Source organism: Acinonyx jubatus, chromosome E1 (assembly GCF_027475565.1).
Source record: "Acinonyx jubatus isolate Ajub_Pintada_27869175 chromosome E1, VMU_Ajub_asm_v1.0, whole genome shotgun sequence".
Lineage (NCBI taxonomy): Eukaryota > Metazoa > Chordata > Mammalia > Carnivora > Felidae > Acinonyx > Acinonyx jubatus.
Window position 1 is genome coordinate 7,017,809 of NC_069397.1, and position 72,089 is coordinate 7,089,897.

At 42.3% G+C, this 72,089-nt stretch overlaps 1 long non-coding RNA gene across 1 annotated transcript; it reads right to left on the reverse strand.

Annotated features, from left to right (window-relative positions):
• Nucleotides 1-7,641: 7,641 nt before the first annotated feature.
• On the reverse strand, nt 7,642-17,719 carry LOC106983007 (uncharacterized). Its single transcript, XR_001431454.3, has 3 exons — nt 17,587-17,719; nt 16,598-16,704; nt 7,642-7,992 (listed from the first exon to the last, which is right to left on the reverse strand). It is a non-coding gene; the product is annotated as an uncharacterized LOC106983007 (long non-coding RNA).
• Nucleotides 17,720-72,089: the final 54,370 nt, after the last annotated feature.

Sequence of the window (72,089 nt, forward strand, 5' to 3'; positions counted from 1 at the left end):
GACCTGAGCCGAAGTGGGATGTTTGAGCCACCCAGGCGCCCCTTGACTAGCACAATAATTCTGACTTGGAAACACTGAGCGAGACGAATGCGCAGAAGAATAAAGCCATGGAGGACTAACAATGATACCAGCAAAGAAATGCAACATAAAAATGCATTTACAATGCCTGAGTTTGGACTTTTCACACTTGCTCCCCCCCCCCCCCCCCCCAGTTGCCTTAGTCGCTTAAGGAGGCCAAGGAACTGAAGAAGAAGTAGAGTTGATTCACTTACAAACTGCTTTGCTTGGAGAAGAATCACTGGTATTGTTCCCACCCGCTGTGCTCAAGTCTTTCCCCCACGGGATCACGATCACGTTTAATCTTTTCAACCATCCTACAGAGTGGATTCTAGTAATGGTCCCATTTTATAGACGAGAAAACCTGAGGCTTACGTACCGTGAGAGTCTTGCCCAAGTTCGTAGAGATAAACCTGCGACCTAGGTCCTCACCTAAAATCCAAACCCTCAGAAGGAACTCTGATTTCCCAGCTTGTTTCTGGGTCTTTTGTTTTAATTTCTTCACCACTTCTTTGTCTCCGACTCTCCCTTTTGGAGTCAGTAAGTAACCAGTAGCTCAAAGAGGACTGTTAGATAGATTTTCTGAGTGGTCATCCATCTTGTTTCATTTTCTTTCACATTTCTTTTCCACCGCTCCTTCTTTCTCTTCTTCTTTTCTTCCTTTTTTTAAAAAACAAAAAAACAAAAAAAAAAAAACACAATTTTTCCAGTCCAAAGGCCAGAATCAACAAGATCAAAAATCAAACAGAAATCTTGAGTTTCCCCGAGGACACACACGGGGGATTTGGGAATGTCAGCTGTACAAATATGACGCCATCTTTAGACAAACTGTCTGGAAGGACGGGGGGACCAGCCCCTGTGTGTTGCATGCAGATGTCATGTGGTCATGCCTCTAGCCAGCTTTATTATCTGACAGATACGGAGCACAAATATTGACTTTTGCTATTTTTACTGTAACTGCAGCCATAAACATTGATTCCTGCAGGAGAGGGCGACTGGGAAGAAAGCAGCAGTGTCTTCAGAGGCCGGGAGAGCTTTGCCTTTGCCTCGGGAGGGAAAGGAGTAGGATGTGAATGAGGTCCTCCTGGAACGATTCAATACAGAAATAATAAAACGGTGATGATGTGAAAGGTCCCACAGGTTTGACGGGCTTGGAAGAAAAAATCCCTATTGATTCTGCGTTGTCATCTGTATTCATTTAACCCGAGTGAATTCTGAATGTAGGAAGAACGGAAACTTAAGAGAACTTAGCCTCCCTCCGAAGGTAGGCACTTCCATCGAGTCAGGCTTCTACCTATTCCAAGGCAGCGCACCATCGATAACCACATCTTGCTCCATATCCCGATATGGCGCGGCAAGAGAAGTAACCACACAACCCTGAGCGTTTTGTCGGTCCTTTGTAGGCAGTGAAGGGATTGCTCTTTTGGTGGTGATCCCTTCACTTGGCAGGGGAGAAAAAACCCAGGGGATTTTTAGTGATTTATGTGATTGTGGTTTAGATCCATAGTTTAAAATGTATGTTGCCAGAGCAGGGTAACTCAGATTTCCTATTTGATTAGATCTAGCGTATCCTGCACCACCCAGCAAGATCGCAATAAGGACTGTTAGCAGAATAATGTAGGGGGAGACAGCCCTAAACCTAAGAGTGGGTCTGCAGAATGGTCTCCATACGCAAGAGAATGGAGCTAGGCGGCTCAGCCAGGCACCTAAAGGCTCCATTGGTACAAGCCTGCAAAGTCTTTAGGTAGATCCCGTGCCGGCATCTAACCCTGAGCCCAGATCAGCCCAGGGCACAGGGATATGCACCTTCTTCAAAGATTCAGAGAGCAGGCATAAAGCTCACTGAGTCACTGTCAGGGGTCAAAACTCATTCAAATAAATGCAGAGGAACAAAGGAATGAGTGTGGTCTCTGGCCTGTGTTGTAGGTGGTAGTATATGCGACATGTATTTGAAGGAGAGATGAAATCCTGTATTTCCCTACGAGTCGCCGTCAGAAAACTTAGGACGTTCGACCTAAGACATCTGTAGCAGTGGCTTCATGTCAAATGCTGCTGGTGTCTGCCTTTAAGGGAGCTACTCGTTAATTGATGAAGTGAGCTTGATTGGGGGGTTTCTACTCTTGAGCAGTGGGGTGAAAGACACATGTCACATGGGGGAAAGACCTTGTTTTTTTATTAAAAACATTTTTTTTAATGTTTATTTATTTTTGAGAGAGAGAGAGAGAGAGAGAGAGAGAGAGAGAGAGAGAGAGTGAGTGGGGGAGGGGCAGAGAGAGACGGAGACACAGAATCCGAAGCAGGCTGCAGGCTCCGAGCTGTCAGCACAGAGCCCGACGCGGGGCTTGAACTCAAAAAACTGTGAGATCACGAGCGGAGCCGAAGTTGGGCGCTCACCTGACTGAGCCACCCAGGCGCCCCAAGACCTTGTTTTACAGAGTCCAGCAGAGTCGGATGCAAACCTACATTCAGACACGTGCACTTTTTGTGTGATTTCATGAGTGTTTCTTGGGTTTTCCTGAGCCTGGTCTTCAATCTCCATAAAAGAAACGATGGTTCTTGGTGGGCTGAAAATAAATAATAGCCTTACAGTGTTTTGCATATATGGTCACTCCTGGTCTTAATTACCATCCCCCACTCCCCATAAGAAGACCAGTCCGGAGAGTATAGGATTGGTATCTAGGAAGCACTCTGTAGAATAGTGTGGGGCTGAGCTTCTCTGCGAGAGAATTCAGTTGACCGGGATCTCAGAAAACTGGCTGACATATGCTGTTTACCAAGAAGGCTGTAGAAGCCACCACATTTGTTTAAACTTCGCATAAAATATTAATCTCCTGTCTACCTTTGTTGTATGTACCTTCTAGAACGCCTTTCCTTTCAAGCTTTTGTAAAAAGAGTAGAAAGGTGCCATTGATTTAGTTTCTCTCTACCACTGGCTGTGTAATCCATCAGAAGGGAGATAGTCTTTTCAAGTTCCCGGGCCTGGAGATCTTCTCTAAGTTCTCACTTGGTGATATGAGCTTGTTCTCTGAGTCATCCATTAAAAAAAAAAAAAAAATTGTTTTTTTTTTGTGACTTGCAATCTCAAGGATTTTCTGTTGAGATTGTAGAAGTGTCAATTATCCTAGATACACATCTTAAGTCTCCTCTTGGAACCAAAACCCGTAAATCCCCATTCATTGTTATAAATACAAAACACGCACCTCACTGCCCTTTACCAATATCCCCTGAACTCTCTCACTTTAAGGAATGGTTGTTGGATGACAGTGAAACCATTTTTGTGTGCCGAGTGTACTTTATGTCTATATTCATTTTGACTATCCAACATAACAAACATGATGACTATTTTTAGCGACTCTGTAGAGTGACCTTGACATCAATCATCAGGTCAATTGGTTGTAAGAAGAATATATTGTTTGCAATATCAGTCTTGCCCTTAATGAAACTAGGAATATAATATGGCATCCTTTTAAAGATGGGCAGATGGAGGGTCCAGGCCAGTGCCAAGAAATGTAATGAACTTATGTAAGGTCAGCCAGTTAGGACCCAAGTCAAGGGCCCTGGCTAGCAGGGAGCGTGCGGATAAGGATAATCTTGCAGGCTGGTTGGTCGTGTAATGCATGGGATTCCTAGGCCTAAGTTTACGCTCACCCTCACTGAATAGGAAACTATTTGTAGACCCCTCTCCATTCCATTGGGGAAAGAAGTATTATTTATATTATTTCAAGATCTAAGTAGGCAAATGCAACCTTGTTATGGTGGCTTGAGCAGGATACTTGTGGCCTAACACTACTATGAGATTATTTAAATAATTTGGGGATGAATATTGCATTTGGAATGGCAGTAGCTGCCCTTATGTCACGTTCTACTGGTTGAGTGACATTAACCAAGTCACTTCCCCCTTGTGTTTGGTTTTCTCATCCACTAAGTGTGGATGGCCATTTCTGCTCTGCACTGTTGATAGGATTAGGCCAAAACTATGTATGAGAAGAGGCGCCTAAATTACAAATACAACATACATCTAAGATCCATGTCTCTGTTCTCACCCTTCTTACCCTCCTCCCATTTTTACTAAAAATTAAAGAAGCTTTGATGACTTTCGGTTATTTCTTAAAGCTGTTAAAGCTGCGGCAATGAGACAGCTCAGTCGGTTAAGCGACTGACTTTGGCTCAGGTCATGATCTCGCGGCTCGTGGACTCGAGCCCCACGTCGGGCTCTGTGCCGACAGTTCGGAGCCTGGAGCCTGCTTCAGATTCTGTGTCTCCCTCTCTCTCTCTCCCCTTCCCTGGTGCTCTCTCTCTGTCTCTCAAAAATAAATAAACATTTAAAAAGGAAAAAACTTGGGGTACCTGGGTGGCTCAGTTGGTTAAGCATGCGACTTCAGCTCAGGGCATGATCTTGCAGTCTGTGAGACAGGCTCTGTGCTGACAGAGCCTGGAGCTTGCTTGGGATTCTCTCTCTCTCCCTTTCACAAATAAATAAACATTAAAATAAACATTAAAGAATTAAAAAAAAAAACTGTTAAAGCCAAATATGTTAGCCTGTCATTCAGAGTCTCAACGTGTCCACTCTTCTTCCCCACTGTTTTCTTATACAAATTTTTAGCCAACAACGGCAGATCTATTTTTCCCTAAGTGTGTTCACCGTAGTTGAGAGATCTCACTAGGACTTCCAGTCGTCCTATTAAGCAGGACATCACATCTTGGAACTTTGCCTCAGCAAAAGAAGGGATTTGGGGCTTTTAGGCACAGAGTCTGAGGGCAGAATCCTGGCCCCATCTCTGGGCTTGGGTCATGCTAAAAGGTTCTGGTGAGAGCCAGAATGCCAGCTTGTGAATTACCACAGATCAGTTGCCCACTATTTATGTTCTGCTATACTAATATCTTCGTGGAAATTCACATTATAATCATAGCTTTGCTGGATGACCGTGACATCAGAGGAGGAGGAATGTATTCAATGATACTGATGAGTGTGGTGTTAATGCAGACAGGTCCAGACCCCAGTGGGATCTAGTGGGTGCCCCTGAGAGGCTTTGGTCTCTCAGCAGAGCTCTTTCAAGTGTTCTGTAGTGTAGCTGGGGGGGGGGACGGACATGAATGAATGGACCAGAACTACCTTCAGGCAGGGCCTGGAGGACAGGGGAAGCACCTGAAATTTAGTGTGTGTGTCTACAGGGGCATTTAACCAGTCCCCCAGCTGCCTCGGAGAGACAATGTCATATTTAGTAAGTAACGGTAGACAGGGAGACTGGGAGAGATCCCAGCACACCTCTCTTTGGTGAGCTTATGAGTCATTTCCCCCCCCAATAAACAAAAAGCCACTTAAACAAATGAGACCATGTTGCTTCTCTCAGTAGCGTGTCACATATTTTCTTCCCCGCTTGCCCATGTTCTGTCAAAGATGAGCAATGGCCTGGCAGAATTCCTGACAACGTTGGGATCACAGCACAGCCAGGCTGACCTGGAAGCCTCACGGGGGATTTCTTCTTGAAACATCTCAGCCCCATTTTCCGGGGCCACTGTGCTTAATCTTCAGATAACAATCTCCACGCCTTATAGCCCGTCCATCACCTCATTTCTAGGGTTTGCCACTCTTAGTTTGTGTCAAACTGCAAAGAGTTGGGAAAACAAAAAAAACCAAAACAAAACATTTGGGGGCAGGCAGTTCAAGAAAAGCCAAGGTCGAGTGGTTACTTGGCCCTTCCGTCCTTCCCCATTCTACACACCAGAGAGCTAAATTCAAAATCACGCTGTGCACAAACGAGAAAACGACACCATCCCGATTTCTGTCCCTGTTGTTTGAGGTAACCATGAGGAATCTTATAGGATCATTCATGAATTCACAAGAAAAGCCCACTCTGGCCTTCCTGAATGAGTTTGTCAGCCCGTATTTCGTGAGATCTGTAATGCGTTCTCCAGTATTCTCAAATGCAGCTGTGTTATTATCGCTGGATACGGAATATAAATGTTTAGTCACCTCTGAGCTATCGACTAGAATATTCCCCAGGGATGTCACGCCGCTAGGTGAAAGGGGCGTCGCTAAGTGGAGGGGCAGTCATCTGGTTCTGTTGAACATGTAGGGGGTAGGGAGGAACAGTCTGCGAGGGGGAGCGTGTAGTCTGAAAAGGTATATTGAATCCTGTAATTGCTTATTTGTTTTCGTTGGTAGGCATTATCTTGAAATCTCAAGTAACACAAAGAAGATCTCAGTGTTTTATATTTCTGAAGGAAGGTCTAGACTAAAAAGGGCTGGGAAATGAACCTCAGAGCAAATACACAGACAGTTCTTAAATATGTGCTCTACCAATAAATATCCCTTTAACAGAGAGGATAAAGGGAATGAAATACAGAATGTGGAATCTTAAACAGGAAAATCTCATTGGCATCTTCAAGATCCTTTTCATTTTTTAACTTTGTTAAGGAATAATTGGCAAATGCAATTATATATGGGGGTGAGGTGGCCAATATATACATTGTGGAATGATTACCAAGATCAGGATAATTAAGGTCCTTTTTCCTTTGGCCGTTGAAAAAAATTTGTTTTTGCTTATTTTAGAGAGAGAGAGAAGGGAGGAGTGGAGAGAGAGGGAGAGAGACAGAATCCTAAGCAGGCTCCAAGCTCAGCTTGGAACCCGACAGGTTCATCTCACAGCTGCGAGATCATGACCTGAGCCGAAACCTAGAGTCAGAGACGCTTAACTGACAGGTGCCCCTCTGTTGGCCATTTTTGCATCAATGCCCCATGAAGTGATGCTTTCTATTTCGACAGATGCTTGTATGCAAGATCCTAAAAGTAAATTGTCCATGCTTTTTACAGTACTCTTCTCTGTAGAAGCAGCAGACTCACAAAGAGCTGTATTTTTAGACAACTGGACTGTTCGTTACATGTTACACTATTAGAACGTACTTACTTATTACTTATGGAATTTGAGTACGTCTGAATGAGATGCTTCTTGGTCACGATTAGAGAATTGCTCACAGGGCTCTGTGGTTTCTCCCAGCTCCTGGCAGGTCCTCAGCCTCTGGGATCGGAGGGACCAGGAGGCCCAGGGAGGCTAGTGAGAAAGCTGGGTGGGTGTGTATGTGTGTGTGTGGGGGGGGGTGCTACTGCTCTAAGACCCCCACCCCAGTTCTGATCCCAGCAGCTCTGCTCCCACTTGACTTTTTCAGAGTGTCCTTCTCCATTATAACCAAAGAAATGCTGGACTAGTTTTCTGTTTGGAATTCTAGTTCTAAGGAGACCAAACCCAAACCCAAACAAGCTGTATGAGGAGGTCCTAGATCTACAAGGAGGGTGCTCTGGGCTGAAAGGTACAGTGTGGGTTAAAGTCACCCTGAGGCACTCAGCCCCCATCGCAGCCACATCTGTGTGCCTGTTGACAGGCAGGGAGCAAGGGAAAGTCAATCTCACCGTCCAACCCTCCCTCGCTCCTTCACTCTGGTTATTCTCATGACGGCACTGGGGTGTGTGTGTAAGTCTCATCCTGATGGATTGTGATTCTTCAGTTTTAAGATCGAACCTCAGTGATTTTTTTAAAAACTCAGTTGGAACTTTTCCTGTTGCAAATGATAGAAAACACAATAACAGTTTTTTAAAGGATGGTATTTTTTTGTGTAACTGAGGGGCTCAAGGCTTCAAGCTTAGACGGATCTAGTGCCTCGGGTGACACAGCTGTCCTCTTCTCTCTGCTCCCATGTTGGTTTATTCTTGGGTTCCAGGGGGTGACAAGGTGGCTGCCTGCCAGGTTCAATCCAGCGTAAGGGGAACATCTTTCTCCGGTCACTTTCCTGAAAGTCCAGGGATTTTCGCTGGCCATCCAGATCCCAGTCGCCAGGGAGGGGAGATTGGTTGCTCTGATTGGCCAAAGTGGAGTCTTACCTCAGCCACATGATACACTGGGATTGGGGGTGGGGGTTACTCAAAGAAATTACTGTTTCCTGAAATGTAGAATAAATAGTAGATCCATTAATAACGTCCCTGCTGGTTCTTATGACTACTTAAAAAAAATTTTTTTTAAAATGTTTAATTATATTAGAGAGAGAGAGAGTGTGGGTCGAGGAGGGGCAGAGAGAGAGGGAGACAGAATCCAAAGCAGGCTCCAGGTTCCAAGCTGTCAGCACAGAGCCCAGTGTGGGACTGGAGCTCACGGACTGCCCGTGAGATCATGACCTGAGCCGAAGTCAGATGCTCAACCGACTGAGTCACCCAGGTGTGCCCCCCACCCCATGACTACTTTTACAAAAAGTTCCAAAACCAGTAGGAAATAGGATTCCTTGGGTGACCACTTCTGCGACCTCCCCTCATGCCTGTGAGTGAAAGGCAAGAAGCAAGGACAAATGTCATCTCTCTGCAGCTTGAGTTTTTAAAAATAATTTGCTTTTAACAACTTTTCGATACACGGTTTTCTTTGAATGTCAAGCATTTTGAAAGCACGTAGACATGTATCAGTAGTTCCTTGGGCAGATCCACATAAGCAAGCTCTGAAGTGGGCAGAAGCTATAGAAGGAGTCCCAAGTAAAATCAGAAAAGCCTTGGAGAGAATCAGTGCATGAAAAATAGTAATTTGTGCACATTATGGGAACCTCTAGGCATGTTATCCTTAACAACGTGATTTTATTAAGCGATGTCTCTAAGCACAAGGAAAAGATTATTTTAGTTCATTTAATTATTCCCAAAGTGTTTTTTAATGATATTAAAAAAGGTTTTTTTTAAATGTTTGAGACAGAGAGAGAAACACAGAGCACGAGGAGGGGAGGGGCAGAGAGAGAGGGAGACACAGAATCCGAAGCAGGCTCCAGGCTCTGAGCCATCAGCACAGAGCCCGACGCGGGGCTCGAACTCACAAACCGCGAGATCATGACCCAAGCTGAAGTTGGACACTTAACCGACTGAGTCACATAGGTGCCCCATTTTGACAGTCATTTCCAATGGCAAACACATTCATCTACATATGTAGAAATGACTATTTTTATATTAAAAGGTATATAAAAATAAAACGGTATATATATTCACACACACACGTACCCACACATAACTATTATTTGACTTGAATCTATAGCCTGAGGTAACGAGGAAATAAAAGGTCAGACTTCCAAACACAAAACACATGTATATTGAGAGCACCATAAGCTGGAAAGAAAAAACAAAAGTTTTCTCAGATTTTTCGTCATTTTTTTAGCTTCACGAACAGCAGAGACGCTTCTTCTCGATTAAATTTCATACTTCTGAGTTTGATCAAATCCTAAAACGCCAATCAGACTGTGGCTTTTAAACCACTATGGGTCATTAAGGAAGGATGGACACTAAGAGCATATATTATCCCATCTTTATCTTGTTACGAAAAATGAGAACTTGTGTGCATGTTTTCAATCCCACAGTTTCCTTGTAAACTCACGAGAAGCCCAGTGCTCCAAGTCTCTGAGGACGGCGTAGTTACAGGTGGACACCAAATACTCTTTTTTCCACATGCCCTCTCCCAGTACACAGGGTTTGTGTTTCCCTGTTGACTGTCTGAAGAGTCCCGATGAAGTCAGGACCTTCACATCCATGGGCTCAGAACTGGAGAGTATCCTTGATGTGCAGATGTTGTTGCTCTCAAATTTCCTGCTGGCAGTCTCCTAAGAAACACTGAAAGCTTCTCAGGAATTTGAATTACCCAGTTAATAGGTGTCTGCTCCAGCTGAGAACTTCTCAGCTTTACTCAAGCCTGATCAGTATTCTGGGGGAAGAGTTGTTCCCCAAGTACAAAACGGACTTGCTGCTCCTTGTGGGACCAGAAGGGGGAGCCATTGTGTAAAGGTAATCAGAGGCTGTTCAACTTTTCGGTGTAGATGAAGAAAAGTCACAGCCTAGAAATACGTAACGGGTGGCACAGCACAAAGGAAACCAATGCTGTTACAGTGCAATTCTGGAAAGAGTATTTGGGTAAAGATGGCAGTCATCATATTCCCACTTAGGTGACCAAGAAGGAATAGAGAAAAATCTTTACCCATCTTAGAAAGTACTAATGGCTGCCATCAATATGTCAGAAATCTTAAGGTTCTTTTGTAGCACAGATTGAAGAAGCGAATGTATTGGTGAATGGGCTTCGGTGCTTGAAGCCTGACTGCAGAATAAGTTGAGGGACTCCCTGAAAGGCGCCCAGGTATCCAGAAGTAGCAGGTGTTCCTCAACTTGGGACAGGTTGGCATTGGGTGAGCTTTGTTCCTACCTCTGACAACAGCTCAAAGCACCAGCAATCACATGGGGCAGGGAAACCAGCTGTGGCATTTGTCCTTGACTTACACCAGCAGGAGCCATCCCAGTAATAAAGGCAGGCACTGATTCTGCAGACTTCCGGTCCTACAACCGGGAAGTGTAGCCTGAGGCACAAAGGCATCCTTCACAGTTGGCATTTGCTCCTCCTTACGGAGAAGTGGACCTCAAGTGGCAAAGTAAAAGTAGCCTTCTCATTCTTTCTTTTCTTGAGTTTGAGAGACTTAGAAGTGTTACAGTTAAAGCAGATCAAACTAAACCCATTTACTCACTGCTTTAAGGGTGAGCAAACAGAAAAAGGAGTCACAAAGAGGGGAATGGGTGGCATAGGCGATGTGGATTAAGGAGCGTGCTTGTGATGAGCACCGGCTGATTTATTTTAGTGTTGAATCACTACACCAGAAATGAATAGAGCACCGTAGGTTCACTAACTGGAATTAAACGGAAAACTTGAAAATCCACCGAGAAAAGATTGTGCCAAAGAAGAGAAACAATCTGCAAAATCTCTCCAAGGTAGCCCGTGAAATGAAATTCCTACATGAGAGAGAATACAGTGTTAGGAAATCTCTAATTGGTATTCTGACCAAGTGTGAGAGGACCTAGCATCTTTGCAGCTAGAGTAGGCAGTCATAAAAAGGTACAGATCTGAAGTCAGGCAGATTGTTTACAGACAAAAAGCAAGCTGGTTAAATTTTAAAATGCCATGAAAGGAGTGAACTGAAGAGAGACCGCCACAGGACACTGAATCACTCAAGTAGAAGGAAGTTGAAGAAAGTCAGAACTCAGAGGAGAAGCATCCTGACTCTAAGTGGATGAGAAAAAAAATGAAAGGAGACACGTTTTGTGTATTAAGAATAACAGAAGCAAAAATAGAGCAGATCAGGGAGAAGGAATCACCAAAATAAGAGAAGAGAAAGTTGCTAAAATGAATAAGGGTTACATTTTATTTAAATCCCAGAGAATATTTATTTAATAGAGTTGTTCAATGGGTGAAACTGATCAAGTACCTTTATATCATGGCCCTGAGCGAGGATGGACGTGGTCCCTGTTCCAACAGAGCCAGATCTGCCTCGTAAGGCAGACCAGTCTCAACCAGCAGCACAAAGCACAGAAAGTTCTGGGAGAGAAGTGGCAAGCTTATAAGAGGGGCACTTTAATTGGCCGAGGGGATCAGGAGTGATTTTTCCAGAAGACATGATATTTTAGCAGACTTGAAGAATACGCAGGTATTATCTGGATAAATAAATAAATAAAAAAATCTCAGGGAGCAGAAAGGGATGTAATCCAGGTGGAGGTCACAGCCTGGAGAAAGTCTCAACACTGGAAGAGAGTGGCAAAAACAACAGGAAAAATTCCTGTAAGCCTGGAAAAATCAAAGATGAGTTAATGAGAGTGAAGGAAAACCAGAGTCTACATTACAAATGATCTTGTCGTCTCTAGGATTCACTTTAGCCATTATTCTAGGATTGAGGATGTAACACAAAGATAAAGACTTTTAGTAATGGTTACATGTGTGTTTTCAAAAGGACTCTCCAGTGATAACGTGAAGAATGAGCACTGGAACAGCAAGACTAATTGTGGGAGATCAATTAGGAGGCCACCACAAGAATTTAGGGAGGGAAAGGTAATCGTTAGTGGCCCTGGGAATGGAGGGAAGTAGGTAGATGTGAGAAATTTTTAAGAGGTAGAAGTGACTTTAAATTCATTAGATGTGGGTATCAGGAAGAAGGGGGAGTCAGGGATGACTGCCATGTGGAAAATCTTGCCCCAGATCACTTAGTCTTTGGAAGAACTCTGCAAGGAAGGGTATTTGGAAGGGAGGACTAGGTTTCCAACATGGCCTGACAGTGAAGTGACAGAAAATTTACAAGAGTTTTTTTTTTTTCTCATCAAAGAAGTGCTTCAATTGGAAGAAAAAGGAGAGATTTAAGAGAAAGTATAAAGACATATGTGGAAAAGAGATAAATGCATGACAAAGGATTGCGTCTTATGTGTTGGGAAAGGATAGGAGATATGATATGAGGTATGAGACATGATGAAGTAAAATGAGAGCCACTCTGAGGTATATTCTAGACATAAGTTTTTAAACATCATGTTTAGTGGGAAAATGCAGTAAGTAGGCGGAAGGAAATCAACAACGGAAATGAGAGCTAGAAGCAGTCTGTCACCAGATGGTGACTGCAAATATCAGACCACCATGGGACAACACTTACACGATTTCAAGGTGGAAAGATTGTGAGACCAGGATTTTATACCCAGCTGTTGTTTATGTCAGAGGGTGCTAAAAATTCTTGGAAATGCAAGGGTGCAGAAGATACAGCAGTTTGTTGAAGATGCAGCAACCAACATACACTTCTTGTAAATGTACTCAGAGCAAATTAAGAAATGAATGAAGGTTAGGAACATGGCTTCTATACCAAGATGGCGATTAAACAAATATATACCTCCACCAGCTCTTCTTCAAATCCCAGGAAAATAACTAAAGGAGTAAAAGAACAAAATGAAATCCTTAGCAGTCCCAGAAGACAGAGAAGTTTTTATCAGCAGATATTTTAAGGAATTTTAGAAAATTGTAAAGTAGACTGGTTTGATGGAAAATAGAGCCAAGAAAATCACAAACAAATAGAGACATCTGGAATGGGTCACTGAAGAAGGGAGTACCAGTCTTCCCCACAGAGCCCTGGAAAAATGCCAAGATCATCATCAACAAGAGCTGGAAATATTTGTTGAATGATGTTAAATGAATGAGCAGCTTGTGTGGCAATTAGCAGCATAATTAATTGAAGGGTTGCCAGCCCAGCTCGACTGGTCCTCAGTTCTGGCACACAGGCGGCTGGCTGTGGGATTTTCACTTTGGATGTAATAGATGAGATGAACTCTAGAAATAAAGTGGCAGCACTGTCTTCCAGAAAGGGAAAAATAATAGGAAAGGGATTGTGCAGACCAGTGAAATGACCTAAAACTCCCTGCTTCCAGGCAAATACCTTGCTTGGCTTACTCTGAGTTTTTGAGATGAGACCTTAACGTGCTTATGTGCTTTCTGCTTGCACAGCTTGAAAAGAGGTCCATTGGCAGAACATCCCCCCACCATCCACCCAAAGAGGACCGAATATGGTCCCAGTCAGGGCAGAGTCCTGAGGTGAGAATGGGACCCTCCACAGCTACCGAGGAAGGCCAGTGGAGGGACCAACATTGACTCAGGTACAACGTGTAAAGAGCCAAGTAAACTTACAGGAGTTGATATGCCGATTGTCAATTCCCTTTTCATCTGTACTCTCCCCCAGGTCCCCAAAAGTCACTATCACCTCTTCCAGCTGATGACTGTGGTGTTTTCCTGCATATCTCTAAATAATGTGTTGGTCTTTCTGCTTCTTGATTTTTTTTTTTTTAATTTGAGAGAGAGAGAACACATGCAGAAGCTGTGGAGAGGGGTGGAGGGAGAGAGAGAATCTTAAGCAGGCTACCTGCTCAGCATGGAACCCAATGTGGGGCTCGATCTCACATCCCTGGGATCATGACCCTGAGTTCAAGATTTGGGCACTCAACTGACTGAGCCCCCCAAGCGCCCCTTCTTCTTGATTTTTTAGCTTTATACCTTTTCACTTCCTGCTAGGGAAGATGAGGCTGTAACTTTGCTCAGTAGTCTATGTATTTATTACCAGGGTAACACAGACTCTCCAGCAGTCATCTGAATCTCTTCTCAATACACTCATTCACATTAGTCATGCTGACACTTTAATTTAAGAAATCCCTTCACAGCTTGTTTCAGTGTGGAATGGTTTTCCTCCACAAGGGTTATCTGAGGTTCTCCGATCTTCACCATCCTGGCGATTTTTCATTTCTTTTCTCTTGAGTGGATACCCTGTTTCTTTGATCTCAATACTTATTTCTGGGTTTACTCCCTAGTTTGGGTGGAGCATGTCCTCCAGTAGCTTTTCTTGGAGGGATGATTAGGAGGTAAATTTTTTTAGACCTTCAGTTGCTGAAATGGTTTGTATTTCTGCCTGACACTTGGTTGATAGTTTAGCTGGGTACATAGTTTTAAGAATAGGGATAGGGAAATATCTCATGCTTTTCTTTACGTCTTCAGGATTTCCTGTTAAGAAGTCGGGAGCCCCCGGGATTCTTGATCTTTTGTGTAGAACTTTTCATTTATTTTTCTCTCTGGGAGACTGTGGGATTTCCTCATTGTACCCAATCTTTGTTTGCCCAATTACATTAAATAGAAACTAATTTCTAACGTGATTTCAACCAAGCCTTCTTATTTTAGGCCCCTATTTTCCCTTTACCTCCACTTCCAGAAGCTGCTCATATGTATGCTCACTGAAATTTTTGAGGGTTCTGTGGTATAATCTGTTTTCTCTACCATTGGCTTCAATTCAGCCTTCTTAAATAATAAGCCTCTTATTACTCATCCATCTGCTTTTAGATTTTAAAATTTTGTTGCTCTGCGGGGTAACTAGGTGGCTCAGTTGTTTAACCACCCTACTCTCGATCTCAGTTCAGGTCTTGCTCTCAGGGTCGTGAGCTCAAGCCCCACATTCAGCTCCATGCTGGGTGTGAAGCCTACTTAAAAAAAAAAAAATTGTTGCTGTTGTCCCTCCTGCTCTATCTTTATGTTTATGTTATGAAATTCCCCATTGTTTTCCTTATAATGGGGGTTTTGGGAGGGAAGGAGTACACACACGTGTTTAATATGCCATCTCTTTCTGGAAGTTCATTTTTAGTGTATTTGCTAATGGAAATAATGTACCTGATTATATCCAGCTCTCTACACTGGGGAGGTCTTGGGCATCTGTGTTAATCAATATAGGCTGGTAATGCGCTGTAGCAACAGCAAACCCAAAACTCGAGTGGCTTTATACAACAAAGATACAATTTTTACTTTTGTTGAATGTCCATTATGGGTGGAGGTGGTTCTGCCCCATGGTTCTCCCTGGGGATTGACAGAGGCTTAACCATCTTGCAGCTGAACAGTCAAAAACATCCAACCTTCTTGGTTCCCGTAGGAGGGACAGAGAGAGCTGGAGGATCTCACATTGGCAAATGAGTATTTTAGAGTGATATGGTCATATTTTGTCGGCCAGGATGTTTCATGACCATGATTTACTGAAAGAATAGGAAAGCCTCATCCGTACAGATATTTGAAAACAAGAGAGATATTAAGGGAACCCCGGAAGTCTCCACCCTCACACCTACCTACATCTTCGGGTAAACATTATAGATCCAACTCTATTCAGTGGCTTAAAAAGACGTGTAGTCTATTTATCTGTACTGTGGCACATCAAGATAAACATCCAACATTGGTGGGTAGCTATGCTCTATACCAGATGCATTTTATGTTCACAGCAGCACTCCTTAGACTCAGAAAAGTTATGTAACATGTCAAGAGTCCCTTCACGCACAGGTAGGAACTATAGAGACAGTCACACTAAGGGCTAACTGTGAAACAGCGTAACGCTAAGCCCCCAAACATCTCTGCACCTTCCCACCTTTCTCCTGCAGGCGATGTGCCATTATGTTTGAAAACACAAGGTGGGGGCACCTGGGTGGCTCTGCGGGTTAAGTGTCTGACTCTCGGTGTTGGCTCAGGTCATGATCTCATGTTTCCATGAATTCGAGCCCCGTGTTGGGCTCTGCACTGACAGTGTAGATCCTGCTTGTGATTCTCTCTCTTCCTGTCTCTACCCCTCCGCACTCATGCTGTCTCTGTCTCTCTCAAATAAATTTTTTAAAAAACTTAAAAAAGAAAAAAAAAAAACAAGGAAAGGTATCTGTTGAGAAAGATGAAAGTTGATAGTGAGGAACAAGACAGAACATGTGGAAGCCTAGTCATGGAAAAGCTGAAGACATCATGCCAGGATTCTCTGAAAATAGGAGACAAGAGAAAAATAAAAAGCCCAACTCAGTGACTGTGGTGCTTCTGTGGTTACTTCGGTGGGAATTTTGACTCAGTGTAGCAGAAGTGGGAAGGCTTGATGCGTTGTGTGTCCATTTCTACAAGCAGGAATTGCCTAACCGTGGAATAGACATCATGTGATTTCAAATAATACACAATAAACTGGAAGTTTTCTTACTGGTGTTTCTAAATTCACTTTCTTTCATCATGCATCACCTTAGATACAGTAATCAAGCTTCTAAACATATGGAGCTAAATGATGAAATCTTAAAATCCTGAAATACAGAAATGTCAGAATAACAGAGCGTTAAGATATTTCTGCTCTGGCCACCATCTTTGCTCCCACAGGGCTCCTTAGTATCTCCTGGTAATCTTCAACATTTACTCACCTCTCATCCCACATCAATTATAAGAAGCATCGTAGGATGGAGACACAAACCCTTTTAAATACAATCTCCAATGGTGCTGCTCTCACTTCAAGTTCAGAAATCTTCCCCTATAAGAAGATGAATTTTAGAACAGAAGCATATTAAGTGGATGGTTATGACCAATATTGGGAGGTAATTATCGGCTGGTGAATGGCGGACCAGCTAGCAGTATTCTGGCACAATGTTCAATGGAAAATGCTTCTGGGTCAGCTAGGGCTGTAGATCAAAAAGGGTTTCATTTCCCTAGGAAGACAGAAGATGCTGTGGGAGGGAAAGAATGGTTTTCGCAGAAACTGGAGGAGAATTTGATGACTTAGGGAAGTGGGTCCTTGAGCGTGGCCCAGACTGTCCCTTTAGTCAGGGAACTTGATTTTGATTAATGTTAAAACATCATGATACGAAAAAGAAATCCTGGATTTCTCTGGAATTTCTCTGGGACCCACGCTGAAACGTGGGTCTTCTAGAGGGGTTTACAGTTGTGTTCACAATTCTCTCTCTCTCTCTTTTTTTTTTTTATCTGTAGAACAGACTGTAAGATGAACACAGTCACTTTCCCTGTTGAACACAAACGTGGCTTCTGAAATAAATCCAGGAAAGCCAATCACTTGTCCCAAGTAGTTACTGGGTTTCGGCGTCCGGTCCACCCAAATCAAAATCAAAAAGCTGACCAAAATGGCACCTGACTTACTCTTCCATGGTCTCTTTCCTGTCTTCCTCATCGGGGCATAACTCAAGGGTTATCACACCTTGGCAAGGAGGTGTGGCAAACTAATCCTAGGCAAGGAGTGAGCTAATATGTTCGGTGATGAGAATGCCTTCCAGAAGAGTAAATTTCAAGAGAAAACAGGCTTCAGAAGAAGAAATGGCAAGACAGGCTTTTGGTCTGAGGCTGAATGGTGTGTTCCCCAAAGGGGGGGAATAAATAGGAAATCCAACGGGGAGGGACTTACAGGGGAATGTCCAGAGTGGAGGCCACAAGCATTGGGAGGCCAGCACTGAACCAACAAGCATCGATTCATTCAACACTTAGAGTGAAAACCTACTGAAGTAAGCGTATTGCATCCTCTATGTTGCAGATGAGGGGACCTCTATGACATGGATGGAACACTGATGTCATATTTAAGGCCATGAAGATTTGAACTGAGGGAGGGTTGCCTGACAACAGAGCCCTGTTCTTCCTTCTCCACAAGAGGCCTGGGATTCGAACCCATGGTGGAGGCCAACACCAAACACCTTGTGACCGCTAACATCCCAATGTCCAAGGGTGGCCTGGGGGGAGTCCCATGAAGTTGAGGGCTTCTGCAATATTCTGAAATATCATGTGCCAACCAGAACCCGCCGATTACTATTAATCCTACTTACAAATTTTTAATTGTAAACAAGTGGCATTCCCTCCTGACTACAGTTGATATTTTGTAGGCCAGAGGTTGGTCTCCTGCTGCACATCCTCCACACCCACTTCCTGCCCCCACCAGGCACTCCCCACATCAGGGGCCACACTTGGACGGAGGCCCCAGAGCTGAGCCCATGTCAGCTGGTCAGGGAAGCCAAACACTGCCCCTGTTCTTGTCTGTGTGATGGAAGCTTTTCCTCAAGGTGTCCCCTCTTCTCTGGGAAATGGTTTCTGTTCTTCACAAGGACACTGATTCTGGGGCGGATGACCGGTCACCTGCCATGACAAGCAGAGGATGGAAGGTGAAGGGCACGTTTCCTGAAGATGGGACCCCACGGAGGTGACTCTCTCTGGGAATGGTTCCAGTAACGTTGTAGGAGAATCCCCTTATCCTGCCCCTTCTTTTCCTCTAGTTGAGCTCGGTTTAGAGGGGAGGGGGGTCTGCTTCAATCCCACTGGCATGTAACTGAGGGCCGTATGAGAGACATGCATGTGAAAATATCTTCTGTTTGTTTTACCTTAATTGTTTTACCATTAGTTAAGCCAATTCATATCCACGACCGCATTTTGGACACTCTAACGCGCTGTTAAGACTGACCTAACATTCCCAGATGGACCTCAGTGTTATTACAGGGCTGCCTGATGCCCACAGCCAGGCCACTTTGTTTTCCTGGAGCACGTAATTCCACAGAGCACCAACTTCAGACACGATTACTCTGAGACAACGAGAAAAGGAAACAAAAATAGGGCCGCTTCAGAATCTTGTCTTAGAACAGATAAAAACAAAGTCACCGTGACACCCACGAAATACCGAGGCATGAAATTGCCCCGCCCTCTGACAGCTTCCGAGCTGGAGGGAACCGCTTGCTTTTGTAGACCATTCCCCAACTAACCCAACCAAAACTCTGTGCTTTCTAACATTTTCTAACTGAGGTACACCCTCCCACACTCTTGTCTGTGGTGTTTTTTCTCCCTCGTGAAAGGAGTAATAAAACCCCATTTGTTTAACATCGTATTCCTGTTGGGCTTGGCTGCAGGGCATTGACAGACCTCGCACTTAACCCACGACTTGGCCATTGCAAAGCCAGAGTAATTAAAAGTCCTCCTTTGAATCCTCCTTCCTCACCCCACCTAATGCCTGTGATCGTCATGTAGTTAAAGGTTGTAAGTTGGGACAATTTCCCCCGCCCTCCTACCTTTTCAACTAGGCAAATGGTCAAGTGTCTTGCTTACCCATAGGGAGCATGGGGTCTCTTCTGTCCTTGTCAGGTGGGCTCTCGTGGTGGGTCTTGGGAATCACCTTCATTCCAGAAGGCATGTATCAACTCTAGATTCCACGAAAGAATTTGTACAGAGCTGGCTAGTGGAATCATGGGAGGCACGGGTTACCCTGATGCTTCCTACAGGCATCCATGTGTGTAGTTGGGCTCATGGTCAGAAATCAGTGATTGCCGGGCAAAGCCAGCAAGTATGCTCATGAGTGAGAGAGGCTAGGTGTAATACATTACAAGGTCATGGAGCGCTTGGCAGACTGGCAAGAGCATGTCCTTTCTAAGGAGTGGACAGCTTACTTGCTGCTTGTTGCTCTCATGAGGCAATGGGGTCCCAGTGTGGCCAGACCTTTTGATTTTTTTCAAGTGAAGTTGAAACCCATATTTTACTCATTCATTCATTCATTCATTCATAAAAGATGTTCATTCATTTTTGAGAGAGACCGCAAGCAGGGAGGGGGCAGAAAGAGGAAGACAGAGAATCCAACGCGGGTTCTGCGTTGTCAGCACAGAGCCCGATGGGGGGCTTGAACTCACGAACCGCAAAATCATGACTTGAGCCGAAGTCAGATGCTCAACCGACTGAGCCACTTGCAATGCAGATTTTAAAATGTGAACTCTTGGGGTGCCTGGGTGGCTTAGTTGGTTAAAGCATCTGACTTTGGCTTAGGTCATGATCTCACGGTTCAGTTCGTGGGTTCAAAGCAGGCTTGGGTTCGAGCCCTGCCTTGGACTCTGTGCTGACAGCCCAGAGCCTGGATCCTGCTTCGGATTCTGTGTCTCCCTCTCTCTCTGCCCCTCCCCTGCTCACTCTCTGTCTGTCTTTCTCAAACATAAACATTAAAAAAAATTTTTTTAATGTGAACTCTTGGGGTGTCTGAGTGACTTTTTTTTTTAACAGAGCGAGACCAAAATATAATAGGAATATTTGAGTTGTTATTCCTAAGTCTACTTAAGATGATCTTTCCTTGCAACAGAAGTTAATCTGTGTGTGTTTTCCTAGAAAAGTAAAATTTTAAATATTTGGTTTTCCTTATAAACATATACAATTCTTAATGATAATTATTTCCATCAGGCTAATCTCCATAAGCAATTCTGCGATAACAAACCAGGAGCTCAATGAACTGAGTAAAGTCACTACTTCTTAGGTTGAAGATTGCAGTTTGGGCTTATAGTGAATTATTATAAACAAAGGGATGTACTTTGTCTTGAAAATATTAAAAATATCAAAATTGTATTCTTGTCTCTTACAGGTCTTTTAATAAAGTCATTTGTTGCACAAGAATAAGTCCTATAAATTTAGTTTAAAACTAAATAAAAGGAAACGAGAAAACTATAAAATAATGATTTATGAGTTTCTCTTATATAGGAAAATGCAACAAAAAGAAGGTTTTTTTCCCCCGTCCCATCATGATGTTTATATTTTAAGGTTACAACATTGTGTGACGATGGTCGAAATTTTGCTGACTTGATTGACAAATGGTATAATTCTCTTTTCCTGTTTCTTTTAGGAGTTTCTCTCTGTGTTGTGTTTTGTTTGCTTGGAAATAATTGTTTAGCACTTGGAAAAATTTGAGTACCCCAAGGGTTAAAAAATATCTAGTCCTATATATCAACCCCCTGCATTATATGCTTGCACTGGGGAAGACTCTAGAATGTAAAGACCATAACATAGCACTTGCTTTACAAGGGCTTGAGATCAAGACTCACACAATCATAGAAATAGAACAGCCTCAATGATCATTAAATTCAGCTCCAAACAATGTTTGAGCAAATACTCATTTCTGTTCTTAAGTTCTTCCAGTAATACAGAACATACAAATCCCAACCCTTATATTGTCTTGAATAGCTATAATAGAAACTTATTATTTTTTTTTTACAGGGACTGATACATCTCATTTTTTTTTTTTACCTCATTTTTCACATCAGGCCATACAAAAATAGACCCATCTCTTTCTGCATGGGAACCATTTAAATTGTTGAAGATAGGTTTCGTATTCTCTCCAGGTTAAACCAAACACACTGAGTTTCACAGTGTCTTGACATCGTGCTTCCTTCAAACGTTTTCTCTTTTTTTCACCATCTGGCCAGCCATCCAACCCCCTTGTGCTCCATTTTGTCTGAATCTACTCTGAGTGGTGTTCCCAGCAACGATGAGGCCAGTGAGGAGTGAAACTGTTGCCTTGATTCGATGTCTCCCGAGCCAGCATAAGATTCTGTTAAAGGTTTAAAAATGAACACATCAGGTGTTTGAAACATTTTGAACTTATGTCAGCTCAGGCTCACAAGAATTTCTGCTTATGTTCTGCTTCTAAGACACACCTGAAGAGTTCCGCGTTTGCGAAATAAGCCCCTGAGATCCAAAGACAGGATCTTAGATCTGCTTCGGTGAGTTTCTTCTGGTTAGACTTGTGCTTTGGTCTTGAAACGACCCAAAGTCTTGCTTGAAGGTGGCTGCTTCGAGCTTTGTGCTCAAATGGAACATGATGTCGTGGTAGGAATTGGCCCCATTGCAAAACCTTCTCTTTCGAACCGCCTGATTTTTTCATACTCTTGATATTTTTTTTTTTTCTTTTTACTCATCCTGTCTACCAGTGGGATTATTTATCTTGCGTATAAAATAGATTATTTATCTGTTTATCTCGCATTCGGAATCTGGAAGGATTTGTTCAAAAACGTGCTTGTGATTCTCTTCAAATATCAGAGGTCCAGATGGAGACAGTAAGGAAGTTTGGATCTATGCTAGCTTTACTGTGCAAGACTTGAGTTTCATCTGTGGAGCTGAGACAGCTACAGCTGGAACCGGCTGTGTAATATCACCTCAGTGACAAACGGTTTCCTTCCTTTGTTTGTTGTGGCGACACAGGGCGATCTGGGACAGTGCCCCTGGTTGCTAACCATGGTAGGACTTCCAGGGATTCTAAAACATCCCTTGGCTTTCGAGAGTACTCACGATCCCCAGTGCTATGAAGTGGTCTTGGATCAGTGGATGCCTTCCCTCTTTTCTGGGAAACTTCCTTCTGGTGATAGCCCTTAGTCCTGGTCTGTCCCTTGTACCCTCCACTGCGGTCTGGGGACTTTTTGCTTGAGCCTGTGGCGGCTTTATATTCCTTGAGTTCTGAGAATCAGGTTCTGTTGGCGTGTAGCACTCTCATTAGGAAGCTTTGTTTATGATTATAGTCTTTGTTTATGACTGAGTACCAAACGTGCTGTTTGAAAAGAGCAGGACAGGAGGCAGTAAGAACCATATCAAATGTACGGAGATAAGTAAGTAGAAATAATCTAGCAATGCAGAAGTTAACTGTGAAAATAATCTCGTGTTGCTAAGAGAGCTGGTGGCTAACTAACCCATGGGAAATAAACAAGTATTCTGACAGCACTGTAAAAAAAAAAAGCAGATTCTGTTCACAAATCAGGGTCATAATGGAAAAACATCCTGCCCTGTGGTGCGCCTCTGAGCTCTGGTTCAACTCTTGGTTCCTTGGGAAAGATGATCAATTTGGCACCCCAGCTCAGCAAGGCACGGCCCACGAAGTCTTACCCCTTCCCACTGTCCTGAGTTCTAAGTGCAGGGAATCAGTTGAAAAACACCTCCTAGTTTCCTAGAACTAATGGGGTTTGACACACTGATCCATTGCGCTGACGCACCATTGGCTTCTCTTCAGGGTGCTCGCAAACTATCAACTCCCAGTGTGTTACAAATTTTAAGACCTAAGCTCTTCTCTATTTCTGGGGCAGTTAGGTCAGCTATGAAGTTTCTATCAGAAGGGAGACACAGTCCACGACAAACCATTCTCACACTCCATTCCCTAACGTTCCCACCTGAGGGATGATGACGCTTGACTTTGAATCAAACCAGGTGCCCTGGAGCCCAGAGGAGAGCTGTGATTTCAGAATTCAGAAGCCAAAACAATATCTCGTTAGCGAGAAGAAGAATTTCTTGCAAACTGTGTTAGCTTAACTGCAGGCACAGTCAGATATTTAGTGTTAATGGGTGAAAGCCATGGCCAAGTTGTGGCCAACCATATTAACACTTCTGAAGGCAAAAAGCAAACATAAATAGAGCAAAGGTGAAGTCACCACAGTAAAGGGGAAAAATTAAAAGGAAGAAGAAAAATAAAATCAAAATCTTGCTTGAAAAAATAAGACAGTGAAGTAAACCCCTATGATTGAAGACAAAGTAGAGAAAAATACTTGGGAAGAGAAAGAAGCTATAATCACAGATAATAATAATAATAATAATAATAATAAGCAGTAATAGTAGTAATAAATAAGAAGGGGAAGAAGAGGAAGAAGGAGAAGGAGGAGAAAAGTTAAATACTTAAATAGCATTTTGTATCAAGATCTGTTCTGGTGTTTTACTTTTTTTTAAGTTTATTCATTTATTTTGAGAGAGAGAAAGAGAGAGGGAGAGAGAGAATTCCAAGCAGACTCCACACTGTCAGCGTGGAGCCCAACTCGAAGCTCAACCCCATGAACCTTGAGCTCCTGACTTGAGCCAAAACTGAGACCAGAGGCTTAACCATCGAGCCACGCAGGCATCCGTGTTCTGGTGTTTTAGAGATGTGAATTTTTTAATCCTCACAAAAATCCTACGATGTGCTATTATTTTACAGGCAAAGAAACCAAGTCACCAGGAGGTTACATTAGTATCTGGTGTGTTTCATACTGATACATTTCTAGGCTTATAGACAAGTCCTTGTTGCAGGACTTACCACAATACAGCTTCTTTGACTGTGTCTTTCCTTCAGTAATCATATCCAAGATCTCAACAGGTCTGCAAGCCCTACTTCCAAAATATATGCCAAATCTGTCACGTCTCTTCATCCTTCCTGCTGCTCTTTTCATCAAGGGCACTGTTACTTCACCCAGATGATATCAGTAGCTTCTAGATGGACTTCCTCCTCTTTCTTACCTCTTAAAATCCTTTCAGCGATTAAAATAAGCTTGGGAGGGATGCCTGGGGGACTCAATTAGTTAAGCGTCCACCTCTTGATTTCTGCTCAGGTCATGATCTCACAGTTCATGAGATCAAGCCCTGCATTGGGCTCTGCACTGACAGTGCATAGCCTGCTTGGGATTCTCTCTCTTTTTCTCTCTCTCACTCACTCCCTTTGTCCCTCTTTCAAAAATAAATAAACTTTAAAAATGAGATAAATCAGATTCTATTTCTTGATTTAAAACTTTCCAGTGATTCCCCATCGCACTTAGAGTAAGTACATTCTAAGCTCCCTACCCTGGTTTATAATTCTTTATATGATTTGGCCTCTCCAACTTCATCTCGTTCCATTCTCTTTCACTTTATTAGTGGTAGTGGGCTCAAGTTCCAGTAACTTGTCCGTCACCTTAGAAGAAATCTATCCACATGTCCCCAAACATTGGAGCTTTACGAGGGTCCAAGGTGCTTGCTGCTTCTGCTCACCATATCTGATTAGTATAATATCAATATGATGGGTCAGTTTGCCGTTCTGTAGGATGTCAAGACAGTTAGGGTCCCTGGAATTATATCAGGGTGGAGAGCAAGAGAATAAACATAGCCCTGAGCAAGAGAGTGAACATGTACTCACTCTTGTCTTACATAAAAGCAAATTGCTTGTGATTCTTCTTTACTGATGGATTTGGAAAAGAACACATCCACCAGGTTGATAACCACATACCAGATGCCAGAAACTGTGCAGTTCTGTTCTAGTAGAGATCTCTCATCTGACATGGCAGCTGAAACTGGGGCTGATTTTAGGCTTACAGAAGTTCACTTTCATCCACCGTGATTCATCTGGTGTTTGCTGGGACCAGACAGTTTAATTAAAAGGGAATGGGGCGAGACCACAAACCCTGCCTCTCTCGACGTCTTTGATGTTAATAGTATGCAGGATTTGTCTAACTTACAAACTTGGCTGGGGTACTGGAGAAGGGGAAATTTCTGGGTCTTGTCCTAAATAGTTCCCTTACCGTTGATGACTCTCACTGAATAACTCAGAGAACCAATGTGAGAGATTGCTAATTGTTCAATATGTTCGTCCCAATTATGTACTTAGGGATTAGAAAGCCACTCGGGATTCCCTTTATAAAAGGCTTTCCTATATGCTAGAATGTACTCTAACTGGAGGGCCATATTGACACTTAAGGTTCCCGGATGTCAGTGTCAGTTAAGACTCCTTATCCAACCATCCTTTTAAAAGCTGGGTGTTCCTGCTTCCCCAGTGAAGTTACCCTGGTGAATGGCTGCAGTTTATTTGGGAAAAGGATTGGGGAATACCGACAGGATATGCTAGTGGTGATGTCATACAGTTCCGCGGGAGGCTGGTGTCCACTTGAATGGATAATTCTGGGTTTGCGATCTAAACTTAAATCTGGAAACTGGGTAAAGGATCACGATTTTCCATTGCAGCTGATGGCATTCTTCATTTCCATGCCTCTCATTTTCCTTTTCTTCTTGCAATTTCGGTAACACTGCAGTGGGTAGTCTGTGTATCTTGTCCCTTGGGATACTGTGATCCTTCAGCAATTGACCCTCTTCCTTTCTGTCCATTGCAGTAATAACATCCACTTTGTCTCTGGCAGCTAAGCATCATTGCCTGGTGATGCCACTGTAGACACCCATCATTCCCATTGACGCAGAGGGCCAACTAAGTTGTCAACTCTCACCCACCAAGGGTAGACTCCCCTCTCATTGTCTAGACATGGAGGCGTCCTCGGAGTCCCGCCCCACCCCCGCTCTGGGGTGTGTTATCAGTTGGTGGATTTTCTGACCTCCTATGATGAACGCATTCTATCATGTATCTTCTGATATCTTCAATAATGCCATGTTAAGGCAATTTGATCCTCTCTACTTCATACGTTGTAGGTCATTTTTTGACCAAGCTTCATAAAGTCTTCTCGGCCATGTTTAAGAATCATTTCCCGGTAGCTTTGTCAGGATGTTAAAACTGTAGTCACTGGAAAGCACATCCATGTGAATAAATTGCTGCTCTCTGGTCATGTATTCCACTCCCTCGGTCTCCAGTCCAACACGCTGAGAATACACGCACAAGTTTTCCTGCAGTTCTTGCTAGTGGGGATTAACCAAGTGCTGTAATTAGCCCCTTTCTACTGGAAACAGAAACTGCAGCAAACTTCCTGGGCTGTGGTGAGCTCTGACATGAGTAAAACAAGCAATAAGCCTGAGAGCAATAAAAGGTGCTAAGTGCAAATCCTGAAGAGGACGAGAATTATTTTGTGCGACACCTGCCTCAGGTGATGCCTTTGCAGATTCCTCTCTGAAAGAAGACTGGGAACTCCTTCTGTCGGCCCAGAGATTTTAGAGGAATCTAGAAGCTGGATCAGATCAGGCTCAAACATAGGAAAACCATCCAGAGAGACTTCAGCTTCCAACAAATGGAATAATGGAGACCAGATTTACCCCTTGACCTGGGGGGGGTGGGGTGGAAAAAAAGGATAATATACGTGCAACAGTGATATTCAAGGCACTGGACACCGAGCAATGAACAAGAGTGATTACCACTGGGAACAAGAAGATCCGCCCTATAATTGCCCCAGCTGGCTGCTTCAAGGTTTTGGGCTTATGGTCCTGGGAAAAAGAATCCAGGGGAAGCCTGGTAGACTCTGTGAGTTGAGGAAACAAGGTTGAGTGCGTGCAAACTCAGGCAGCTAGAGTTTGTAGCACAAAGTACAAGTGCAGGAAACAGTAAGACTTTGAATTTTAAAAATAGCATTTCAAATACCAAAACTTGTACACTGAACACTGAAAAACATTCTTGAAAGAAACTAAAGAAAACCTAAATATATGGAGAGATGCATCGTGTTCCTTGGTCAGAAAATTCAATACCATGAAGATGTCCGTTCTCTTTAAACTAATCATAGATGTAATGCAACACCAAGTGAAATCCCAACAGGCTTTCTGGTAGAAACTGCTAAGGTAATTCTAGAAGAGCAAAATCAGCTTTGAAAATGAACAATTTTGAAGGACTCCATGGGTGTTAAGACTTCTTATAAAAAGAAATTCATGGATACATGCAGTGCTGGAGTCAAAATTAACAAGTAGATCAATAGAACAAAGGCAAGAGTCTAAACTTAGACCCATATAAATACGGACAATTTGGTTTTGTACAAAGGCAATTCAATGGTGAAAGAATCATCTTTTCAACAAATAGTGCTGGAATAATTGGATATCCAAATGTAAAAATTAAGCGTAGATCTCAACCTCACACCATATAAGAAATTTAACTCAAAATGGATCATAGACTTAAGTGTAAAACTTAAAACCATACAACTTCTGGAAAAACATAGAAACAAGTCTTAGAATCCCTGGGGTAGGCAAAGAGTTCCTAGACATAACACCAAATGTATTGTTCATAAAACTTCAAATTGGTAACTTGGGTTTCATTAAAATTAACTTTTGCTCTCCAAAAGACACTGTTTAAATGAAAAGACAAGACACAAACTGGGAGAAAATAGTTACACATCATATATCTGAAAAACACTTTTTCCAGAATATAGAAAAGAACTCTCAAAAACTCAATAACAAGAGAATAAACTATCCTATTAATAAATGGCAAAAAACATCTGTACAGACGCATCACCAAAGAAAATGGTAGAGACCAATTAGGCACATAAAAATATAGCCAACATAATTAACCATTAGGAAAAAATGCAAATTAAAGCCATGCTGGGATAACATTACACATCTGTCACAATGATCAAAACCTAACAACAACAACAAAAAACTTACCCATACTAAGTGTTGAGGGTCCAGTGCACCTGGAACTCTTACTCTGTTCAGGTGTGAATGGAAAACCATGAATCCACTTTGGAAAATAGTTCACCAACTTCTTAAAAATGTAAATATATGCTTACCGTGTGATTCAGCCATTCTATAATATGTATTTACAAAAAAAAATGACAGCATATATTCATGCAAACAATTTTTTTCCTTTATTTATTTTTGAGAGCTAGAGAGAGACAGAGCACAAGTGGGGGAGGGGCAGAGAGAGAAGGAGACACAAAATCTAAAGCAGGCGCTGCTCTGAACCCAACGCAGGGCTCGAACCCACAAACTGTGAGATCGTGACCTGAGCCAAAGTCGGACGCTTAAGCCACCCAGGCGCCCCTCATGCAAACAATTTTTGAAGGCTTTTATACTTCTGTCTTTCAAATGTAAGTATGTAATCTATGTGACTTAATTTTTGTACATGGTGTGAATTAGAGGTCAAAAGCTGTTACTTTCTTATAGTTCTGCAATGCCATCTTTGCTATGAAACAAGTTTCTAGATATCCATGGATGTCTTTCTAGTATCTTATTTCTGTTTCTTTGGCCTTTTATTTTGTTTTCATCTAGGCACTAATACCCATGCCACCTAAATGGCATTTCCATACACATTTCAGAATCGCCCTGTCAAATTGCACAAAAAAAGAGTTGTACTTTTTATTGGATTGCCCTGAAGCTAGAATCAATTTGGAGAGAATTAACATTTTTGCAATATTGAGTTTTCCGATTAAATAATCATGATATATCCTTCATATGTTTATGTGCCATTTACTTCCTCTTAATAATGTTTTGTAATGTTTTGCATTGAATTCTTACACATCTTTTGTTAGATTCATTCCAGCTACTTGATTCTTTGTAATCCTAGGGATTTTTTAAAACTACAAAAACACTAATACAGAGGGATACATGCATCCCTGTGTTTATTGCAGCATTATTTACAATAGCCAAATTATGAAAGCAGCCCAAGTGTCCACATGATATGATATATATCATATATATCATATATAACACATAATGGAATATTACTCAGCCATAAAAAGAATGAAATCTTTCCATTTGCAATGGCATGGATGGAGCTAGAGAGTCTTATTCTAAGCAAAATGAATCAAAGAAAGACAAATACCATATGATTTCACTCATATGTGGAATTTAAGAACCAAAATAAATGAGCAAAGCAAAGAGAGAGAGACACAGAGAGAGAGAGAGAGAGAGAGAGAGAGAGAGAGAGAGGAACCAAGAAACAGACTCTTAACTACAGAGAAAAAACTGAGGGTTTCCAGAGGGGAGGTGGGGGGAAGCTGGGGGAAATAGGTGATGGGGATAAAGGAGGGCACTTGTGATGAGCACCAGGTGATGTATGGAAGTGTTGAATCACTGTATTGTACGCCTGAAACTAACATAACACAGTATGCTAACTATGATGGAATTAAAATTTAAAAAGTAAAAATAAATAGAATTCTGTTTCTCAGAACTTGCTATTGGTGTGTAAAACTTCAATCAACATTTTAATATTGACTTTATACCTAGCAACCTTGCTGATAAACTGTATTATTAGTTTTAATGGTTTATTTGTAGTTTTTAAAATTTTAGATAATCGGTACAGAATTAGAATACCATTGACAGGGAGACTTAATAAGATGTACACATGTTAAATGTGATTTCAAGATATTTTGATCAAAAAGAAAGGGTGCACAGAGTAGAAATACAGATTACATCATTCAAGGACACCAGTATTCATGTGAAATAGTATGATATCTGCATCTGGTTCCCAAATTTTGTCCCCTAGTAAAGTTCTCCACTAAAAAAAACAAACACAAAAACAAAAAAACAAAAAAGAATGCCAACAAAATAAAACAAGAAACAATTACAAAAACACTGGACATTCTTAGAGTAGAGATAATTTTGTAGCTTGAATACCTTGTTGCTTTGGAGCAAAGCTTCTTAAGTTCAGAGATGACGTCAAAAAGGCACAAGAAACCAAATTAAAGGTGTTTCCAGTGGTTGATCTGGTGGTAATTTGCGAGTCAGAAGAAAAAGCAGAAGTTCCAGTTAATTAGGCAAGTGTAGTGTGTAAAACTCGTAAATTAATCATGGTTCTCAAAAGAAGATTAATTTTTTTTCCAATTAGCTAGTGTCATACCCAAGTTAACTTCTCTCGGAAACCTTGTCTGTGTAAAAGCGGATTGTCAATGGGATACTTCTAAAGGAGTTAATCCCCAAATTTAAAATATTCTTATCCATAAGAGTAACAGGGCACGTGCTTTATAGGACAAATTGCAATGAAGGTCTAGGAAGCTTTACGGAATCAACAACACTGCGACTGTTCGTTCATCTGGAATTAGATAAGTTGGTAAAACCTTTGACTTCTTTCATTTTTCTTTTTTTTGTAAATGAGCATTTCTGAGGCCTTGAAACTCTGCTAAGACCAGTCATATTCTTGCAAGGACAGTCCTCTATTAAATAATATTTTACTAGTTATAAATTCATAAAGGGCTAGGTTGAGACAATCCAGTAAAAAAAATATGTAGACTCTTTTAAAAAAAATTTTTTTTTAACATTTATTTATTTTTTAGAGACAGAGACAGAGCATGAGCAAGGGAGGGGCAGAGAGAGAGGGGGACATAGAATCGGAAGCAGGCTCCAGGCTCCGAGGCATCAGCACAGAGCCTGACGCAGGGCTTGAACTCACGAACCTCAAGATCGTGACCTGAGCCAAAGTCAGACGCTTAACCGACTGAGTCACCCAGGCACCCCTGTAGACTCTTTCTTACAATCCAAATGAGTAGAGTCATAAGGAGGGTGCCCTGGAGGATAATTGTGTTTCAGAGTTCACCCCTGCGAGAGGACCGTGTTTTCCATCCCCAACTTGTCAGCTTCATGAACCGCTCAGCATTCAACAAGACTGTTCACTGGACAAATCTCTCAAGCTTTCCTTACCCCAGAATCCTTGTCTCTGTTTCTGACTCACCAGTTTGACTTTTGCCACCCGATCGTACGTCTTAAAACAGTGGGACAGTGCTGATGCCCTGTTTTCTGCCAGGGGAAAAATGATTGAAATACTTCTTAACCATCTGAGGGATGGAACTCTACTTAAGATCTACCCAGTGGCCCTGTGACCAACCACTGCACCAAGAACTGCTCCGTTTGTAGTGAAAGGACCTGTAAATGATAATCACGCAGAAGCTTCGTGGCTACCACACCGACGATCTCTAGAGGCTGCACTTACTGTCCCAATTGGCATATAAAGAGTGAATCCAAATTTTAAGGGGGTACATATATGACAAAAAGAAAAGGAAGCCAAGAGCCTCCACGTGCCAATATGTAGAACACGAACTCACAGCTTGGGTCAAAAACAGAATAGGAAATAAATTGAGAAGAAAATTTTGGAACTTGGACAGATTCAGGTTTCTGAGGAGATGGTAACACAAGGGAGAAACACCAAAATGGGGGAGCAGAGTGTCAAAATGTATTTTACTTTCTTTCAGAAGGATATATAGTACCAGAAACCAGCATTTCTGCTTACGTGCCAGTTTTTAATTAGCATTTTTTTTTTTTTTTTTGGCCAGCAAATACTATTTATTTGTTTGTTTAGTTACTTATTTATCTAATCTGGCCCTGTATGCCACAGGTTTTGTTTTTGGTTTTGTTTTTTTCTAATCTCCTGTCACCCAAGGAGAAAATAATGAGCACAGTACCATCAAATAAAAAAAAAAAGTTTACTCTTATTTCTTCAAATAATAAAGGATAATAATTATCTCTGCTTCCTTCTCTCTCTCCTTTCCTTCCAGGACTCCTGTTACGAGTATATTGGTCCGCTCGATTATGTCCTACAAGTCTCTGAGGTTATATTTATTTCTCTTTATTCCTTTTTTATTTCTGGTCCTCACACTGGATCATCTCAAGTGACCTGTCTTCAGGTTTGCTGATACATTCTTCTGATTACTCACATCCACTGTTGATCCCATGGTAAGCAGAATGATGGTCCCCCCAAATTTCCATGTCCTGCCCCAGAATCTATGAATATATTGTCACACTGCAAGGAAGAATGAAGATTGCAGAGAGAATTACGTACGCTAATAAGTTGTCCTTAAGATAAAGACATTATCATCGGTTATCTGACGTGTCCAGTGCAATCCTAAACCACAAGAGTCCTAAAATGGGGTAAAAAGAGGCAGAACAGTGAGAAACCGAGAAATAGCATCGTGAGAGAGATTTGATCTGCCATTGTTGGCTTTAAAGATGGAAAAGGGCCATGAGTGAAGGAATGCAGGAAGCCTCTAGAAACTGGAAAAGATCAGGAAACAGATTCTTCTTAGAGGCTCCAGAAAGAAATACAACCCTGCCAATGCCTTGATTTTAGCCCAGTGAGACCCATTTCAGATATCGGACCTCAAGAACTATAGGGAGCACATTTTTGTTGTTTCAAGCTGCTGCATTTGTGGCATTTTCTTACACCAGCAACAGGAAACCAGCACATTTCAGTTACGAAACTTTTCAACTCTAGAATTCATTTGATTATTTAAAAAAATAATTTTTCTGTCTTTAGTAACATTCTCCATTTGGTGAGGCATTGTTCTCACTCTTTCCATTGAGTTATTTCGATACGGTCTCTTTTAGTTCTTTTAGCACATTTAAAATAGCTGATTTACAGGGCACCTGGGTGGCTCAGTTGGTTGGACGTCAGACTTCGGCTCAGGTCATGATCTCACGGTTTGTGGGTTCAAGCCCCGCGTCAGGCTCTGTGCTGACAACTCAGAGCCTGGAGCCTGCTTCAAATTTTCTGTCTCTGTCTTTGTTCCTCCCCCTCTTGCCCCCCCCCCTCTCTCTCTCTCTCTCTCTGTCTCTCAAAAATAAATAAACATTACAGTCTTTGTCTAGTAAGGCCAATATCTGTGCTTTCTTAGGATAGCCTCTACTGACTTCTTTTTGGGTATGGGCCATACTATCTTGTTCTCTTACCTACCCTAATTTTTTGTTGACAACTGAACATTTTTAAATTTTTTTTTCAACGTTTATTTATTTTTGGGACAGAGAGAGAGCATGAACGGGGGAGGGGCAGAGAGAGAGGGAGACACAGAATCGGAAACAGGCTCCAGGCTCTGAGCCATCAGCCCAGAGCCTGACGCGGGGCTCGAACTCACGGACCGCGAGATCGTGACCTGGCTGAAGTCGGACGCTTAACCGACTGCGCCACCCAGGCGCCCCGACAACTGAACATTTTAAGTAATATGAGGTAATATCATTGGAAATTAGATTCTCCTCACCTCTTCCCTCAGGGTTTGCCGCTGTGACTGTTTTTTGTTGTTATTTTTTGTCGTTTAATGACTTTTCTGAAGTGATTCTCTCCAATATGCATTCTCTTTCATGGGTGACCTTTGAAGTCTTGCTTAGTTCACTTAGTGGTCAGCTAATGATTGAACAGAGATTTCCTGAAATGCTTGTAACCAATAAATGTCCCCACATTTGCCATCGGGTCTGGTGTGTGTGTTGGGGGCACACTTTACAACCCTCTCTCAGCCTTCGCTGCCTGCTTGCTCAGAGCCTCAAAGTTAGCCAAAGGTGAGAGCTTAGGGCCTTCTCAGTTTTTCTTTCCTGAGAATGCTCATAGCCCTGGACAGGTACACAACCCCGCACGTGCATGTGGTCTTTCTGACTTCCCAGCAATATATCAGAGCTTTTCAAAGCCAACTCTGGACATTTTATTCCCTAGATTTTCCTTTTAAGCTTTTTGATCGGCCTCTTGTGCACCTCACCTTTTGTTGCCATCTTAGGCAGTCATGATGTTAAACAATTGTCTATGATTGTTTTCAACAAGTTTCTTTGGGCAAAAAAACTGATCATACTGGGAGAACTCGGGGTCAGGTCAGCTCGAGACAGTCTTTCAAGCGGGGTCTTCCAGTGAACCCCCAGACAGGGAATGGAGTTTGGAACAAGTTCCTATCCAGATCAGCCCTTTAGTGTGATTGCCAGGCTGTTAATTTTTACTGTGATCATAGTCTATTGGCCGTCAGGGACACTGCAAAGTTGGATAGAGGGGATGGGAATATGAACAGCTGAAGTTCTACAAAGTTGCTGTTCTTATCAAGATTCAGCCATTTTTCTTGAATAAACACTCCCTGGATTTCTGAAGCTTTGGTTAAGTTCCAGCGTTGGAAAAAGTTAATTCTCACAACTTTGCAATATTCTCATTGCTTTTATGGAGGAGATCATTTTCCAAGGTCCTGACTTTGCCAGTTTCGTTGACATCACTTTAAATTAGTTTTAAGGGTGGGGGGGTGGTGCCTGGCTGGCTCAGTTGGTAGAATGTGCGACTCTTGGTCTCAGGGTTGTGAGTTCGAACCCTGTGTTGGGTGTAGAGATTACTTAAGAATGAAATCTTTTGGGGCGCCTGGGTGGCGCAGTCGGTTAAGCGTCCGACTTCAGCCAGGTCACGATCTCGCGGTCCGTGAGTTCGAGCCCTGCGTCAGGCTCTGTGCTGACAGCTCAGAGCCTGGAGCCTGTTTCCGATTCTGTGTCTCCCTCTCTCTCTGCCCCTCCCCCGTTCATGCTCTGTCTCTCTCTGTCCCAAAAATAAATAAACGTTGAAGAAAAAAAAAAAAAAGAATGAAATCTTTTTTAAAAAGTTACTTTTTGTTTTGTTTTAAAATATTTATTTAGTTTTGGGAGAGCGCAAACAGGGGAGGGGCAGAGACGGGGACAGAGGATCCGAAGCCGGCTCTGCGCTGACAGGCTAACAGGAGCGAGCCTGATGCGGGGCTCGAACTCACGAACTGTGACTTCATGACCCGAACCAAAGTCGGATGCTCAACCAACTGAGCCACCCAGGCGCTCCTAAAAAAAGTTTGTTTTAAGGTTTGCTAATTTAAATTAATTGCAAAATCTTAAAACTATGTCTAATGTGAAAATTAATCATAGATCCAAAATGTATTAGTGAGTATAAACAATGCTGCAATAAAAGCTTTCTCAGCAACTTAAGGTTTGTTTTCAGAGTAATAAATGGAAGCTCTTAATGGTTGAGATGAGCAATCCCAATTCTTTGCTTTCCCTGACTTCTCAGTTTGTTGTGATGCCTAAGTATAGCTCAGTGTTCTTGTTGTATTATTTCTATACCTAGCAAATCTACATGTTAGTATTAACCTCAGAGAAATACACTTGTCCAAAAGAGCTGAATCCCAAGGATTTACAAAACAGAAGAAGTTGGTAACAATTGGTGTTTCTAGCCATATGAGAACTAGTTAAATAATTTCTGCATATTAGATAGCTACTAAAAAGACTTGCTGGGACTTTGTGTACCGATACAGAAAAATACTCATTACATAGTTTTAAGTAAAAAAAAAAAGTGAGTAACTGTGCTTATGTATGTTTTGGTACTGATTATGTTTAAAAACCAGTAAGTTAAAGCATAACTATTTCTACGTGTTCATATATGCTCGTAATTATCTGTAAAAGTATCTAGAAATGTGCACATAAAATTAGCATCATTGGTTATTTCTGGTGGTAATTGTGGAATTGAAGCTGTATTTTGGTTGAGGTGGGGGAGGGAGGATGCCGAGAAAGGATGGAATTATATAAGAATATTAACTTTGCTTTGAGATTTAAAAAATCGATTACAGGTATAACTAAATAAATGTAAATTAAAAATAATATAGGTATAACTAAAATAAATTTTTACGTATGAACATATAAAATTATTGTTGGATATTGCAGCAAGAAAAGCCAAATAGTAATTACCTTAATGGCTCTGGAAGATTAAGTATAAATGCAGTTTTCATATATGTATTTTTCTGTTTTTTCCGCATTTTTATGTAATAAGCATTTATTACTTTTGAATAACAAAATTTTTAAATTTTTTACACAGGTAAATATAGATAATAAAGAGTAAGCAAGGAATCTCCAGTACTATTTTAATACTTTAATAATGTTAATAGTTAAATAAAAATTATAATTTTGGTTCATAATCGAACAATAGTGCCTCTTGCATCTTGTGCAAAATGTATAATAGTTGGAGAAGCCTATTTGTTTTTTTTTAATTTTTCTTTAACATTTATTTATTTTTGAAAGAAACAGAGACAGAGTGCGAGTGGGGGAGGGGGAGGGGTAGAGAGAGAGGGAGACTCAGAATCCGAAGCTGGCTCCAGGCTCTGAGCTGTCAGCACAGAGCCTGACACAGGGCTTGAACTCATGAACCGCGAGATCATGACCTGAGCTGAAGTCAGATGCTTAACCGACTGAACCACCCAGGTGCCCCAGGAGAAGAAGCCTATTTGTATTGGCCTGGAAACTAAAACCTATTATCATTAACAAAATAATAGGGAAAAAGTTTTTCTTTCTCTTTGTTTTTGAATGAGTCTGCTATATACTGGGACAGAATTTTTTAGAGCTTCCCAGAAGGTTCTCCTTGAAAATTACACCTCTAAATAACTCTAGCATGTATTAAAATCAATCATGAGCCTGGAAAGTCATATATACTTTAATTGAATGTATGTGGTTAGATCCCATAAGCTGAACTGACATTTATTCAACTTTCCATCATAGCTTCCTATGCCCTTTGAAGGTATAGATTGAAATGTATCTTACATGCACATGACAGAGGTGACCCAAGAAATGCCACTGATTTTTTTAGACACTTCACAATTCACTACTCTACTCCTTAAAAGCAATCTCTTATCAGTTTATGTCTTATTTTTCTTGTTCTTGCTCTTGAGATGCTGATATCCTGCGTACAGAAGTCACTGTGATCATGTGACTGTATCAAAGAATTTCTAAAGATGTCTTGAAATGAGGCAATCTAATTACAGTCTATTCTTTGATCCCTCTTGATGTGTCCTGGTCAATATACCCACCACCAACTTTCTCAAAGATGGCAGCACCATACCACCATTTGCCCACAAAAGAACTCCAAGTTGGTCTAAATGTTTGGGTGTCTCCCAACACTACCTGTCAGTCCCTTTCATCCCCCGACAAAACTAGCATGAACTAATGTCAGCTCCTTTCCTGGGGCTGTAGAAAAGAAAATGTGACCCGAATAAATAATGTATTGCAAATGTCAAAATAAATTTCAGCTAAAAATGATATTTTTCAATGAGATCTAGTGAGAAGACTGTTCAAAAGGCAGAGTTAGAGTTTCCTGGTTCTACATTTAATTAACTCAATCTGACTTTTATTATGCTTTGTGTTATGTGTTTCCCTGTTCGGTAAACAAACAGCAGAAAATTAAACTAGGGCAACTGCCAACTAGCAGTACATTTAATTGAAAAATAATAAATTGCCATGGGGTGCTGTAGGGTTCTGTGCAGATAAACTTATTTTTCCTGGAAAGTTTCCACTTGCATTTGTCACAGTGTGATCTATAAAAGGAACAAAAGAAGTGAAATACGGTACTTGATGGTAGATGTGTTAAGAGTGGAATGGCCTTAGAGGATAATTCATAGGCTGGTTTCTGGGACTTTCGATGGATGAGCCGTGTTTCCTCCTGAAGAACAGAGTTGGCTTCCAGAGGAGTTCTAACTCTGCCCTCTGAATCTGCCGAACCTGCTGAAACTGTGCCCTATCAACTTGCAGAGAAAGCTCGCTGAGGAAGAAGCCTGAGTGTACATGATTTAGGGCAAAGGGAGACTGCAGACAGAAAAGGCTAGTCCTCAATAATTCCATGCTACGTGCCTAATAACTGCTTAAGTCCTTCAAACTTGATACGAATCAAAAGTATTTCTCAACATTTGGCTATTTATTTTCCTTCCTTGATATCTTTTCCTGGTGTATAGGTAAGCTTCTAATGATTCTCTGTTAGAGGTCACGTCCAGGCGGGAGAGGTTTAAATTAAGTCAGGAAAAAAAATAAGGGCTTTCTGCATGATGTGAAAACTACCACATCTGGTTCTCTGTCTCACAGTGTGGAGGGCAGGTATCTGTTTATCTGATTGTAGATTCTATCTTCCAGGTTCAAGTGCCGGGAATGGAACAAAGTTCCCATTCCTTCCCTCAGATCCCCCAAGCATAAGTGGAATCACTGGACTGAACACACAGACCATCTTTTCTTCTTCCGCTTCTGCTGCAGAGAAGGAAGTTGCTCAGTTATTCTCCAAATTTCTAGCAACAGTTCCCATAATGGACCTCGATCCTTCACTAGGAGGCTGCTTGGCTTGAAAGAATCCACTGGCTGGTGTTAGATATTTGTTTGGACTCAATATCCACTCCTTGCTTGTTAAATAGACTTTGAAGAGTTGTTTATTCATTCAGTGGATATTTTCTAAGTACTAGCTATGCACCTGGTACTATTCCGGGTACACGGGGCTTAGAAAAAAAAGACAAAAAAAATCCTCTGACTTCAAGGAACTTACACCTTCTTAGGGGAAAGGCAGACAGGCAAAGTAAGTGACCATGTCATAAAACAGTGGTCACTAAGGAGAAGTAATGTGGAGTTCTAGAAGTCAGCAGCTGGTTTTGATAAACGTCCCTGAGAAGATATCATTTGCAAAAAGACTTGAAGGAAAGGAGAGTGTGACTTGAAGACATCTGAAGGTGGGACAGAAGAAACAACCAGTTGCCGTTGGCAGGAGCATGTCTGGGGTGTCCTCAGAGGGCACAGAGTCCAGTGCAGCAGAAATGGAGTGAAGGAGGCGGAAGGTAAGTCGTACGGGTAGCAGAGGCCAAACGGTACGGGGTCTTTGCAGCTTGTGTAAGGATTCTTAACTCTAGGCAGGGGGACAGGCTACAAGAAGGCTTTGGGAAGAAGTGACAAGACCTCACTCTGATCCAGTGTGGGAAGAGACTGTAGGAGGCAAGAGGGGGTGCAGGAGACCAGTTAGACACTGCTTCAGTCGGCAGGGCAACCATGGTGGCTCAGTTCAGTGTGTTCATCATGCGAAGTGAAGAGCTTCTGGAATAACCTGATGTGGTTAGCCAGTTTCATAATCTCTACAATGGGGAGATAAAACTTGTACTTGGTTATCTTAAGAACTGACACAACGTATGTAAATGTGTGTTGCATATGTAATAAGGGGCCAAGAAACGTTCACTCCTGTTTCAGAGCTTCTCACCTAAAAAGTGACCATGGGACCATGAGAACCACGGGCTTTTGCAGGTTCGGTGGTTGTAAATTTAACTCAAAGAGTTGGAGGCTGCAATTTATAAGTCATATATAATGACTTTAAAAAATTGACAAGGAACGATGCTGACAGCCATAGAGAAGTGAAGGACTTACTTGTGTACATGAAATTATATTTTTAAAACAGTCCTGGAGTTTATAAACCAGACTCGTGATAGTTGTTGTAATCTGGAAGGTAGAGAAAAGGAAGGAAGGAGGAAAGGAGGGAAGGCAGAGAGGGACTGTTCGGAGGGAGAAACAATCAGATTAACCATAATCTACTTTAAGCAGATGTCATTTCATTTGGAAATATGTCTTTTCAAATATTCATCCATAGCTAGATGTTAACTGAAAATTATCCACGTAATTAGTAACAGTTCTAGCTGACATCAGAATTACATTTTATAGATTATAAGGCCCTCCCACATACTTGATGCATTTAGTTCGCCAAACAACTGTGAACGATAACGTGGCAGTTATGAAATCTCTGGTTTACAGGTGAGGAAATGAACATGCAGAGTTGCTAAATGATTTTCCCAGGGTCCCATGGCATGAACACTACAGGGCTTGGACCCCAAGCTTTGGGTCCTGAGGATTCAGATAGCTACTGTTTTCTGAAGCCTCCATAAGCATGTCATGTAAATTTTCAATTTAATAGTAATTTTGTTCTTTGTATTTCATAGGAAACATAGGGATTCTAGTCTCACTCTAAAAATCCAAAAAATAAGGGAAAGCTAAGCACTCCCTTGATTTTCTGGCACCTCTTCCCATGCCCTGTGACCTATGTCAAGATGATTCACCTGCTTTCACTATTTGGGGTGGCCCTTCTGGACCCTCTCCTGTGCAATCACACATGTATATTTGTATCTCTTGGGATATGATTTTAATCTATTCTATTCTTGATGTAAGTGGGATGAAACTGTTTCCTAGTAGGGTGAGATTATATCTCCTTCTCTAACAAATATTTCTCAATTGTCTTCCAAAATGGCTAAACCAATGGCAATGTTATGTAAGAATTTGCTTCGCGTCCGCCAATACTAACTATTAATGGCCAGTTTCATTTCACCAACCTAAGAGGGAAACGTTTAGTGTTATTTTAGGTTGTACTTGCTGAATTACAGGGAAATTGAGCATCTTTTTATGCGTTCATTGGCTGTAGCATTTCCTCTTTGTTAATTTGTCTTCTGGATGGTTCGCCTCTTATTGATTGCAAGTTCTCTAGATTTATCTGGTTCTTAATTCTTTATGTTTAAATGTGTTTCAAGTAGTTTTTCACAGTCTTTCTTGGCCTTTTAATATTTTTTATGGTATCTTTTCCCATATAAATAAAATTTTACATGTTAATATAGTCAGACTTTCCATTTATGCCTTCTCTTTGGGTCATGTTTTAGAAGGCTACCCCTGTTCAGGCATTAAGAAGCACTTTATATTTGTGTATAATTTTGCTTTTACATTTAATTACTTTATGCCTGGAATTGATTTCTGCGAGAACTCAAAGATTTATTTTCGAAGTAGAAGTACGGTGATTTCAGAAGCATTTCATGAAAGGTGCATACTTTCCCAAGTGATTTAAAATGCCACCTTTGGGACGCCTGGTGGGCTCAGTCAGAAGTGCATATGATTCTTGATCTCCGGGTTGTGAGTTTGAGCCCCACATTGGGTGTAGAGATTACAAAAAAAATAATAAAAATAAACTTAAAAAAATAAAATGCCACCTTTATCCTATACAAAATTCTTTTAAAAGCCTGAATCTGTTGCACACTCCATGCATTTTAGAATTGATGCAGTTGGACAGACACATTTTAGAATTTATTTGTTCAGTTACATGAAAAATGCATCTGAAAACACAGGCACCTCAGATTATAGAGCTAATACTTCAATTCTTATTTCACTTATATTCTCCTACCTCAACTCTAGCCTCTACTATTGGTGTTTATTTCTCAGGCCCTTTACATTCTTTAAAAAAAATTTTTTTTTAATGTTTATTACTTTTGAGAGACAGAGAGAGAGAGAGAGACAGAGTGCAAGCAGGGGAAGAGCAGAGAGAGAGGGAGACACAGAGTCTGAAACAGGCTCCAGGCTCTGAGCTGTCAGCACAGAGCCCGACACGGGGCTGGAACTCAAGAGCCATGAGATCATGACCTGAGCTGAAGTTGGACACTCAACCGGCTGAGCCACCCAGGCATCCCACCTTTTCGTTCTTAAATTTAAGTACGTAACAACACAGGAATAGATTCTCTTTGTAAAAAATAGAAATGCTAAGAGAAAACCCCAAGTGCCTTTGATAGTTCTTTCCAGCACCAGTAGCCCCTTTGTGGTAACTACTATGAACGGTTTAGTGTATTTCCTTCCAGAACTTTCTTCCCATGAATTTACATGTATGTAGGCATAGAAAACACACATAGGGCTGATGCTTAGCTGGCATTCAGTGGTGTGGTTCTATCAGTTATTAAAAATATTGGAGTGGGGCGCCTGGGTGGCTCAGTCAGTTAAGCAGCCGACTTCGGCTCAGGTCATGATCTCACGGTCCGTGAGTTCGAGCCCTGCGTCAGGCTCTGTGCTGACCGCTCAGAGCCTGGAGCCTGTTTCAGATTCTGTGTCTCCCTCTCTCTCTGACCCTCCCCCGTTCATGCTCTGTTTCTTTCTGTCTCAAAAATAAGTAAACATTAAAAAAAATTTAAAAAAAAATATTGGAGAGAGAAATCAGATAAAAACAGGGTGGCAAACCGTAAGAGACTCTTAAATACAGAGAACAAACTGAGGGCTGCTGGAGGGGAGGTGGGTGGGGGATGGGCTAAATGGGGGATGGGCATTAAGGAGGGCACTTGTTGGGATGAGCACTGGGTGTTGTAAGTGATGAATCACTGGGTTCCACCCCCCCAAAACCAACACTACACCGTATGTTAATGAACTTGAATTTAAATAAATTAGTTAAAAAATGTTGATAAGCTTCTATGACAGAGAACTTCTGCCTTCAGTTTCTGAAGTGCCCTCCACTTGCTGGACCATCCCACCCTGTCTTCATCCCCCCCCCCACCATCTCCAAGTCCCTGAACATCCCTCCTAATACAACTGATTATGAAGAGGGTTAATGCTTCCAATGACAGTAGGCCCTCAGCACCGTATCCAGGATCTATTTGGTCTATTTGTTTCCTGCGTACTAGTTGTTAAATACCTTGAATATCATTCCTGACTACGTAGCACATGTAGTTAATCTCTAAGATGTACAATTAAGACAACCAAGTTGGAGAAGCTGGTAGGCGGAATAATGCCCACCCCCCCAAAAGGTGCGTGTCTTAATCCCTAGAACCTGTGAACACATTGTCTTCTATGACAAAGGAAGACCAAGGCTGCGGATGGAATTAAGGTGGCTAACCAGTTGACTTTAGATGGGGAGATAGTCCTGGATTATCTGGGTAGGTACACTCACAAAAGTCTATAAACCAGAAGAGAGGTAGGAGCACCAGAGTCAGAAAGAGGTGGAAACGCACTGCCAGCCAAGGAATGCAGGTAGCCTCTGGAAGCTAGGAAGATAAGGAAATGAAGGCTCTAAGGGAGACAGAAGGAACACAGCCCTGAGTGCACCTTGACCTTAACCCAGGAAGACCCATTCTGATGTCCAGAACTGTAAGATAATTTGCGCTGCCTTTTTTTTTTAAATTAACGTTTATTTATTTTTGAGGAAGAGGGAGACAGAGTGTGAGTAGGGGAGGGGCAGAGAGAGGGAGACACTGAATCTGAAGCAGGCTCCGGGCTCCCAGCTGACGGCACAGAGCCTGACTCGGGGCTCGAACTCACGAGCTGTGAGATCGTGAACCTGAGCCGAAGTCGGACGCTTAACCGCCTGAGCCACACAGGCGCCCCAATAACTTGTGCTGTTTTAAGCCACTGAGGTTGGGGAAGTTTGTGAGAGCAATGGGCAACCAACTCGAAGAGCTAAGCATACAGTGTTTTTTAATTAATTAATTTTAATTTTATTTTATGTTATTTTATAGGTTATTTTATGTTATTATATAGGTTATGTTATGTTATTTTATAGGTTATATTATATTATTTTATAGGTTATGTTATGTTATGCTGGTTTTTTTTTTTTTTTAAGTAAGTTTCACACCAAGCATGGAGCCCAAAGCAGGGCTTGAACTCACCGCCCTGAGATCAAGACCTGAGCTGAGATCAAGAGTCAGAGGCTTAACCGACCGAGCCACCCAGGCGCCCCATACAGTGTACCATTTATAATGCTGTTCATTTCTAACTACCAGGAGCTGTTCCTGATCTCTCGATTCTAAGAAAATGGTCCCTTTCTCCTTGTGGGATGTAATGGACTATTTTTGTTTCCTATCATATTTGATCTGTGGCCCTTGCCACTCACAGAGACGTCTTTTCTGAAATGCCCTCCTCCCTCAGTTTGTATGAATCTGCTCCTCCTTAGTTCCCCTGCCCCTTGCACTGGTAGCCATGCCTCATAACCTCTCTTTTTCCTCCTACAAACTTTGTTCTCTCCTCCTCTCTTCTAGATCTGTATGGTCTCACTCGATAACCTCACCCACTCCTCTAGCTCCACTACCCTCTGCTAAAAACTCTCAAATGCTTGGGGTGCCTCAGTGGCTCAGTTGGTTAAACATCCAACTCTTCATTTCGGCTCAAGTCATGATCTCATAGTTCATGAGTTCAAGGCCTGCACTGTCAGTGCAGAGCCTTCTTGGTATTCTCTCTCTTTCCCTTTCTCTTTGTCCCTCCCCTCCTCACGCTCTGTCTCTGTCTCTCTCAAAGTAAGTAAATAAAGTTTAAAAAAATTAAAAAAAAAAACCTCTCAAATGCTTGTGTCTAGTTCTATTATGAAGGTAATCATATTGTTTTCCTCTTCTTTCTCCTTTCTGGTTGACAATTCTGTGACGTCTACAAAATCAAGTAGTCCTTGAAGTTGGCTCACTGATATCAAAAGCCCTGGTTCGTTGCAGGGAGATGAGCTGGCTTCACCTCCCGCTTGCTTCCCCAGTCCCCAGATTTCTTACGAACTTTGATTTGTGTAGTAGGAAAAAGGTACACTGCATCTCACACTTTCCAGTCTGTCACGGAAGCCAGCAATGTGTTCATGCCAGTGTTAGGGTCATATTGTAGGTATGGGACAGGCTGGGAGAGCTAATTTCCAACGAGAAGTATGGAAAAGAAGGAAGCATTCCTCCTCCTCCTCCTCCTCCTCCTCCTCCTCCTCCTCCTCCTCCTCCTCCTCTCCTTCTTCCTTCTTTCTTTTTTCTTCTGCTTTCTTCTTTCTTCTTCAATACACTAATGGATCATACTTGAAAGGCAAGTTTGCTGCTGAATGGGCAGAGTTTTTTGAGGGAGACTGGATCCTTTCAAGAGCATAAAGAAAGCCCATGTTCTCTGCCCATCTGAATTCTAGCCTCGGTCATTCCGTGACCCTACTGCCTGAAGGGCCTGCCTAGGAGCTAACAGAATCAGACTTCACAGCTTATAATTGGCATCGTACCCTAATTACAAACTAAAAAGACTCAAATTGAAGAGGCAAGTTTTACTGAGACCAGGGTGGGCCCAGATTGAGAGGGAGAGAGAGAGAGAGAGAGATGATTTACTGAGGCAAACATGGGAGAAGTATCAAACGGAAGAGTGGGAGCCCACAAGGGACGAATGAGGCACTCATGGGCTCTGCAGTTTTGGAAGGGCCGAGAGAAAAAAGCGTGATTCTAACATCAGCTGCTCCAGGCCACAACTACAGTGACTCAGCCTCATGGACGACCCTGTGCTTCTGTGTTTTATACAGAGACTTTGGATTCTATAACTAGCACAGGGAGAAGACTTTTGAATATGTAAGATCCAGTTGAAGGCCATCTCGAAATATCCCGATAAACCAGAAAGAACAGGCTTGCTGATCTTCCAAGGAGCTCAGCCAGCAGTTGGACAATTGAAGCTGCAACCAGGACAGGGGCAGCGGGGGAGGATGTGACCAAGGGACATGGGGTCGGGAGGGACCCGTATCTGCCGTAGGCCTTCGTCAGAGACAGCTACTCCCATCTGGTCTAACCAGTACAAGGCAAATGTTGACTGCATGTACGCCTGAGTTTCTTAAGGGGGCTCATGAAGTTAGTTCTAGAAAGGAGCTGTAGGGGAGCCTGGGTGGCTCAGTCAGTTAAGCGTCCGCCTCTTGATCTCAGCTCAGGTCATGATCTCACAGTTCATGAGTTCGAGCCCTGCATCAGGCTCTGTACTGACAGTGTGGAGCCTGCTTGGAATTCTCTCTGTCTCTGTCTCTCTGTCTCTCTGTCTCTGTCTCTCTCTCTCTCTCTCCCCTTCCCTCCCTCTCTCTCCCTCTCCCTCTCTCCCTCTCCCTCTCTCTCTCCCTCACTCTCTCTCTCTCTCTGCCTCTCCCCCACTTGTGCTTTCTCTCTCTCTCTCAAAATAAATAAAACTTAACAAAATTAAAATAAAAAGGAGCTGTAGCTCAGAGGGATGAGAAACAAGCCTGTTCTAGGAGATACATGAGGTTTTCGTCAAAACCCACTCCACCCAAACACGCAGTGAGGCTGGGTCATAAACCAATGGCAGCTTCTAGTTGGAGACCTGGCATCTTCCATCATGGAGCAGAGTGTGCTCTTGGGCAGGCGTGTATGCCTTCGAGGGGTCATGGAGGCTTACCGGCAAGAGAGCATAGAGTGTAATGGGCAGAACCGTTCTGAAAAATCATAATGGATCTCCTCTGTACTTTTTTGGGACAAACCCTTCTCCTTAACCAATTCCAAAAATAAGCACTAGCCTTAGAGGTAGGGGTGGGGGTGTAGGTGATTATTTCTGCGAGAACACAAAGAGAATGAGTTTCATTTGGGGTGTCCACACTAGGATTCTGGAATAAAATAATGAGCTGGACCTGGAGAACCCGGATTCCGCCCTTCCCACAGCTTACCTACGTCAGTCCATACGCTTTCGTGTCTTGCCTGAGCATATTTAACTGTGGGCTCTTTTTCCGGCCATTAATGCCTCTGACCATGCAGTGCTCTTGTGAGTGTCTGAGTTCGAACAGCATGAAATGAAACTACCCTCCTTCCCTCCGCGGTATGATACTCATCTAGAATTATTCCTAATGCACTAATATACTTCCTAGAGAGGACTTTGCCAATGTTGATCCATTTGTAGAAAATGTTTAAAGACGCCTTTTCGTTCCCACCCGTCTGGCAGACAACGCTAATAACCCCCTTTTGGAACGTGCCAGCCAAAGGAAGAGTATGTCCGTCAAAGAGGTGAGAGCCTGTGTTGTGATTCATCTGGCCTTTCCGTGGGGAACCGTGTTGCTGTACTTACTTTTCAGAGGTCAGATGAGAAAAACCATGTTATTTCCCTTTTGTGTGTTATAAGTGAATCAAATTGCCGGGAAGCCCACAGAGCCTTCTGATGTAAACCTGCACTCACTGCAGCCAAGCGCCTCCAAACGCCACCACATACCTAAGGACCTGGGTCGGCGGATCTATTTTCACAGTTCTTTCCGATTCTAATGAACTCTGAAGAAGTTTATTTCAAAATAATCCTTCTGTATTAAGCGCTGGCTTATTGACAAGACTTCTTTTATCATGACTGTATGAAGTTTATTTTCCAAACGAAGGTTTATTTTTGCATGGAATTCTGAGGTTTCGCATTGTGTATACCAAGCAATTAGTTTGGGATTTTTGGAATTTATTTGAGACCAGACAGATGTCTTTAATTTACACACTCTCGGAGGTGACAAACCCTATTAACATTCGAAAGCTATCAATTTGCTTTATCTTTGTTCTTTGGCTCTCTCAGCTATGATCCAAGCTGACTCCTTTTTTGGTCTGCTGGTTGGTTTTTTCGTTGGTGGTGGTGGTTTGTTTTTGTTTTTGTTTTTGGTCCTGTATGTAGACAGAAGAAGAAATTCAAGGAAGACATGAAAGATAGCATTGGTAATTTTATCGCTGTCCAAACCGGGTGGGATGCTTTAAGAGCCATGGACTTCGCCTCTATTAGGAATGCATTTTGTCCAACTGTAGCCCCTTCCTCTTAGCAGTCATGGTCTGTGCATGTACACATTCGTGCCAGCAACTCCTCTGCACTCAGGCTTTTCTCTGATCGTGTTGGTGGCCCCTGACCGCAATCTGGTGCTGCCTTAGCCTACATTTTCTCTCCTCAGTGATCGTTTTGCACACGTCCCATAAATGCACGTCTGAGTTGCGTACGCTTATGCATCAGTCTGGATATGCTTCCCGTGTGCTGACCACATCCTTTGCACATCGGTAATAACTGCACTCCCATTGTTGATTCGGAGGACTGTTGAGTTGGGAGATGGGGGCAGGTTCAGCAATGTTGTCCCATTCATCTCTAGTCTGAAATTGAAATCACACCAGTGTGTGTGTGTGTGTGTGTGTGTGTGTGTGGTGGGGTTTTCTGTTTTTGTTTGTTTTTCAGGCGTGCTCTGCAGCCACTAGGTGGCTCAGTGGATGTGCCCAGGTGTTCTCCAGAGTCACGATTTCAAACCCTAACAACCTGCCCTGCTCTTCCTTTCTCACAGTGAAGTTCAGGGCTGCACCTGGGACTGTGCTGATTATAGAATGAAAACATGAGGGCGCAGCTTGACCTGAGCAAACCCAGCCCGCTATGCGACAGCCTTGTTTCCATGTTCGCTTTTTGTTATGGTTGCCATATTTTATTCTCGGCGAACGTGGGCCATATTATTACTGGCAAGGGGAAGATTACGGGCTAGCAGATGTCATCGGGAGAGCCAGATCTAGATCAAATGTAGAATGATTATACATCCTGACGCACTTGTTTGTGAAATACAGGGTAATCCGTTATGTACAGGATGTCTGACATCTCTAGTTTTGGTGACATGGTACCCGACTTTGAACTCAACGCTGTTTCTTTTATCTTGGATTAAGTTATTTACGTATGAACCCAAGAGAACTAAAAGCACTTAGAACTAAGATTAGAAGGCTACTTCCTTAACACGACTACTTCAAAAATATGTATCAAAATACACTTAACGGTGAAATATCATAGAAGTTCCTATGAAAACAGGGAACAAGAGAAGTACGCTTGCCCTCAAAATTTACAGTTTTTCTCCTGGACATCCTAGATAATGCAGCAAGTCAAGAAAAATAGAAAACATGATGGGAAAAGAGGAGGTAAAAGCATCAGGTGTAAATGATGTTACTTCCCTAACCTAAAAATAGAAGGTTTTGTGATAAGAAAGCATTACAAAGGAAGAAATTGCATCAGTGACAAAAAAAAATTGTACAAAAATCATTAAACTTAAAAAAACTAATTGTATGAAAAGTAAACTGCCCTAAAACAGCAATTAATATAAATGAAACACAATATATCCAATTAACAGAATTAGATTATATTAATTATATTGACAGCAATTAATAGAAATTAATAAAATATATTCCATTTACAATGCACATGGGCTTAAAAGAAATTCATTTGCCATATGGCAAATACTACAAGACTTTCTTGAATGGCATAAAAATACTTAAAAAAAGAAAAGACTACTCTCTTCCTGGATGGGGAAAAATACTGTAAACCTATTAATTCTTACCCTCATTTAAAATTTTAGTACTAGTCTAGCAAATGTCATTCCAGGATTCTCCTTTTCAATTTTCGCAAAATATTTCTTGAGCTCATGTGAAGAATCAGTGAGAAAAAGAGCCAAGCAAGTAAGAATTGGTGAAGTATTTTGTTTATAATTTATCATAAACCTACAGTAATGACAATAGCATAGCACAGACTACTCAAGAAGAAAAATGAAAATTCATATATATTCTTAACTGAACACTAATCTGTAGTATATATTTTTAATATACTTACATAGGATATAAAATATTATCCTATATAAATGTATATACACGTATAATATATAGATAAATTAGTGTTTAATAAGGTAGCTCTTCAGGGGCACCTGGGTGCCTCAGTCGGTTGAGCATCCGACTTTGGCTCAGGTCATGATCTCGTGGTTTGTGGGTTTGAGCCCCGTGTCAGGCTCTGTGCTGACAGCTCGGAGCCCGGAGCCTGCTTCAGATTCTGTGTCTCCCTCTCTCTCTCTGCCTCTCCCGCATTTGCACTCTGTCTCTCTCTCAAACATAAATAAACATTTAAAAATTTTAAAAAAGTAAGGTAGCTCTTAAAATTATCAGATAAAGAATGGATTTATTCAACACATTATATTTGTTTAACATTTCAAAACTAATTTAATTCCCTACCATAAACTATACTGCAAAATAAAATCCAGGTGGATCATAGAGAGAAATAAACAGAAATCTATAAGAAAACTAAAAGTATTGATTTGAACATTAACACAATAATAGGGTTAGAGAAGGCTTTTAAGCAATTAAAGGGGAACGTATTCACATATATGATTACCTACAAACCCATTAAAATGTGCATATCTTCTCACCAACGCATGCCACATTTAGGACTTGATTACACATATATAGAAAAATATCCGGGCAAGGATGATCACCCTTCTGTCTCTCATTACTGTCAACATGTGGGCCAGATTTAAACGTTGAAGAAAATGAGAGGGATTCAATAAGCTGTAGTAGGTGCCTAAGATTCTTTTATCTAGTCGTTCTACAAATATTCCTTCACGGGGGCATAGTATGTACTCGGACATCTAAAAGACAAAGGGCTCGGGAAATGTTCACAGGTTATTCCTGGGTGACAGAAGCAGTCCATGAAACCATAGGCATGGGAGACCCCATTTGCAGGAAACCCAGATGCCTCAGTCCTCGAGAGAAAGGGGACACAGATGAAGTTTTAGCAGTACCGACACCCGCAGTATGCCGGTTTAGGGAGCCCATGCCCATCGCTGCAGGATTTTAGATCCCTTCTCCAAATTTCTCTCAGTAGTTATTCTTAGATTCACCTAAAATTGACTCGAACCAACTATCCCATATCTGGTGGTAATACCCAGAGTTTTCCAGAGAAATAGATGAATGGATATCTATATCCTTTCTATATATTACATACATATAATGTATGTGTGCATATATATAAAAAGGGATTTATGATAAGGAAACGGCTCATGCAGTGTGTAGGCTGAGAAGTCCCAAGATCTGTCCTCTGTAAGCTGGACACACAGGAAAGCCAGCGGTGTGGACCTGTCCAAGTCTGAAGGCAGAAGATTGATTCCCATCTCAAGCAGTTAGGCACAGAGAGAGAAAATTCTCCCTTCCTCTGCCTTTTTGGCTCTATTCATGTCCTCACAGGAATGGATGTTACCTGCCCACACTGAAGAGAGCAGTCTGTTTCATTGAGTCCATTGATTCAAATGCTGGTCTCTTCCAGAAACACATACTTCACAGACACATTCAGAAATAATGTTCAGTTAGCTACGTGGGCGTCTTCTGGCCAGGTCAAATGGACACCTAAAATTCATCCTCACCCAGCGAAAGGTTGAAAACCTGTCCAACATTCCTGAGAGGTTTAGGGATTTAACTTTTCACGGTACCCTCAATGTTCCCATCTTCTTGTCTCACTAAACTCTGAGCCTACCAGGTCTGCACCTGGGCTCTCCTCTCTGACCAAAGCCAACCTAGACATGGAACATTGATTGCACTCTCCAATTTTTAAATAAATATCTCTAGCCCACCATCCACACAGAGCATATTTGTGTACAATGCCTTTACTGGACACATGGGTGATACACAATTACACAATGCACAGCACTCAAGGCCCTCTGGCTAGCCTCCTACCCAGGGTGCCCTGTGTTTGGACACGTCTTCCTCAAAGCCAGCCCTGTCTCTTGTGACCCTTTGTATTCTCCATGATTCTCCAGAGAAATAGATCCAATAAAATTTTTTAAATTATACCTGTGGGGAGAGGCGGGGAGACAGATTTATTTTTTATGGAATCGATTTGCATGATTGAGGGGGCTGTTAAGTCTAAAATCTGTAGGTGGTGGGGGGAAGCACCTGAGTGGCTCAGTCGGTTAAACATCCGACTTCAGCTCAGGTCATGATCTCGTGGTTTTGTGGGTTGAAGCTCTGCGTCGGGCTCTGTGCTGACAGCTCAGAACCTGGAGCCTGTTGCGGATTCTGTGTCTCCCTCCCTCTCTACCCCTCCCTCACTCGCACTCTGTCTCTCAAAAGTAAACATTAAAAATAAATAAATAGGGGCGCCTGGGTGGCGCAGTCGGTTAAGCGTCCGACTTCAGCCAGGTCACGATCTCGCGATCCGTGAGTTCGAGCCCTGCGTCAGGTTCTGGGCTGATGGCTCGGAGCCTGGAGCCTGTTTCCGATTCTGCGTCTCCCTCTCTGTCCCTCCCCCGTTCATGCTCTGTCTCTCTCTGTCCCAAAAATAAATAAACGTTGAAAAAAAAATTAAAAAAAATAAATCTGTAGAGAAGGTCAGCGGACTAGAAATTAAGGCAGAGTTTTTATGTTGCAGTCTTGAGGAGAGTTCCTTCTTGGAAAGCTACGGTCTTTGCTCTCAGGCTTTCAACTGATTAGATGTGGCCCACCCATGGTATGGAAGGTCACCTGCTTTACTCAGTCTACAGAATTAAATGTTTATCTCCTCTAAAAAATGCTTCACAGCAACACATAGACTGATCTTTGACCAAAAAACTGGGCACCATAGCCTGGCTAAACTGACCCAAATAAATGATCGTTATCACTCAATCTCCTTCTCCCATTAAGTTCTCATTTAGACTAGCTTGAGTTCTTCAGACTGTATCTTTTCAAATAGGCCATAACCTGGAGTCTCTTTTTATATGTCTTCAAACTCTCCAGAGTGTCCTGTATGCTACATTCTAGAGTGATTGCCTCACGTGGTGAATCCCCTGTATTTTCTCGTGGCCTTGAACAGAAAGTAAGAACAGCAACAGTAAACCTTCCAGGTTTATAATTATATACATAAATACATACAATACTCTGTACGGTGGAAGGAAAGATGGCTGATTTTTGTTTGTTTTGTTTTTTACTGCCTTCATGTTATTCTGCTTTCAGTGCTTTAAGCAATATATAATTTTGTAATGGGGAGAGGTTATAGAAATGCATTTAGTTAGCAAGTACCGTAAAACCTTGGATTGAGAGTAACTTGTTCATGAGTGTTCTGCAAGATGAGCCAACATTTCTAATAAATTTTAACTTGATAAACGAGCGATGTCTTACAATACGAGTAGCACGTGATGCCAGACGTCACATGATCACTATTGAGCCAATGGTTCTTGAAATTCACTTTGATATACAAGTGCTTTAGAGTACAGGCAAGTTTCTGGAACAAATTACGCTCGCAAGCCAAGGTTTTAATGTGTCTCTGTTTATACTTCATTGGTTGCGTATTTAAAAAATAGACCTGAAAGGGACTTAGATTGATTCATGTTTAAATAATACGTTGCTTCTTACATCTATTATTTTCTTTTGTATCAATTATTTTAATGTTTATTTATCTTTGAGAGAGAGACAGAGTACGAGTGGGGAGAGAGCAGAGAGGGAGACAGAGAATCCAAAGTAGGCTCCAGGCTCTGAGCTGTCAGCACAGAACCCTATGTGGGACTCAAACTCACGAACCATGAGATCATGACCTGAGTCAAAGTCGGACACTTATTGAGTGATCGAGTTCAATCACCGATAGCCAGTGATTTAATCAACCATACCTATGTTAATGAAGCCTCCATAAAAACTCAAAAAGACAGGGTTTAGAGAGGTTCCTTCTATTCTGTGTTCACCAAGGTCCATTTTGGTCAGCGGTCATGCTTGATGTGCACATGGGATCTTGGGCTGGCATGCCTGGAGAGAAACGTGAGCATTGGGTCACTTCTTCACATTAATGCCGTGTCGTTCTGAGTGATTTATTAATGTCATATGACTTTAGTGACTATCATTTAAGCAACAGCAGGAAGATCTTTTTTAGATATTCCAATAAAATCCAGTGTCTGAGTCTGGTGGATGGAGAGGGTAACCCCGGGCTGCCTTTAGTTTCTGAACCGAGGCACCTGCAGGGTCCCTGGGCACATGCTGACGGCAGTCGTCCGACCTCACCGTGATCCGGGTCTGCTCTCCCTCTGCCGGAACCACTGTTGTTTCATAGCTTCTGCCCAGCACTACGCTTGGCACACGGTACTGACTCGGCAATTATTTGGCACGTTGAATTGAATTGAGTGTTTTCCAGATGTTTCTGCCAATCAAAGAATCCTCCACTACCCTCCGCGCCGTCCGAGTTTTTTCTTTCTAGACATAGTTTGTCCTCAAAGAGCTCAAGGTCTAAATATCTCCCGTGACCAGTGCACCCTCAGTAGTGATCAGCTTCCTGACAGACACGCCCTTGACTCCCTTTTTTTTTTTCTAATTTCTGTTTTTAAATGAAGGTATAGTTCACAAACCACGAAATTTACACTTGTGTTGCACCGATCACTAGCATCTAACCCCAGAACATATTCATCACGTCAAAAAGAAACCTCCTAGCCTTCAGCAGTGACCGCCCGTCCTTCTTCTGTCTCAGCCCCCCAGCCCTCACCAGCGTACCTCCGTCTCCATGAATTTGTCTGCTCTGGACATTTCATATAAATGGCACCATGAAATAGGTGGTCCTTTATCCTTGACTCGCGTCTGATTTCAACCCAGTAATTTACTTATTTTTTAAATGTTTATTTATTTTGAGAGAGAGAGAGAGTGGGCGAGCAGGGGAGGAAAAGAGAGAAGGAGAAAAGAGAGAATCCCAAGCAGGCTCAACGCTGTCCACACAGAGCTTGACGCAGGGCTCGATCCCCCAAACTGCGAGATGGTGACGTGAGCGGAAACCAAGAGTAGGACGCTGAACCGACTGAGCCACTCAGGCAACCCCTCAGCTCAATAATTTAATCATCCATCCAAACAATTCACTGATAATCACCAGTAGGGGGAAAAAATAGTCAAATAGAACTAGTTAATTTCAAAAAAAGTGCAAGCCAGGTGAGTGAACAAGGGTACCTACCTCTAACATTTAAATAGGAAATTAAGTCACAATAACAATTAGGTCAAACCGTCCCAACACTAAATCTCAGTTACTCTGATTTATTATTATCTAGAAAGAACCAACAAATACAAATCTACACTCTGGATCCACATTCTGTCCCAAAGAGAGTTTTCACTCTGGAGATAACAGAGTTTGGGTTCTAGAGTGGTAGTGTTTTGGCTCAGACTTAGCCAGATCTCCCCACTTCCTGGCTGTTTGAATTGGGGCCAGTTTAATTCACTTCTCTGTTCTTCCTTCTATAGGATAATAGCTCCAAGTATCAAAGAGGACTTCTCACTTAACATGCGCTTTAGAGGTGTTACTACTATAAGAATAGATTGCTTTGGAAATATCATGTTTAGTGTTTATGTCCATTCTATTAACTATACTTCACGTGGCTTACATCAGAGAACATTTCTTACAATTCTTAGGACTGTGTCCCTCTTCAGCAAAATCTATGCTCCTATCTAGGACAGAGATTCAAAATCTATAATAATATGTAAAAAAAAAAAAAGGCACTGACCAATCATAAGGGACAGACACCACCCTAAAGGACATCTTAGGGGCGCCTGGGTGGCTTAGTTGGTTAAGCGTCCAACTCTTGGTTTCAGCTCAGGTCATGATCTCCTGGTTCATGGGATCGAGCTCCTGTCCAGCTCTGTGCTGACAGTGCAGAGACTGCTTGGGATTCTCTCTGTGACCCTCCTCTCCCTAAGTAAATAAAGAAACAAACAAATAAATAAATAAACGTGTAAAAGTTTTTTTAAAAAAATACAGGAGCTTCCTAGCATTAACCTTCTAGATGCCAGATTTTGGGAAGTCTGGGGCAGGGACCTAATGGTGGAATGGTGACAGAGGGCCCTCCACGCACCCCAGAGAGCGTCAGTCACCCCCCCGTAGGAGAGCATTTCCCGTATTTCCCACCCCGGCAAACTGGATGTCAGCCTGGCTTCCCAGCTACCATCTGAATGATGTTCTTTCTTACTATCCCAAACCAAAATCAAGCGGGAAATAAATACAGTTATAAAACAGTGAGCGTCTTTTATACTCCACCCTATTCCAGAGCAGTGAATGCCTCTTTCCCTTTAGTGAAAAAGAAAAAAAAAAAAAAAAAAGTTAACGCAGAGCTGTGTTCAGATTTTGCATCTCTGTTACATTCCCCGAAAAGGGTAAATGGCCCCGCACTATCCAGTGGCCTCTGTTTGGGCATCTCTGGGGCATGAGTAAGTTACCTTCGTATCTTTGCAACTCTGTTCCTTTTTCTTGGTTCATGACACAGGCCCAGGTTGAGTGATAGCCCCGGGCCCCAGAGCTTTGCCCTAGTGCCAAAAGGTAGGAATGTTATGATAAATCTACTGGGGAGAAAAATGCACCCAACCCACAGAGTGATTCCCTCGTCCCTGAAAAGGGTTTCGCTGCTGCAAATTTTTGTCCCAGAACATTTGAGCCAGCAGTTCAGTCTAGACGCAAAGTGGCCTACGTGCTTTGAACAAATCTGCTTTTAATGTGCGGAGTGCTCGTTTCCCGTTATTATTCTGAGTGATTAAAGAAAACTTCCAAGCCTGTGCTGGGCCAGTCATCATTTATTACGGAGAAGCTTGTTGCGGATTTCGGTGTCGTCCATCTGAGACAGTATCTTCAGCCTGACGAATTCAAAAGAAAAGTGATGTGTTTTTGGCACAAATTGATAGAGTTTCAAGATCTCGGTAACAGATACATACACAATCGTATTGCTGAGCTGAAAGAAATGTGTTTCCAATAAACGGTATTTACTGGGGTTTAACAGCGGTATAATAGTTACCTGTCTATTACATGGTAGTCAAAGCTAAAAAATGTGTTTTTAATAATCAATTGGCATTTCAAATAATGTAAGATAACTGCCATATGAAATTCAAACCTCGAGACAGCCACATTTTAGACCTGGTCTTGAATCCCATTCATGAACTCAAGGTATTAAGAGACTGGCCATTGTCAAAAAAGGATGTGACCATCAAAGGGCTGGAATTTTTATTCTCTTCTCTACACTTTCTCGGCTTTTCTCTTTTGAGTCTTCCTTTTCCTCTGCCGAACATGGATTTCATTACACCTTGTATTAACTAGCAGAGATAACACCCTGCCTATCAAGAACATGGATCCTTCCCCCCAACTGAGAAGGAAAAAAAATAATAATAACTGAAAAAGTAACTCCATACCTGGAGAGATAGATGGGACACGTCTCAAGGTCACAGTGATGTGCGTGGGGTGACAGGTTCCCTTGAGGGTAACTTTGCAATGAGAGTTTCACAAGTCATTTTGTCCTGTGGCTTACACTTACATGGTGTTGTATGTCGATTGTATCTCAGTAAGACCGGGGGAAGAAAAGGAATGTCAGCCCCTCTCCCTCCTGTGGCCTCCTGGAGAGGAGCCTGTTGTCCCACACCCCGGTAGATGTTGTGTCCTTCATTCGTACAAATATTTATAAGGTGCCTGTCGCATGTGAAATTGCTCTATCAGGTATGAATGCCTCAAAAACAAAAGGCAACGTACCTGCCTTCGGGGAACTCTCAGTCAGAAGGGGAAGAAGGACAGGACAGTCCATAATGACAGACTCTGCAGGATAAGTGAAGGGACCCACCCGTATGAGCACAAGGGGTACGGATACCCAGCACCCCTGGGTGCAAGACAAGGACCATTCAAATAATGATGCTGATAAAACATTGCTCTCTCATGCCTTGTGGCTTACAAAGCCTCTCCCCGTGCAGTCCTTCGCTTCCAGAGGCTTCTCCCTTTCCCGTGCACACATCTCCCTACCTGGCATGCTCTTCGCCCCCTCCATGGCCAAGCCCCACCCATCCAGCCTGGAGCTCAGCTCCGATGTCGCCATCTCCAAGGGGTCTTCCTCTGCCCTCCCCAGAGTGGTGCTCCTGACACCAGACCCCTTTATTCTCTCACATCATCCTTGTTTTCCTCAAACATTAGGCATACCCTTCGTTATCCGTCTTTCCCTGGTAGAACCCGGGCTCCGCAAAGGCAGGATCGGTTCCGGCACCGATGATTGCCCGAAGCCCCCACAGGGGAGGGGTAGAAGATGGCCTGACAGCAGTGAGCGTTAAGCCTTCGCTTGAGTGGATGGACTCCAAGCCTATGGTGCCATTTAAGCATCAGAGCGATAGCCACTGGGAGAGCCATTTTGGACACGTTTGGGGGCAAGGGAATGCTCTCTTCTTGAGCACATAAGATGACGTTCGGGGTTTGACACGGAAGGCTGGATGTCCCATGTGACTTGCTGCCCATCGCAGGTGGGTTTCATCGACTGCCCCCCCCCCCCCCGCCCCGCAGAAGATACAGATCGCTGAGTCCACCAAGGATCCCTGGAGTCTGCACTGATGATCACCTGTTCTCCCCTCCATCTGAAGCCCGACAACAAGGGCTGACACCCAGATCTCCAGCCAGACGTGGCCTGATGCAGCATCTCTGCCGGTAGCGAACTATGACCCCCCGCACCCTGAGAGCGGGGGCAGATAACTGGAGGAAGCATATGGCAGGAGGTATGCTTCTGTGACGCCAAAGCCTCTTAGGAACAAGAGCTCGTTAAGAGCATGAGCCTCGGCTCCCCACCTCTGCCAAGTGTCAACCTTCATTAAAGGGCTGAGGGAAGATGAGTTGCAGAAGATGGAGAGTCTGGGCCAAGGCGGGAGTTCCCTCCCCAAGCTCAAGAGGGCTCGGTTAGCGTTTCTGCCGAGATTGGCAACTGTGGTTGAACTTGTCAGACCGTGAGCTTTCCTGAGGATTTAGCCACCCCAACACGTGCACGTTTTGAAAAGCAGGGATCTGTTGAGAGTTGATTCACCCCTCCATGGGGGCTTCTGATTCCACCTCCCACCTCTGTTAGTCTGTCCCGCCCCTTTCTTTGCTTCTGGAATTCTCAGAGCCCCATGTTAGGAGGTGTTCTTTGCTGCTTAAGGTTAGTGTTTTCTTGGAAGAGACTCATTCCAACAATAATAGTACACTAAATTTGGTCCTCTGACAAACGAGGACTATTATTTCTAAAGGCACTTTGGAAGACGTTGCTCTACAAAATTAGCTCACATTGGGTTTTTAGCTTCATTGAAAATCCCGAGATAGTCACATTCCAATTTTCCACCAAAGGGAAATGGAGATTCAGAGAAGTTAAAGTTTTCCCAAGGTCACACAGCTGATGGGGAGTAGAGGGTTGGGGGCAGGGGCGGGGGGGGGGGGCCCGGGAGGGGGAGAAAACACAGGACTTCTCTCTACCATTCCGTATCAATACCGATCTCTTGGAAATTTCCTTCCAAGACGGGACCTAGGGAGACTGAAGTTGACAAGTTGCCTCCTGGTTTGCGAAATACTCCTTTTTAATCTAAAAGAAAACAATAGCATATTTGCAAATAAGCCGTGAGATTAAATGTATCGGTGGGCATTCACATATAAGCATGTAAAAGGCAGCTTGCCCAATGAAGCATATGTGGTTTGCAGATATTTTTAATATTTCAAAATATGTCCCTAAGGATGAATTCTTTGCAAATGCACACTCAAGTTTCACTCTCTTTAAAAAGGGCCACAACTCTGTCATTTGAGATGTAAAAGGAAGTGATGTATAATTTTTATGCAGTTTATGCTGTTTTACATGGTATTAAAATTATTGCTTGATATTTTAAGCTTTTGGGAAGACTGATCCCATCTCATTAGTTTTATTAATATGCCTAGAAACAATTTAATCGGAAGTCTAGCAATTTGAAATTCATGACCACTCAAACATACACGTTTACCTTTGTTTGGCTAATGGGGAAAACATGTAGGCAAATGGAAAATGCAAACCCTACATGTTTGATATACTTAAGAAAATACCTATTTCAATCTCTTTAGAACCAGATGCTTCTACTGTATGCACATCTTAACTTATTTATTCATTAAGACCAATCCTCAAGGGTTCCTATGTGGTAGCTATTACTGGCTTAAGTACAAAGTATGGCATAGTCTTGAAAGTAATTGTTATAATTCGTTTTTTCTTAAAACTTTATTTGCAGAACTTTACTATTCAAGCTACGAGTCTAGATTAGAGATATTTATTAGCAGTAGAAGGAATGCAGAATTTGAAGTCTGACAGACCTGGTTTGATTTCCAGTGGTGCCATTTTTTTTTTAAACTTAAGTGTGAAGCTTGATGAATTTTTTTTAATATATATATATATTTTTGAGAGACAGAGAGACAGAGCACAAGTGGGGGAGGGGCAGAGGGAGAGAGGGAGACACAGTCTGAAGCAGGCTCCAGGCTCTGAGCTGTCAGCACAGAGCCCGATGCAGGGCTTGAACCCATGAAGTGTGAGATTGTGACCTGAGCTGAAGTCAGATGCTCAACTGACTGAGCCACCCAGGCACCCTGATGCTACATTTTAGCTGATTATCCTTGGACAGGTGACTTGATCTTCATGAGTTTCATCATTGTCCAAGCTGGGCCACTTCCCAGACTAAAAGAAGTGTTGTCAATAAGTACTCTGGTAAAGCAAGCATAATCAGGTACTGGCCTGGGCAAGCCAGACAGATGGTTACTCTTATCAAAATGTGGCTGGTCTTCCAAGTTTCTAGCCTTTGGCATATCTGGGCTGTTGGCAGATGGTGTTTTGTTTCAATTTTTCTATCATTGCCCTCAACTGTAAGGAATGAAATCTATCCAAGCCTCATGATGCCATCTTGAATCTGTCCCATTCAGTTGTAAGAATATTCCCACTAGGGTTATTGAGTCCCATGTTCATGTGGAGGAAAGTCCTAAAGACAGATTTGGAACTTCTTACGTAATTCAGCATTTTACCCCTCCCTGATATCAGGCCCTCAGGACCAGCAGAGTAAAAGGGCGAATTCCATTCTATGTCTCTTGTTCTTTGAATCCTCTGTGTTCTCCTCAGTTCACTGCTTCTGGCTCCCCCAGGGGCAAGGTTGGGGAAATGGGGATTGTAGGAAAGGGGCCTTATCCCAGTCACCCCAGGCTTCGTGGGGCAGTATGCCTACTGTGCACCCCACCCTTTATTAAAAAAATCTGTACCAATTGTGGTTTTAATGTGCAGTCCGTTGGCTAACGATGATGTTGAATACATTTTCACTTGTACTTCTCTTTTGCAGATTACCTATTTATGTGCTTGGTCAGTGTATCTTTCTTGACTTTTTAAAGTAAGATTTTCTTTCACTTTCCTAGAATAAAAAGAACAATAAAAGCCATACCCATGCCTACAAATGATGACGATTAGCATTTTAGAACATTTTCACTATCTGTCTTTAATAGAACTAAAGCACTGCGGATAGAAGTGTACGTTTTAACTACAGCAACCATGAGTGCTAAATAGTATATTACTTATGTGTGTGTTTTAAATTTGTATAAATGGTAAAATTCCATACCCATATTCTGTAGTGCTTCTTTACGTGACAGTATGCTTTTTAGCTCTTCCCATTACATGTCAAAAAGAGAAATACATATTTGAAAAGTTTATTTATTTAAACAATTTGTTTTAATGTTTACTTATTTTTGAGAGGGAGGGAGAGACAGAGTGCAAGCGGTGGGGTCAGGGGGCAGAGAGAGAGAGGGAGACACAGAATCCGAAGCAGGCTCCAGGCACAGAGCCCGACTAAGGGCTCAAATTCACGAACCGTGAGACCATGACCTGAGCTGAAGTCAGAGGCTTAACCAACTGAGCCACCCAGATGCCCCTTAGAAGTTTATTTTAATCACTGTGTAACATTCCACTTGAAGACGAGATGATTTAAGACCTTGTAACTGCCGTATAATATTCTATCATGTTTGTAAAGTTTGATGGTTCTAAGCAATGATTGTAAACATCCTCGCACATGTCTCTCCATGTTTGTGTCCAAATAGTTCTTGACGATAATTACTGGAAGTGGAATCCCTGAGCGATAAGATATGTGCTTTTTAATTTTACAGACTACTGACAAAATGCTCTTTGCGTGAGGCACAAAACCTTCTACTTCTGCCGACAAGGTGTGACCCCACCCATTTCTCCACATTCTTGCCAGCAAGTGATATTGCCAAACATTTAAATCTGTATAGATTTGATGGGTGAGATATAAAAATGTATTTTTCATTTTTGATCATCTGATTTCAGTCCTGCCTTGCTGACCATTGATCAGTTAGTACCAAATGTGAACAGTATTTGTTGCGCCCAGTGGGCACTTCTGTGTCTCCATTTGTAAATTCCCCATTTGCATTCTTTGTGCCTTTTGCTTTTGGGGTAATAGTTCTTACTTGTGTGGGTGGTGTTTTTTGTTTTTTTTTTTCTTGAGAGAGAGAGAAAAAGTGTGAGTGGGGGAGGGGCAGAGAGAGAGAAGAAGACACAGAATCCGAAGCAGGCTCCAGTCTCTGAGCTGTCAGCACAGAGCCCGACGCGGGGCTCGAACCCACGAACCACAAGATCATGACCTGAGCTGAAGTCAGACACTTAACCAGTTGACTGAGCCACCCAGGCGCCTCCCCCATACTTGCGTTTTAATAGATACACGTTTACTGAAGATATTTGCCTTGATTTTTTTTCCAGCTCGTATTTTACGCTTACGTTTTCTTGCGGTGTTTTGGACACTTGGGAGATGTTAACTTTTTGTTTAGTTAGATAGCACCCTCTTCCTTTATGATTTTCCTACTGATTTTATACTTCACTATACTTGGATGGGTGAACAGGGATTAACATGGCAACAACAGAGCTGTTTTGCAGATGGAGAGACAATTTTACAAAAGAACCCACGTGGTATAGCTTTAATATTCTTCAGTGAAGTAGAAGCCAAAGTTATATGAGAAAGGGTACACACGAGGTGGGAGGAAATAAAAGTGTTACCTGATTTTTTTTTTTTTTTTTTTTTTTTTACAACATACGTAATTTTGTTTTGCTGGGGTGAGCATAGCTACTCAGTTAATTCGTTCTCTCCAGGTACCAGGATAGTCTCAGTTGAATGAACTCCAATACCGTGCATGCTGTGATGATGATTTCTGGACTTTGTGTCAAACACAATAAAATATTTCTTGGAGAACCGTTGGGTGACACAGTGGCTTTGAGTAGCGTGCTCCTTTCCGTGTACGGATGACCAGCAAAACAAGCTGACTCCAGGAGTCACCTGTCCCGAACACAGCACAGAAAGAAGGGAAATTGTCAAGTAGACAAACAACAAACATCAGCATAATCAGCCTCCACTGACAAGTGACACTAAAAGCTCCTGGGTTAGCAGAGTGAGCTTTGCTGATATTACGCAGAGACGTTCTCTGACTGACATTTCCTGTGTATAAATTCTCCATCTGTGATTGTCGGAATTGATTATTTTAGAGCCGGCCGGATGCCGTGCTTTTCTGGCCCTGGCGTGTGTCTCAGCCACTGCCTCCTAGGACGCTAAGCTTCCTGCACTGTTTCTTGCTTGCAGTGTCCTTCCAGGACTGAACACCCAGAAAAAACCCGAACGGAACAGACTTGCACGGCGTGGGACCTTGTACGGAGAAAACGCTAATGGGCTGCTGGATCGTCCGTAGATCAAAGTTCTAAGTATGTTATGTACTCTCCAGTGATTGCCCTGAAAAAGGAAGGGAGGAAAATTCTGACCCACAGTTAGGAAATATTAAAGTGGCTCCAAATCTAAGTCATTAAACTGCCCACATTAGAGGCACTCCGTGCTGCTTTAGTTGTAAACAAGCTGTAGACCCGGACAGGGACGCTGTAGCAATGTCCCCATGCCTGCCACTAATCATCTTTAGCTTTCTTTTTTTTTTTTAATTTTTTTTTTTTAACGTTTATTTATTTTTGAGACCGAGAGAGAGACAGAGCATGAACAGGGGAGGGGCAGAGAGAGAGGGAGACACAGAATCGGAAGCAGGCTCCAGGCTCCGAGCCATCAGCCCAGAGCCCAACCCGGGGCTCGAACCCACGGACCGCGAGATCGTGACCTGAGCTGAAGTCGGACGCTTAACCGACTGAGCCACTCAGGCGCCCCTCATCTTTAAGCTTTCAAGTTAAAATATCTTCTGCTGTCTTGGGGGCTGTGGTAGGGGCCCCTCACTAAGGAAAGAAAAAAAAAACATATCAAGGCAACGCATACGTGACAACATTCTTCACCACCTCGTAACATGAGACCACTTGATCAGGCTATGTGTGTGTGTGTTACCACGTATGGGAAACAAAAAAGTAAAAAAATATATAAAAAACTACGCCACGCGGCATTCGGGGCTCAGTTCTTTGGGTGCGGACCCAGCTGAGCCGGGCCAGCACAAATAAGGTTGCTTCCTGGGAAGAAAAGCCTCTGTGTCACGATTCTCTGTGCGAGAATCCTGCTCTAGGGCGGTCTCATTATCTCACTTCCAATGATTCTTTTGAATGAAGGGTATTTTCTCAGCTTTCCTTGTGGCTGTTGGAATAATGTCATCACTCTGTTTCGTGGAGAATTCCCTTCGGTATCTGTTAGCAGTAACCATCCTAACCCCAGATGGAGATGGGGCAGAGGGCAGACAGTGTCGTGTGCTCAGCCAGGAGCTGGGTGCTTTTATTTTTAGTGTTTGTTTACTTTTGTGTGTGTGAGAGAGAGACAGAGTATGAGCTGGGGAGGGGCAGAGAGAGAGGGAGACACAGAATCCGAAGCAGGCTCTAGGCTCCGAGCCGTCAGCACAGAGCCCAACGTGGGGCTTGAACCCACGAACCTCAAGATCATGACCTGAGCTGAAGTCCGACACTTAACCAACTGAGCCACTCAGGCTCCCCGGGAAGCTGAGCTTTTAACGCAATTTGCTATTTAATCCTCAGGACAGCTGTCTAAGTTTAATGTTATGGTCCAGAATGTTCACAGAGCAGGTGACTGACCTACAGAGAGGCCGTAGTTACTCGGTTTGTATGTGGCAGTGTGCGATTCAACCCCCTGTTTATTGGACAATAAGCCATTTCTCTTTTTACTGTTCCACTCTTATGGTACCTGTGGATGCCCTTGTAAAAAAAAGAATAATGGGGTGCTCTTGGCCAAGGCACATTTTCTTTCCCGGCCTGCTTCATAGTGCATAAAAATGAGAGGAATGAACTAAATAATCATAAGCATCTTCTTTAATCTTGTGAGTCTTCCAACTCTATAAAAGAGGAATAGAAACGTCAAGGTTTTCAGATCAGTAATTGATATAAAAAGATAAACTGTCAAAATGAGACAAAGCTTTCAAAAAACACGTTTGTGTGTGATAGCTCTGCATTTAAAATAAAACATTCTTAAGGCGCCTGGGTGGCTCAGTCGGTTGAGCGTCCGACTTTGGCTCAGGTCGTGATATCGCAGTTTGTGGGTTCGAGGCCCACGTCAGGCTCTGTGCTGACAGCTCAGAGCCGGGAACCTGCTTCGGATTCTGTGTCCCCCTGTGTCTTTGCCCCTCCCTGGCTCATACTCTGTCTCTCTCTGTCTCAAAAATAAACAAACATTAAACAAAAATTTTTTTAAGTAAAACATTCCAATTTTTAAACTCTGTTGTCTGCAAAATTACCCGAACATTCACAGTGTGATTTTCGCTTGTGGTAGTAGCAATGATTTTTTAAAAAGTTACGAGTTTATAATACAATCTTGGTTTTTTTTCTGTCAAATGTTTGTTTAGTTTTATGATGCATTAAGATCAAAATACTAAATAATAAGTTGACCGTTCAATAGAAACAAAATTTATAAAAAATATCCAGGAATTCACTGTATATTAATGAACCTACAACTACAGACAGAGAAGAAAACTTGGTTAACTACTTGGAGATATTTCCTTGGGCGAAATGGTTTAGTGTAGAAAAGTAATAGATTCTCTCTGAATGAACATAAATTTAACAAACTGCCAAAAAAATTCAGCATGATTTCTGGGGAAGCATAATGTAACGATTTTAATATTTACCTGGTGGGATAAAGTAGTAAGAAAAGCCAATTAAACAACAACAAAAAATACATGGGGTTGTGGAACTACTCTGGCTACATTTCCAGTTGCAATATTAATTATGGTTCTTAAAACTATAAACAAAGTTGGGGCATCTAGGTGGCTCAGTTGGTTAAGCGTCTGACTTCAGCTCAGGTCATGATCTGGCGGTTTGTGAGTTCGAGCCCCATGTCGGGCTCTGTGCTGACAGCTCAGGGCCTGGAGCCTGCTTTGGATTCTGTGTTTCCTTCTCTCTCTCTCTCTCCCCCTCCCTGCTCATGCTCTGTATGAGCATGTCTCCTTCAAAATAAATAAACTATAAGCAGAGTTTTGATGAAAAGGGTAGAGAATAGATGTTCTGGCTTATCCAGCATATCAATTTATCCTTCTAAAACTTTAATTGGGGCATCGAGGAATCTGGTCATGGGTGGGTTAGATCACTGAAGGATGAGATTAGACCTCTTAAGACAAAGAGTGAAGACAAGAGTTGTAATTTATTAGCCATCTCATCCCAACACAAACTTTCGATGTAGCTAGTTATAGTGTTAGGGAGGAAGGTATATTACTTAGGATGGAATTCAGCTGTGAGCATTTAGGCTAGGGAGGCCAGAAGCTCTCCTTGGACTTCTTATTCCAGACCACATTTAGTCATCCCTAGAATAGAGCTCTCATCTCTGTGATCCAAGATGGCAGTGTCCATGTGCCAGGAAGCAAGATGGAGGAGAAGGCTAAGCAGAGGGAGAAGACAAACAGCCCCAGAGGAAGATTCCTGAAAGCGGTCTTCTTCCGTCACCTGGAACGCCACTGAGCCACACGTGATATCTAGTTGCCACCGAAGCCTGGAACGTTTGCCCTATTCTGAGGAGCCTGGGATCCAGCTCAAATCCTACTATCCCGGAAGGAATGGATACTAGGAGAAAACCAACACTCTCCACTGCTAAGCGAAGGGGGAAGGAACTGAAGGGGGGTGGTCAGGGCAAGTCGTGTAATTTTGGGATTTGGGAACATTTTTGTGAAATCTCTGAAATAAGCATACATGGGGATATTTCTTGGCTCCCTTAATGTGAGTGTGACCAGGAAGTAACCCCAAATCTCCCAACATTCTGTCAACCAGAGTCACAACCCTCCTAGAGCATTAGTTTCTGTTATTCCAGAACTTAAACAACACAGTTTTAGGTAAAAGAAGCTTTTGTTCTAGGAAATGAAAAAAATAAAATAATTTATGAAGCCGTGGAATCACGCTGTGTATCATACCTGAATCTGTTTTAAAACTTGAACATTTGATAATATCATTTGATCTATCACCCATATAAAGCGAGAAATTCCCCAGAGAAATAAGTATTTTTCTAAATCATGCCTCTCATGCCCGCATAGCGTTTCGCTGTAATTCATACCCCATTGTTGGATTACCGATACATGTAGTTTCATCATAGTAAGTAAAGCGAACCCTAACTCAACCTGATTTAAGGACCACAAGAACACCTCCTGCTATCAAAATCAGACAACTATTCAAGTGCTAGAGAAGCCGTTTACTTTAAGCTTCCTGTTCTGTTTTCTCATTATCAATTGTCCTGGTAAACCGTTAATCCCGACTGCTCACTTGGCTTTGAAGGATTTCTTTTTCCCTTCCCTTTAATCAGTGCAACCAAAGGAAACCACAAGTAACTTTGACTCTCAGGTATCAAAAGCTGTCTCCCAGGTTTGTGACAGGTTGAATTGAATGTGTACAACAGGGGATGCAGATTGATGCGTGGGCAGGTCTGGTGCCCAGATGGCCTACATGGTCTTGTTTTGTTTTTCAGTGGAGCCAACATACACAACAATCAGGATATTTCACATAAACATCTAGTGTTCTGGCTTTTCTTTGAATGTCAAGAGATGTGACAGTTCCTGACCATACCCCTCCCCAACGACATATGACAGCAGAGAGTTGAAAATCTGACTCGAAGTTCCATCTAACAAGAGAAACCATCTCTGTAAGTGCATCCATCCCCTTCTCCCTCTGAACAGGGCTCCGTGTCTGGGTGACTGTCTCATATCTGTGGCTGTGCTTCTGATTCTGTTCGTGCTCAGCAGCCGGGAGCTTTGCCTCCAATGCCACGCCCATCTGTTTTCCATGTCTCTACTCTTCTTTTGCACAGATCCCATCAGCTATAAAGAAAACTGCTTTTCTTCTTAGCTATTGCCGTCTCTTCTTTTTACTGCCCAGATCCTAACGCACATAGTGTGTTCCCTGTTTGGCTTGCACATGCCATCTGCTCAAGCTAGCCTTGACTCAAGTGGTGTGGCGTTCTTGCCAACAACTTCCCCCATAATTCTCTCATCAAGATGAACAACGGTCTCCTTCTAGTCACTTCCAGTTACTTTACTTTCATGGAACTTTCTAGAACTTTTAATAACATTGACTTTTCATGGTTTCTTAAGACTTTGCTACCCCTTGGAGTCTGTGACCAAATACTTCCCTGATTTCCCTACTGCCTAACTGCAAGTGACTTCCTTGCTTCTTTATGTTTTCTCTGTATTTATATTTACACTCTAAGTTTTCTCCTATGGAGAACTCACTGATTTTTATGGCTTTTGTTATTCTACATATTTATCTTCTCTTTTTACAATTTATTTATCTTATAACTGGGAGTTTGTGCCTTTGGAACATTTTCACCCACCCCCCACCCTCGCCTGGCAAACCACCCATCTCTTCTGAGTTATTTATTTACTCATTTATTTTTAGATTCCACCTAGAAATGAACTTATACAGTATTTGCCTTTCTCTGTCTGACTTAGCATAATGCCCTCAAGGTCCTCCATCCACATTGCCACAAATGGCAGGGTTTCTTCCTTTTTTATGCCTAATACTCCATCGGGTATCCGTGCGTTTCTGATGCCCTCCATGTACATGTCTTCACAAAATCTTTCACCCAGATATGTAGATAGCCTGCTAGATTTTGAGAAGTACTCTTACAATTATCCCAATGATTCATGCGTCATTTTCCCAACCACTGCTAATGTTGATATTCTTATTACTATCCCCACTTCAGGAATAAACTCTAGAGAAGTTATACTCATGAGTGATCTGGAATTAGTGCAAGTTCCAGCTAGCAGAAGGACCGTGGTGCCGGAAGGCATAGAGCTGACAAAGGTGATTGAGCACAATGAATTAACAGCAAGAAGGCCATATGGTGATGGAGACGGAGTTTTAACTCTGTCACTTAAGAGTTGCATGACTTTATTAGCTCTATTAAGTAATCGCTCTGACCTCTATTAAGTAATTGCTCTGACAATATAATAATGACGAAACTACCTGAAGCTGGGGTCTAGAACACACACTTTTGGCTTCAGATATGAAGAGGTGTGTGAGAGTCTTTCTAAGTCATTGTGTGTCCTGTTCACATCACTGGGATTTTCTGTCTTCCTTTCCATACCCCTTGTTCCCCATGCAACCTTGTCTTGAGTGTGATAGAGCATGTGACCTGACCCTTATATCTCCTGCTGGATGCTTGGACTGTCCTCCTGTCCTCTGAGAGGTGATTGGCCCATGGCTCAGCTGGAACCACAGTGAGGTTACCTGTCTACACTGGGTGATTATTATTCTTTTTTTTTTTTTTTAATTTTTAATGTTTATTTTTGAGAGAGAGAGACAGTACGAGTGGGGGAGGAGCAGAGAGAGAGGGAGACACAGAATCTGAAGCCAAATCCAGGCTCTGAGCTGTCAACACAGAGCCCGTCACAGGGCTCAAACTCACGAACCACGAGATCATGACCTGAGCCGAAGTTGGGTGCTTAACTGACTGAGCCACCCAGGCGTCCCGGTGATTATCACTCTTGACATGCTCCTGTAGGTGTGACCCACCTTCACAGGAAGCTCCCTGGGATACTGAAGTTAGATTTCACTGGTGACACTTTGTTGTCACTTCAGAATTTCTATACAAGAGGGCCTAAAGCTCAGCCTTTCCTTTTGGGGAAGGGGCTTTTCTAGGAGCCTTTCCTTAAAACTCCACATGGATGGCAAGTATATTGCTTTTATGTGTATTGCATGTTTGTGTGAGCTAATGTGGAAGACCTATTCCCAAGCAACTGTGAAGCATCAGGAATTTCCTCCTTGTGGGGAGAGTGGGGGGCGTTTCCCCCAGTCCTGACCCGGGTTGGTCCACCTTCTTCCCCTGCATCCCGTTACTGCTAACATCCGGTGAAGATGTTAGACATTTTTCTAGAAACTCTCTCGTTCTCCCCTCTGTTAATAAAATGGCCACCCGTGATCTGCAGTGGCTCTTATCTGTCATTCCTGTAATGGGGCCAATTCATCCACTAAATTCAATAGACTCTGTGGGCACCTGGGTGGCTCAGTCTGTTAAGTGTCTGACTTCGGCTCAGGTCTTGATCTCGTGGTTCATGGGTTCGAACCCTGAGTCACGCTCTGTGCTGCTAGCTCAGATCCTGGAGCCTGCTTCGGATTCTGTGTCTCCCTCTCTCTCTGCCCCTCCCCTGCTCTCTCTCTCTCTCTCTCTCTCTCTCTCTCAAAAATAAATAAACATTAAAAAATATTAAATTCAATAGACTTCCCTGTATCATTCTTTTTGTCCACGGGATCGGTAATGGTGTCCCTCTTTGACTTCTGACATTGGTAACTTGTGTCTTCTTTCTTTTATCCTTGGTTGGCGGGGCTATCAGTTTTATGGATCTTTTTTTTTTTAAGAACCAGTTTTGGGTTTCACTTGATTGTCGTTTTCCTGTTTTCAATTTTACTGATTACTGATCTAATTTTTACTATCTCCTTCTTGTGTTAGGTCTAAATTGCTCTCCTTTCTCTAGTTCCTGAGATAGAAGCTTAGATGATCGATTTTAGAACTTTATTTGTTTCTAATATAGGCATTTAAAGCTATAAATTTCCCTCCAATTTCCCACTTCTGTTGCTGTGTCACACACATTTTGATCAGTTGTATTTTCATTTGGTTCAAAATAATGTTGTTTTTTTTAATTTGGGGTCTTCTCCTTTGATCCTTGTGTTATTTAGAGGTTGTTTAATCTCCAAACATTTGAGAATTGTCCCCACTCTCTTTCTGTTTGTGATTTTGGTTTAATTCCATCATGATCCGAGAGCATACTTTGCATGATTTCTGTTCTTTGAAATGTGGTAGGGTTTGTTTTATGCACAGAAGTTAATCTGTTTTGGCAAATGCTCAATGTGAGCTAGAGAAGAATGTGTAATTTGCTGTTGTTGGATGGGATGTTGTGTAAATGTCAGTTAGAACAATTTGATTGATATTACTTTCAGGTCAGCTATATCCTTACTGATTTCTTGACCCATCATTAACTGATAGAAGTGTGGTAAAATCCCCAACTAGGGTAGGGATTTGTCTAATTTTCCTCTCAGTTTGTACTTCAGATATTTTGGTGCTTTGTTGTTAGATGCATCCACATGTAGGATTAATATATCTTCTTGGAGAATTAACACTTCATCACTATGCAGTGTCTCCCTTTATCTCTGATAATTCTCCTTGATCTGAAATGTGCTTTGTCTGAAATTAAAATAACAGCGCCAACTTGTTTTGATTAGTGTTAGCAGGATACGTCTTTCACCATCCTCTTGCTTTTAAACTCTATGTGTCTTTAATGTGCATTTCTTGTAAATCACATATAGTTAGGGTCTCGTGTGTTATCTACTCTGACAGTCTCTGTCTTTTCAACCAAGTATTTAGATCATTCACATTTAACATGATTATTGATGTAATTGGGGAAATAGCCAGTATGTTTGTAAATGTGTTCTCTGCATTGTCCTTTTTTCCCCCTATTTCATCCCATTTTTTCTGCCTTCCCTGCTTTTAACTGAACATATCATGCGATCCCATTTTATTTCCTTTCCTTGACTATAAACTATGCTTCTTTAAAAAAAAAATAGTGGCTGTCCTAGAGTTTGTAATACGTATTTTTAAATAACCTAAGTCCACCTTCAAATAAGACCATACCACTTTACATGAATTATAGGTACCTCATAACAAAGTATCCTAATTCCTCCCTCTGCTCTTTATGACTTTGTTGTGTATATTTTTAAGTTTATTTATTTATTTTGAAAGAGAGAGAGGGAGAGAGCATGCACATGTGCGAGCCAGTGGGGTAGGGGCCAAGAGAGAAAATCCCAAGCCGGCTCCACGCTATTAGCACAGAGCCTGATGCTGTACTTGAACTCACGAACCGTGAGATCATGACCTGAGCCAAGTCAAGAGCTGGACGCTTAACCAACTGAGCCACCCGGGAGCCTCTATGATTTTGTTGTTATTCTCTTTCTTTACCCATAGCTTTATATAATAACTGACTATGTTATTTTATTAATATATTACTTTAAACAAACAGGTGTCTTTTAGATCGACTAAGAATAATACAAATAAAATATTTTGTTCTCCTTCATATGATCCTTCTCTGATGCTTTCTTTCTTTCTTTCCGGAGATCTGAGTCTGTGACCCATGCCATTTCCCTTCTGTTGCAAGTGCCTCTTTTCTTGCAGGGAAGGCCTGGAAGGGATGAATTCCCTCAGTGTTTATTTGTCAAAGAAGGTCTGGATTTCCTCTTCACTTTTGAGGAACAATTCTGCTGGATTTAGAATTTTTAGATTGTTGTGTTGATTTATGTTTCCTTGTGATAACTTTGAATATATCACTCCATTCTCTTCCTGGTTGTGGGGTTTCTGATGACAAACCCACTGTAATTCTTATCCTTTTTCCCTCTATTAGAAGAACTTCCCCACTCACAGCCTGCTTCAGGACTTTCAATTTGTCTTTCATTTTCTGCAGTTTGAATATGAAATGCATATATGTCAAATTCTGGATATTTGTCTTCCCTGGTATTCTCTGCACTTTCTGGATCTGTGATTTGGTGACTGTCAGTCTTTCGGAAAAAACTGTGACCTTTATTACTTTAAATGGTTTTCTACTGTATTCATTTTCTCCTTCGGGTATTCTTTTTTAAGATATTTTTTCTAAAAAAAAATGTTCATTTATTTTTGAGAGATAGGGCGAGTGGGGGAGGGGAAGAGAGAGAGGGAGAGAGAGGATCCGAAGCAGCGTCTGCACTGGCAGCAGTGAGCCCGATGTGGGGCT